Below are 72,089 nucleotides of genomic sequence, written 5' to 3'. Positions count from 1 at the left end.
CATATTTAGTGTCAAGATCTATGAAGATAGATTGAAACACATAATAAGTTTAAGTCAAAGTACATAGAATGGATATTGAAATAGTTCAATATAGAAATATTAAGAAAATGTTCTTGTCATGTGAAGGTTTAACAAGACTTGAGTGTATCTGACACTCGATGAGTAAAAACACATGAGTGATTTTAGATCACGAATAAAATGTACAAAATCAGATATCTTGTGCTCTAAAATTTTATGAGCATATACCAGAATGATTCATAAGATGATCATGGGACGACAGTAAGAATATCCTTGAGTACTTTAGAAGAACTAAGGATATATATATATATATTTTTGTATGAAGAAATGACAAACAAATCGCTGTAAGGTGTTACACCGATATTGGTTTTGTCACATATAAAATATAATTTCAAATCTCAAATTAGACTAAGTGTTGTTTAAAAGGTAGCACAATGAGCTAGAAATTGTCTATGCTAGATTTAGAAGAGTTCTAAATATTGTGACGGATTCTACAAAAGAAGGCAGAGTATGTCATTGTTTTGACAATGACAAAGGATGTTAAGTCAAGAGGTTCTTTGAGAACTTGGTGTAGTTTCGACGGAGTCAGAACTTTGAAGCTATATTGTGTATGACAATATTAGTGACATATTTCAGACCGCGGAATTAAGGTTCCACCAGAAGACCAAACATATTTAATGCCGACTCATTTGAAAATAAGTGATGCGTTGAGACGCAAATAAATTACAAAATACATACGTTTCTGAGCATGTCAGATCCGTTGACTAAAACCTCTCCCGTGAGCAAAACATGATAAAACACCAGAAGGCCAAGGTTTTATATCTTTACAAATGTAAACTAGATTATTGACTCTAGTGCAAGTGGGAGACTGAAGGAGATATGCCCTAGAGGCAATAATAAAGTAGTTATTATTTATATCTTTATGTTTATGATAAATGTTTATATATCATGCTATAATTGTATTAACCGAAACATTAGTACATGTGTGATATGTAGACAACAAGAAGTCCCTAGTATGCCTCTTAACTAGCTTGTTGATTAATGGATGATTAGTTTCATAATCATGAACATTGGATGTTATTAATAACAAGGTTATGTCATTGTATGAATGATGTAATGGACACACCCAATTAAGCGTAGCATAAGATCTCGTCATTAAGTTATTTGCTATAAGCTTTCGATACATAGTTACCTAGTCCTTATGACCATGAGATCATGTAAATCACTTATACCGGAAAGGTACTTTGATTACACCAAACGCCACTGCGTAAATGGGTGGTTATAAAGGTGGGATCAAGTATCCGGAAAGTATGAGTTGAGGCATATGGATCAACAGTGGGATTTGTCCATCCCGATGATGGATAGATATACTCTGGGCCCTCTCGGTGGAATGTCGTCTAATGTCTTGCAAGCATATGAATGAGTTCATAAGAGACCACATATCACGGTACGAGTAAAGAGTACTTGTCAGGAGACGAGATTGAACAAGGTATAGAGTGATACCGAAGATCAAACCTCGGACAAGTAAAATATCGCGTGACAAAGGGAATTGGTATCGTATGTGAATGGTTCATTCGATCACTAAAGTCATCGTTGAATATGTGGGAGCCATTATGGATTTCCAGATCCCGCTATTGGTTATTGGTCGGAGTGAGTACTCAACCATGTCCGCATAGTTCGCGAACCGTAGGGTGACACACTTAAGGTTTGATGTTGAAATGGTAGAACTTGAATATGGAATGGAGTTCGAATATTTGTTCGGAGTCCCGGATGAGATCCCGGACATCACGAGGAGTTCCGGAATGGTCGGAGAATAAGATTCATATATAGGAAATCATATTCCAAGTTTGGAAATGATCCGGTGCATTTATGGCAGGTTCTAGAAGGTTCTAGAAAAGTCCGGAAGAAATCACCATGGAAAGTAGAGTCCCGGAGGGACTCCACCTTGCATGACCAGCCAACCCTAAAGGGGAGGAGTCCAAGGTGGACTCCCCTAGGGTGGCCGGCCAACCCACCTCAAGGAAAGGTGGGAGTCCCACCTTGGGTAGGACTCCCTCCTTGAGTAGGTTTCCCACATATGGGAGGTTTTAGTGTTGGGGTCTTATTCGAAAACTTGGACTAGAACTCTTGGTGCTTCCACCTATATAATGAGGGGCATAGGAGAGGGGGCTGACCACCACAAGCCTCAGCCTTGGCCGCACCCCTTAGAGGGCCGGCACCCAACCCCCCTCTCTCCCCAAACCCTAGCGGTCTCTCTCCTCCACCATATCCCGCACGCTTAAGCGAAGCTCCGCCGGATTTCTCCACCACCACCGACACCACGCCGTCGTGCTGTCGGATTCAAGAGGAGCTACTACTTCCGCTGCCCGCTGGAACGGGGAGGTGGACGTCGTCTTCATCAACAACCGAACGTGTGACCGAGTACGGAGGTGCTGCCTGTTCGTGGCGCCGGAAGCGATCGTGATCAAGATCTTCTACGCGCTTTTGCAAGCGGCAAGTGAACGTCTACCGCAGCAACAAGAGCCTACTCTTGTAGGCTTTGGAATCTCTTCAAGGGTGAGACTCGATAAACCCCTCGTTGCTATCGTCTTCTAGATTGCATCTTGGCTTGGATTGCGTGTTCGCGGTAGGAAATTTTTTGTTTTCTATGCAACGTTATCCTACACTTAGCTTAGCAAGCAAAACTATGGTAGCACCCCTCATGATTAGTTGCTAATGCTAAACTAAAATTGATTTACGCTAGATGGGAACTTGCGAAGCAAGTGATTTGTGAAAACCTTGGAATGATGATTCATTCTATTGAAAGTTTTGAAGGTGAATGTGACTCTGGAATGACTTGGTGAATTTGATAAAAACTGATGGTTGGGTTCGAATGCGATACCATTCCAATTTTAGAGTACCCCCACAATACCTGATTATGGGTAAGGCTTTAGCTGGAAATTTATGTATCTTAGTATGGGTTACATCTAACAAGCGTCATAGAGGTTATGCCGAGGCTGCCTCCGTTGAAAGTGAAAAGAGTTGAATGTCCTACCCAAGCCCTGTGCAGTTCCTAGGATGACACATTGTTATCACTAGGAGGCCAAACTCATGGGGGAGGTGCCTATAGTAGAGTATGTAAGTGAAAGGTTACTGGTTGATGATCCGCATACTGAGTTATGATGATTCAGGGATATCGCTGACGGATGTAATCAAAATTTGTGGCACAAGAGTACAACCTCTGTAGAGTTTAAACTATTCGAATAGTCGCGTCCGCGGTCATCGACAGTTGGAAAGGCCATACTGTTCCGTCATCAGAACTTTTCCAAATAGGGCTCGTAACCTGTGTTTTGAACTTGAATGGTGAATTGGTTTTGAATCACAACAAGAGTTGTGGGAATGACACTAATGTTCCCACTTGAGTAAATCTAGGAAAATAAAGAGTCTTAACTAGTAAGTGCTTATGAAATAAAACTGGCTTTATGCAAATGAACCTAGAGATTATAACTTAGAGCTATTAGTACTTCTATTAGTATAGTTCGCGAGTACTTTAAAGTACTCATGGCTTTGTCCCTGGCTATTAAATGGCCAGACTATGAAGAGGAGACCCAGTACCCGGAAGGTGGTCAGCAGGACGTCTACGATAACTAGGACTACCTCCTGACGTCAAGCGTTGCCTGTGAAACAGATGAACCACTACTACGTATCTTCCGCTGTGTGTTATGCATTTGATCTCTAAATCAATTGTTGTAATGAGACGGGATCATGTGATCCTTTGTTGTAAGACAATTATGGTTTGTAATGAATGATGTGCTGTGATATGAACTTATTATGTCTCGCAAAAACAATCTTCCTGGGATTGCGATGTATGGCATAATAGGCATCTGAATTTAAAAACCTGGGTGTCGACAGTACAGGTCGATGGTTTTGATGTATATGTGAGAATTGTTATGATGTGCAGCGGGCAGTGTGTGCATTTGACAATGCAAAGATGAGCTGCTAGCTAGGCAAGCTGCTGGATCTGTTGTTGCCGTGCATGGCTAACTAAACAAGCAGGTTAGCAGGTGGATGGATGGATGTGCATACGGGTGAAGCTACCTAGCTAAGCAGCTAGCTGAAAATTGGACTCTGCACTTGCGGGTCGATGGGAGCATGTACTGCGTGGAAACAAAAACAGCACTGTCCGCTTGCATGCGAAACGGCAACATGCTGCAAGGCAGCTGAGCCTGAACATGTACAGGTGTGAATAGTTTTGGAACCATCTCTGCTGGGGCATACGAGCCGGGCCTGGAGATGCACAAGGACACGGAAGAGATAACGGAGACGATGGTTCTGGCGATGAAGACCAACAGGAGCAGCTGGTGCGTGCGCAGGCGCGGGAGACTTTTAACTGAACCCAAACATTTTTGAGCACTTGGCGACGATGTTCAGAAACGACGAATGTGTTCGATGCATGATTTGAGATAAGGAAAAGAGGGGTATGGAACGAGGAGCTCACCGAGATGGTCCTGGTGGAGTTGGACATGTGCAGGGCGCAGCGACTTGAACAAAAAATACATAGAGCTCAGATATGACGTCCATGGCGGAACTCACGTCGAGCAACAATCTGACGGAGGAGGCGCGAGGGGCTCGGGGAAGAGGCGCGTTCGACGCGGTAGACACCAGGGAGGTAGGAAGGGGCGGACTTGGCTCGGGTAGTCACCGGAGTTGCGCCGGCGACGACGACCTGCAGAGGAGTACGGCTGTCACCGTAGAGGGATCAACACGGAGGGCGATATAGAAGGAAGAGAGGTTCTGGAGGACGGGTATCTTACCCTGAACGTGTACATGTGGCCGGAGATGGCGGGGAGGGCAGAGGTGGCCAGAATAGACGAAATTGACCGGCGGCTGGAGTTAGGTATCGGCGATCGATTTGGGGCGTTCAAGCTCGATTCTTTCGGGGAAGATGATGAGGACGACGAGGCGACGAGGGGCGGCCTGGAACGGTGGCGCGATGGTGAGGCATGTGCAGTGGTGGTCGCTCCATCGTTATCTCTGAATTTTGACGGATGAATAGCTCTGGTGCGAGGTCTTTCCTGGCTATTCCAAAGAAAACATAGCCGGCATGCGATGTTCCTGACAACACTATAAAAATGCTCAGTACTATTACAAATTCAAATTTAAATTTGAACACTATAAAAAACACTTATAAGTTTGGACCGTATTGGGCCTGGAAACGCACTACTGGGCCTGACCTTTCCTAAAACTTGTTGTCGTTTTTTTTCAATTAACTGAACTTTGCAAACCCTGCACACACCGCGTGACCTGAACAACATGGTAGTTTTACAAAATTGTTGTGCATTTAATTGATCAAAGACAACGAGTATAAGATCCATCTCAGTACTATTACAAATCATGGAAATTGTTAAGAGAACACTGATTGTTTTGTCTAATGGCTAATGATCAAGAGATAAACAAAACTGAGAGAAATTACACAAAAATAAAATAGCCCGACCATCAAATTGTCCTGTTTTTTCTAATTCGTAAGTTTCACTAGCTGCTTGTTGATCTTCTTCAACTCCTTCAACCCCATCTCTTCTGCAACCCCTTCTGAATTCCCCACTGTAGCAACAGATCTGAATTGCTCCAACGGGAACATGCACTGCCTTCCACTAAAACAACTTATAAAAATGCTCAGTACTATTATAAATTTAAATTCAAATTTGAACCACTATAAAAAAATCACTTATAAGTTTGGACCGTATTGGGCCTGGAAACGCACTACTGGCCTTTCCTAGAACTTGTCGTCGTTTTTTTTTTTCCAATTAACTGAACTTTGCAAACCCTGCACACACCGCGCGACCTGAACACTTTTGGGTTCACTACTTTTGTTGAGTCTTGGAAGTTGTTACCTCTATAACAGCCTCCTTATCATTTTTATTTCGTTTTTGTGCCAAGAGTAGCCTATAATAGGAAGAAAGTAAGATTTGGGTAAGTTGCTATCCAGAAACAGATTTTGTGTTGTTACCAAAAAAGTCCGTACTCCCAGACAGAAATTAGTATTGAGCTTCCAATTTTTTAATATATGCTCCGGGTTATTATCTAACTTTCGTTAGTATTGCACTTTTCAAGCTGAGCAACAGAAGATTTTTGAAAAAAATCGATCTTTACCTGATGTTCTGTTTTAACAGATTTCTACCACTATTTGCATTTGCCTCTTATTCTCTTTCTTTTTTAGTTCTTTTGAGAGAAAGAGATTTTTGAAGAAGTTGCTACAGTAGCAAATGTTTTAATTCATGTTTGATATATGTTAGAACTGAAGTCAAGTGGATTTGTTATTTTGATCGCACTAATGTTGCTAATGAGAATTGTGTGAAGTCACTACTAGGAAAACCCTTATAGGTAGAAATACATTCTGCGGTGCACCTAAAGGCGCAAGCGCCACAAAATTATTTCTGTGGCGCATAATAGAAGATGCGCCACAGAATTTTTGGAACTTATGTGGCGCATGTACAGCTAGTGAGCCACATAAAGGGTAGTTTCTGTAGGTCCATCGCGGAGTCCACCACTACACATGGGCGAAGGAGATTCTGTGGCGCATATGGTGATGTGCGCTACAAAAAGTCAAACTTCTGCAGCGCATAATTTGTCGTGCGCCACAGAAATTCGAACTTTTGTGGTGCATATGTTGACGTGCACGACAGAAGTCTAAGTTTCTGTGGCGCACACTAGCATATGCGCCACAGAAATTCCATAGTAGATCTAGGGCTTTGGGAAGCTAGCTTTCCCCTCTTCGTCTCTTCCACCCCACCAACCTTTCCATTCTTGTCTCTCCTTCAACAACCAGCTCGTGTTGCACCTCTCTCCCGCCCCATTTTTGTCATATTCTCCTCCATTGTTGATAGCTCTAAACCTATTTTGGTTCACTTATTTGTGAGGGGAAGCCACTCCAACTTGTAGAAGGTACTAAAAACCACAATTCTCTTTCCTCCTCCACTTTCCCTCTTGCATGCTCCATTGTTTTCTCTCACCACCCCATCCTCTTGCTCCACCATGCATGGTTGGTAGATTTGTTAGAGGTTGAGTAGTATTGGATGCATGTTTTGTGTGTATGGATGTTTTGTAGGTGAAGATTATCGCGCTCTCGGGCGGTGTGCGGTGGAGAGACGATGATGTTTCTACGTGAGCTTTGTGTTGTGGTTGAATGTTTGCTTGCGAAGAAGCTTATTTGTGTTGTTGTTGTTACGTAATTTGTGCCGACGTGGTGCATGGATGTTTGCTGAAATGTTGATTCATTTCCATTTCGGCAAATTTTTGCACTAGCCACATGTCCTACTTTTAGGATAGGTCATGCCGAAATTTTCCGGCGATCATGCATGCATGTGTGTTTGTGCATGGTGTGTGTATGGTTGTAATTAACATAATTTATTTTGCTCTATGTATGACGCGCGCAGGCAACCATGGCCGTCCATATGAGGGAAGGCCAAGTGGTTAGATACAAGGTGAACGTGAAGGCTGTAGGATAACGTTGCATAGAAAACAAAAAATTTCCTACCGCGAACACGCAATCCAAGCCAAGATGCAATCTAGAAGACGGTAGCAACGAGGGGTATCGAGTCTCACCCTTGAAGAGATTCCAAAGCCTACAAGATGAGGCTCTTGTTGTTGCGGTAGACGTTCACTTGCCGCTTGCAAAAGCGCGTAGAAGATCTTGATCACGATCGCTTCCGGCGCCACGAACGGGCAGCACCTTCGTACTCGGTCACACGTTCGGTTGTTGATGAAGACGACGTCCACCTCCCGTTCCAGCGGGCAGCGGAAGTAGTAGCTCCTCTTGAATCCGACAGCACGACGGCGTGGTGTCGGTGGCGGTGGAGAACTCCGGCGGAGCTTCGCTAAAGCACGCGGGAGATATGGAGGAGAGGGGGGCGGCTAGGGTTTGGGAGGGGGTGGCCGGCCACTTCAAGGGGGGCGGCCAGCTTGTGGTCTTGGGGTGGCCGGCCCCCTCCCTTGGCCCCTCATTATATAGGTGGAACCCCAAGTGTTGGTCTCCAAGTCTTCGAATAAGACCCGAAACCAAAACCTTCCATATGAAAAGGAAACCTACCTAGGGTGGGAATCCCACTTGGGGTGGGATTCCCCCCTTCCATATGGGGGGGTGGCCGGCCCCCTAAGGGGGAGTCCACTTGGGACTCCTCCCCCACTAGGGTTGGCCGGCCATGGAGGTGGTTTCTTCCGGACTTTTCTAGAACCTTCCATAGAACCTTCCGCATCATTTTAATTCACATAAAATGACATCCTATATATGAATCTTATTCTCCGGACCATTCCGGAACTCCTCGTGATGTCCGGGATCTCATCCGGGACTCCGAACAAATATTCGAACTCCATTCCATATTCAAGTTCTACCATTTCAACATCCAACTTTAAGTGTGTCACCCTACGGTTCGTGAACTATGCGGACATGGTTGAGTACTCACTCCGACCAATAACCAATAGCGGGATCTGGAGATCCATAATGGCTCCCACATATTCAACGATGACTTTAGTGATCGAATGAACCATTCACATACAATACCAATTCCCTTTGTCACGCGATATTTTACTTGTCCGAGGTTTGATCTTCGGTATCACTCTATACCTTGTTCAACCTCGTCTCCTGACAAGTACTCTTTACTCGTCTTAGTGGTATGTGGTCTCTTATGAACTTATTCATATGCTTGCAAGACATTAGACGACATTCCACCGAGAGGGCCCAGAGTATATCTATCCGTCATCGGGATGGACAAATCCCACTGTTGATCCATATGCCTCAACTCATACTTTCCGGATACTTAATCTCACCTTTATAACCACCCATTTACGCAGTGGTGTTTGGTGTAATCAAAGTACCTTTCCGGTATAAGTGATCTACATGATCTCATGGTCATAAGGACTAGGTAACTATGTATCGAAAGCTTATAGCAAATAACTTAATGACGAGATCTTATGCTACGCTTAATTGGGTGTGTCCATTACATCATTCATACAATGATATAACCTTGTTATTAATAACATCCAATGTTCATGATTATGAAACTAATCATCCATTAATCAACAAGCTAGTTAAGAGGCATACTAGGGACTTCTTTGTTTGTCTACATATCACACATGTACTAATGTTTCGGTTAATACAATTATAGCATGATATATAAACATTTATCATAAACATAAAGATATAAATAATAACCACTTTATTATTGCCTCTAGGGCATATCTCCTTCAGTCTCCCACTTGCACTAGAGTCAATAATCTAGATTACATTGTAATATACCTAACACCCATGGCATTCTGGTGTTGGTCATGCTTTGCCCTAGGGAGAGCTTTAGTCAACGGATCTGCTACATTCAGATCAGTGTGTACTTTGCAAATCTTTACTTCTCCATCTTCGATGTACTCGCGAATCGAGTGGTAACGCAGCTTGATATGCTTCAGCCTCTTGTGTGACCTTGGCTCTTGTGCATTGGCGATGGCACCCATGTTATCACAGTAGATGATTAATGGGTCCAATGCACTAGGAACCACACCGAGCTCTACAATGAACCTCTTCATCCATACCCCTTCTGATGAAGCCTCTGAAGCCGCTATGTACTCTGATTCTGTTGAAGACTTCGCCACCGTGCAATCGCTTCGAGCTTGCCCAACTCGCAGCACCATTCAATATAAACACGTACCTGACCGTGACTTAGAGTCATCGGGATCGGTGTTCCAACTTGCATCGGTGTAACCACTTACAACGAGCTCTTGGTCACCTCCATAACAAAGAAACATATCCTTAGTTCTTTTCAAGTACTTCAGGATATTCTTGACCGCTGTCCAGTTTTCCATTCCTGGATCACTTTGATATCTGCTAGTCAAACTAACAGCATGTGCTATATCCGGTCTAGTACATAGCATGGCATACATGATAGATCCTACTGCCGAGGCATAGGGGATTTTACTCATCCTTTCTCTTTCTTCTGCCGTAGCCGGTCCTTGAGTCTTACTCAAGACCTTGCCTGGTAACATAGGTAAGAACCCTTTCTTACTTTCGTCCATTCTAAACTTCTTTAGAATCTTGTCCAGATATGTACTCTGTGATAGCCCTATTAGGCGTCTTGATCTATCTCTATAAATCTTGATGCCTAATATATACGATGCTTCACCAAGGTCTTTCATTGAAAAACTATTATTCAAATAACCTTTTACACTGCTTAATAGTTCTATATCATTCCCGATCAATAATATGTCATCTACATATAATATCAGGAATGCTACAGAGCTCCCACTCACTTTCTTGTAAATACAGGCCTCTCCATGACACTGTATAAACCCGAAGTCTTTGATCACCTTATCAAAGCGTCGGTTCCAACTTCTCGATGCTTGCTTCAGTCCATAGATTGAACGCTGAAGTTTGCATACTTTGTCAGCATTTTTAGGATCGAAAAAACCTTTGGGTTGTACCATATACAACTCTTCCTCAATGTCTCCATTAAGGAACGCCGTTTTGACATCCATCTGCCAAATCTCATAATCGAAAAATGCAGCTATTGCTAACAAAATCCTCACAGATTTTAGCTTCGCTACAGGTGAGAAAGTCTCATCGTAGTCAACTCCTTGAATTTGTCGGAAACCCTTTGCGACAAGTCGAGCTTTATAGACGGTAATATTACCATCAGCATCTGTTTTTCTCTTGAAGATCCATTTATTCTCGACAGCCTTTTGGCTATCAGGTAAGTCTACCAAAGTCCATACTTTGTTATCATACATGGATCCCATTTCGGATTTCATGGCTTCTTGCCATTTGTTGGAATCTGGGCTCATCATCGCTTCTTCATATGTCGCAGGGTCCTCATCATTGTTATCCACAATCATGACATTTAGACAAGGATCATAACAATCAGGAGTGGTACGTTTCCTTGTCGATCTGCGAGGTTCAGTAGTTTCCTCGTTCGAAGTTTCATGATCATTATCATTAGCTTCCTCTGTTGCCGGTGTAGGCGGTACAGGTACAACTTCGATCGCGCTACTCCGATCAACGAGTATAGATTCATCAATCTCATCGAGTTCTACTTTTCTTCCAGTCACTTCTTTAGTGAGAAATTCTTTCTCAAGAAAGGTTCCGTTCTTAGCAACAAAGATTTTGCCTTCGGATCTGTGATAGAAAGTGTACCCTATAGTTTCCTTAGGGTATCCTATGAAGACGCATTTCTCCGCTTTGGGTTCTAGCTTGTCCGGTTGTAACTTCTTTACATAGGCTTCGCAACCCCAAACTTTCAGTAACGACAGCTTAGGTTTCTTATTAAACCATAATTCATACGGTGTCGTTTCTACGGATTTTGATGGTGCTCTATTTAAAGTGAATGCAGCTGTCTCTAATGCATAACTCCAAAATGATAACGGCAAATCAGTAAGAGACATCATAGAACGAACCATATCTAAGAGAGTTCGATTACGACGTTCGGACACACCGTTACGTTGAGGTGTTCCCGGCGGTGTCAATTGTGAAAGTATTCCGCATTTCTTTAAATGCATGCCAAACTCATAACTCAGATATTCACCTCCACGATCAGATCGTAGAAATTTAATCTTCTTGTTACGTTGATTTTCTACTTCACTTTGGAATTCCTTAAACTTCTTGAAAGTTTTGGATTTATGTTTCATGAAATAGATATACCCATATCTACTCAGATCATCTGTGAAGGTTAGAACATAACGATAACCACCGCGCGATGCCACGCTCATTGGTCCGCACACATCGGTATGTATGATTTCCAATAAGTCAGTAGCTCGCTCCATCATACCAGAAAATGGAGTCTTAGTCATTTTACCCATTAGACATGCTTCGCATCTATCAAGTGACTCAAAGTCAAGTGATTCAAGTAATCCATCTTTATGGAGTTTCTTCATGCGTTTCACTCCAATATGACCAAGACGACAGTGCCACATATAAGTAGAATTATCATTCAATTTAATTCGCTTAGCATCAATGTTATTTATATGCGTATCACTACTATCGAGATCTAACAGAAATAAGCCATTCTTTTCTGGTGCTCGACCATAAAAGATATTATTCATAAAAATAGAACAACCTTTATTCTCAGACTTGAATGAATAACCGTCTTGCATTAAATAAGATCCAGATATAATGTTCATGCTCAACGTAGGTACAAAATAATAATTATTTAGGCTTAAAACTAATCCCGAAGGTAGATGTAGAGGAAGTGTGCCGACTGCGATCACATTGACCTTGGATCCGTTTCCAACGCGCATCGTCACTTCATCTTTCAGTAGTCTCCGTTTATTCTTTAGTTCATGTGTCGAGTTACAAATATGAGCAACCGAACCAGTATCAAATACCCAGGTACTAGAACGAGGACCAGTGAGATAAACATCTATAACATGTATATCAGATATACCTTCTTTCTTCTTCTTGACAAGGCCGCTCTTCAGATCAGCCAGATACTTGGAGCAATTACGCTTCCAGTGTCCCTTCTCCTTGCAGTAATAGCACTCAGCATCAGGCTTAGGGCCGTTCTTAGGTTTCATAGGAGGCGTGGCAACTTTCTTGCCACCCTTCTTGAATTTTCCCTTAGACTTGCCCTGTTTCTTGAAACTGGTGGTCTTGTTGACCATCAACACTTGGTGCTCTTTCTTGATCTCAATCTCAGCAGCTTTTAGCATGCCAAAGAGTTCAGGTAACTCCTTGTTCATGTTCTGCATATTGTAGTTCATCACAAAGTTCTTGTAACTTGGTGGCAGTGATTGAAGGACACGATTAATCCCGATCTGTTAGGAATCACTATTCCCAAGTCAATGAAGTTTCTTCGCATGCCCGGTCATGGCGAGCATGTGCTCACTAACGGAGCTGCCTTCTTCCATCATGCAGCTGAAGAATTGTTTCGATGCTTCATAGCATTCCACGGCCGCATGAGTCTCAAAAATAGCTTTCAGCTCTTTCATCAACTCATGAGGATCGTGGTGCTCAAAACGTTTTTGAAGATCGGATTCCAGACTGCACAGGATGGCACACTGAACTTGAGAGTACCAAATTTTCCGAGTCTCGTAAACAACTTTTACTTCATCGGTTTCAGTTTCTGCAGGAGAGTCACCTAGCGGTGCATCAAGCACATATTGCAGATTTCCGCCAGAGAGGAAGATCCTCACATGACGGAACCAGTCGGTGAAGTTGCTACCGTTGCTCTTAAGTTTTTCTTTCTCTAGGAACTGGTTAAAATTGATTGGGGACGCCATCTCTACAACATATATTTGCAAAAGTTTAGACTAAGTTTATGACAAATTGAGTTCAAATTTTAATTCAACATAATTAAAAATCTAGGTGAACTCCCACTCAAAACAATATCCCTCGCATTGTCTTAGTGATCACACGAACCAAATCCACCGCACCTATGTTCGATCATCACGAGACAAGGTGTGATTTCATTGGCGAACACTCAAAGTGTTCATCATATCAACCATATGATTCATGCTCTACCTTTCGGTATCACGTGTTCCGAGACCATGTCTGTACATGCTAGGCTCGTCAAGGCCACCTTAGTATCCGCATGTGCAAAACTGTCTTGCACCCGTTGTATGTACTTGTTGATTCTAACACACCCGATCATCACGAGATGCTTCGAAACGACAAGTCATGTTAATGGTGATACTAAGGATGAACACTTTATTATCTTGAGATTTTAGTGAGGGATCATCTTATAATGCTACCGTCGCGATCTAAGCAAAATAAGATGCATAAAAGGATTAACATCACATGCAGTTCATATGTGATATGATATGGCCCTTTTGTCTTTGCGCCTTTGATCTTCATCTCCAAAACACGGACATGATCTCCATCATCTTCGGGCATGATCTCAATCATCGTCGGCGTAGCGTCAAGGTCAATGGCGCCGTCTTCATGATTGTCCTCCTTGTAGCAACTATTACAACTACTTTGAAATACTACTCAACATGAAATTTAAAAACAACCATAAGGCTCCTGCCGGTTGCCACAATACAATAATGATCATCTCATACATATTCATCATCACATTATGGCCATATCACATCACCAAACCCTGCAAAAACAAGTTAGACGTCTCTAATTTGGTTTGCATATTTTACGTGGTTTAGGGTTTTCGAGAGAGATCTAATCTACCTACGAACATGAACCACAACGTTGATACTAATGTTTTCAATAGAAGAGTAAATTGAATCTTCACTTGTTATCACCAGAATTTGACCGAGTCAAAGGTGGGCCACGATCAAGATGGGCTTGAAGAATATACATGGAAGAATATACGTGAATCGGCCTTATATGCAAAGTTTGGGCTAGTTTGCCCATGTATCTGTAATATAGTAGGATACGTGTCGGTTAGTTAGAGTTTGGCTCGTGCACGGTTGGGATTATTCCCACGATTAGAAAGTCTACGGACTATAAATATGTATCTAGGGTTTATGAAATAAACAACAATCACGTTCACCACAAACCAATCTAGGCGCATCGCCAACTCCCTTGTATCGAGGGTTTTCTTCCGGGTAAGCATCATGCTGCCTAGATCGCATCTTGCGATCTAGGCAGTACAAGTTTATTCGCTGTTCATGCGTTGCTCGTACTGAAGCCTTTTTGATGGCGAGCAACGTAGTTATCTTAGACGTGTTAGGGTTAGCATTGTTCATCGTATCATATGCTATCGTAGTGCAACCCTGAGACGTCTAGCCGCCCTTACACCTATTTTAGGTGTAGGGGCGGCACCCCGCTTGATCGTTATTTAGTAGATCCGATCCGTTATGATTGCTCCTTGTTCTTCAAGGATTAGTTTAATATCTGCATAGTTAGGCCTTACAAAGGGTTGAAGGATCCAGCGGCACGTAGGGTGTAGTTTGCTAGCCCTAGACAGGATGTTCCGGGGATCAACCTCGTGTTGGTTTTAGGCCTTGCCTAGGGTCGGCTTACGAACACCGTGCGTGGCCGCGAGGCTCAATCACGAGTAGGTTGTTCCGATTATGCGGTGAAAACCCTAAATCGTAGTAGATCGCTTTAGCTTTATTTTGATCAAGCAGGACCACCATATATTCGTACACCTTGTGCGAATCATGGGTGGATCGGCTCTTTGAGCCGATTCACAGGACAACCTGAGAGCCGATCGAGGCTCGTATTTAATGTTTACGTGTATGCCATGCAGGAAACTAAGCGAGGCATCTCCATCACCTTCCTGACCAGGTATAGGTCAGGTGGCACGCCCTTGCATCAGCATCGGACGTGCGTGCCGAAGTCTTTGCGGGCCGTCGCTCGGAGGGACCAGGGCCAGCCGCAGTCCTGGGAGCCTCCCGGCTCTCCTGTGTTGCCCGTCGCTGCTCGCCGGTGGGTTTCTGACCGCAACACATTCTGGCACGCCCAGTGGGACAATCTTCGACATCAACCACATCGCCATCTACATCTGAGATGGCGGACGGCACTCCAGTCACGTACGAGGATCTGACCGAGGAGCTCAAGAAGAAGTATGACGAGGTCAAAGCAATCCTCGAAGCTGACCTCATCGGCTCTTTTCACAGAACCCGTTCACATGGCATCAGGTGGAAAGGGTTCTCGCCTGAAGGCGCGCTCGATGGAGTGGACCTGTCCGCCCCGTCAGAAGAACGCACCAGGTCCCTGCGTCAGGAGATTAACTACATGGTGGCTCACTCGCTGCACCGCCATTCTGAGAGCCTGGTGAACACTTTGGAGCGTGTCGCTCTTCGGGTGATCCAGGAAATCATGAGGCATCAGTACTCTCCGTCAGGACCAGCTCTCGGGACTTACCAAGGAGAGATGCCACTCCAGTCCCGTCCACCGCTGCCATTCGCGTTGGCAGCCCCAGAAGTGCCGAATTCACCGGCATACGTCGTCTACAAGATCGGTGGTGACCCTAGTGACTACCAGTTCTTGCATGAGGCGCCTAAGGAGATCCCTCACGGATACACGTGCACATACGTGCCAGACTGCAGTAACTGGGCACTCACAAACCAGACTGCAACAGCAGGGACTTCTGAAAAAAACAGGAGGAACTTCAGCAACAGATCTTGAGGAGCAGACGTGGCTAGCTAAGTATGCCACTCCGACAAACCTCCAGAGCTCAGCTCCTGCAGTTGGCTCAGAGCTGGAGAAGCAAGCATGGCTGGCTAAGTATGCCACTCCGGCGAATCTTCAGAGTTCGACTCCTGCAGCCAGCACCGCGGATCAAATCAGTACGATCCTGAGAGACCAGTTCGGCATGGTGCCGAAAAGGAGGACAATCGGCTATTCCAAGCCGTACCCCAACGAGTACGAGTTGATCCCGCTACCACCCAAATATCGGCTCCCTGATTTCTCCAAGTTCAATGGATCAGATGGTTCCAGCTCCATCGAGCATGTGAGCCGATATTTGGCACAGCTGGGCACGATCTCAGCAGCAGATGAGCTGCGTGTGAGGTTCTTCGCACAATTCCTCACAGGATCGGCTTTCGGGTGGTACACATCGCTGCCACCAGACTCAATCCGGACGTGGAAGCAGTTGGAAGAGCAGTTCCACATGCAGTATCACTCAGAGGCTTCCGAGGCCGGCATTGCCGATCTAGCTCAAGTACGTCAGAAGCGTGGAGAAACTGTGGCAGAATACGTCCAGCGCTTCAGAACTGTTAGGAACCGATGTTATTCGGCTCGTGTGACTGAAAAAGAAGCAGTCGAGTTGGCAGTGGTGGGTCTTGCATCACCAATCAAGGACATGGCCTCCCAAGCAGACTACCCTTCACTAGCGCACATGGTTCAGAAACTGGCGTTATATGAACAGCGCCACCCAGACTTGTACCAGGACAAATTCAAGCGTGCGGTAGTCTTGGTTGAAGCAGATGAAGATGAAGGGTCTGCGGGGGAACAAGAGGTAGCAGTGGCTGAATGGACTCGGGGGGCAACCCCCGTATCCTGCAAATGGGTTAAGCCACCAGGTCCGCCCAGAGGGTTTGATTTCGACGTAACTAAAATTGAGCAAATCTTTGACCTCTTACTTAAGGAGAAGCAGTTGAAGTTACCCGAAGGCCTCAAAATCCCCACGGTACAGGAGCTGAACGGAAAGCCATACTGCAAATGGCATAACTCGTTCTCCCATACCACCAACGACTGCAGGGTGTGGCGTCAGCAGATCCAAATGGCGATCGAACAAGGACGTCTAATTTTCAACCAGTACGCCATGAAAGTCGACACTCACCCCTTCCCCGCCGTTAACATGGTGGAGTGCACTTACCCTGGAGGGTGCCAGCCAGGATTCTCGTTCAACATCAACACGGTAGGATCTGGACACCACTCTGGCAAGGACGGAGACGAGGGCAGCTGCTCTCGTAGCAAGGACACAGAGGAAGCCGCTCCACGCGATCGGCTCCGTCACGATGGCAAGCGCTACATCACAGAGGGAGAAGTGAGGAATGTGAGATATCAGCGACCTCTCTCTGATCACCTCCTCAACAAGTATGTGAGTCAATATGACCAACGCCGACGACCCAACGACGATGGTGAAAGAGAGCGTCTGGCTAGGGACGCCAGGAGGCGTCGTCGGCATGATCGCGATGAGGAGGTGTACGAGCGCCGTGCCAAGGAAAAGTCGAGGGAGCAAGACGACGAGGATAGGCACTGGGACTGTCCCTTCTTCAGGCACTGCTGGGATTCAGGAATGAGCCGATTACCTACAATCGGCAACTGCCCAGAATGTAGACAGAAGAGGAAGGATGCAGCTAACGTGTCCGTGTTCAAACGTCTAGGGCCTCTCCCGCCTCGGAACAAGCACGCTGAGTCCCCTCGGGTGGAAGATCTCGAGGATTTGGAAGACGAGAATGAAGAAGAAGAAGAAGACAGGTACCACCGGCCAAGGTGGTGCCCTGATGGACTCAGCCGTTCCCAAAAGCGTAGGGTTCAGCGACTGCGTGGCTTGGAGGAAGCCGAAAGGTTGTACCTGCACACGCTAAGGAAGGCGCGGCCCGACCTGGCCGCGAAAATTCAACGAACCCTGGATGAAGAGGTTCGACCACAAAAAATGGAGTGGCGCCCCAAGCAAAGGAAAGCCGATGATGAAACATCGGCTGGCACAAACATGGTGTTCATCCTTCCTACGGAGTTTAGTACTCCAGGATTAGACGAGGCACCCGTGGCACAACTCGACTGTGGCCCGCGGCCAGTTATCTTTGAGAAGCCACGAGAAAGAAGCTACAGACATCTGAAGGCCCTGTACTTGCGAGGTTATATCAATGGGCAGCCTGTCAACAAGATGCTGGTGGACACCGGAGCGGCAGTCAACATTATGCCATACTCCATGCTACGTCGGTTGGGACGCTCTAGCTCGGATCTGATCAAGACCAACGTGACATTGAGCGATTTCAACGGCCAAGCGTCTGACGCACAAGGTGTTTTGAACGTGGATCTGACCGTAGGAAGGAAAACCATCCCTACGACGTTCTTCATTGTCGATAGCAAGAGCACCTATGCTGTTCTGCTAGGAAGAGATTGGATCCACACCAACTGTTGTATTCCATCCATGATGCACCAATGCGTAATACAGTGGGATGGAGATGAGGTAGAGGTCGTCCATGCAGATGACTCAGCCGAGATTTCAACGGCTGGCATGAACGCTTGGGAAACAGCAGGCCAAGCGCCGCTCTCAGGCATCAATTTGGACGACTGCGAGCGCATCGACGTGACAAAGGATGGGGTTAGGCTGGTCTTATCCACCGGCCTAACCGTGTAGCAAGAACAAACCGATGGGCAAACGTGGCGAGGCCGATCCTTGGGATCGGCCCCAAAGATCTATGGAGGAACATTACAAAACCTTCATTGAGCAATTCGATCAACATGGAGGCCGATTCCAGCAATCGGCCAAAATTATCCTCACCACATATTCCGCCTGTGTTCAACATTGATCTAATAGTACAATTACACAGGATCTGCTTGCTGCGTGTTCAAGACGCGGATCTTCACCAAGTCCAGTTCAGCTGTGAGGCCTTCTGCTTCCTCGAGGGAGTGAACAATGAGAGCTTCTTCAGCTGCAATGAACCGGTTTTGATGCCTGAACCTTCTCATCGAAGACTTCCAACCCTTTGCGTCAGTTTTGGCATACAAGGCAGCCTTCTGTTCTTTAAGCCGTTGGTGTTTCGTCTACAATATCGGCTTGCAACGGAAGAAGAGGCGATCGATGGGGTCAAGTGCGGCTGATTCGGCAGGGTGGCTGTCTCAGAATTACCTGAGTTCAAAGCCTTTTGTCTGATCTGTGCATCCTCACCAATATTCTCGCCTTGACTGAGGCTCGGGGGGCAGCTGGCCTGGTAGATGCTCTGTTTAGAAGCCGATTGGGGTGTCATCGGCTGATCCTTCGTTGCGACCTTCTTCAAAAATGGTGAGGATCATTGGACCTGGTTGGAGGAATTTAAAGGCTCTCTTGAAGACTCCACATTATCCACCAGATCTCAAAGTCATCAGTTGAAGAATTGAAGGATGGATTGTGAAGAACCGATGCGTTGCTATCGGCTCATTGAGCATTGGCTAAGTGAACAATCGGCAAAATCAGTATGAGAGGGAATCGGCTAAATTAGCTTCAAGGAAATCGGCAAAGTCAAATTGGGGGAAATTCTTCATTGATAAACAGGATTTCTTACATGAAGAGCTGATTGCTCTCAAAAGGAAGTACTAGGGGATACATTGCCCCATCTACTACTACTGATCCTATGCTAATGGTCCTATCTACGGGCCGTCGCTGCCCTCGTCGTCGCCGTCGTCGCCGCTGTCGGCGCTACTCCCGGCGGGCTCGTCGTCGCTGCTGTAGCGCCCGCCGACAGGACCCTCGTTGTCCTCATCCTCCTCATCAGCGTCGTCATCATCACTGTCGAAGTCGCTGAGGTTCCCCGGCCAGGGACAGAAGCGCTTGGCCGGCGGTTCGTCGCAGGAGGTGTCGTCCTCCTCCTCCTTCTCTTCCTCCTCCTCCTCGGGGGAGGTGAAGTCATCGCAGGAGAAGCGATCGTTATCGCTCTCCTCCTCCGTTTCCCCGTCGGCAAGGAAGCGGAGGTCACTTTCCCCGTCGGTCGAGGACTTGTCGTCCTCAGACCAGACGGAGAAGTCGTGACTGGACTCCTCCCTGGCTTCGATGGCGCGGCGGATGTTGGCCGCGTGGGCCTCCTCCGGGTTCCACTCCGGCGTCGGCTCGCGGGAAGAGGAGGATTGGGTGGAAAGATCCGATGAGGCAGAGGAGGAAGAAGACATGGTGGCGCAGGAGGGCTTTTGGAGTGCTAATGCGAAGGAGATAAAAAAGCGAACTGTTTGGAGCGGTTAAATAAAAGGGGATATAGTGGAGATTCAATGCCACAGCAGTTTCCGAGGAGGTGGTGCCCAAAGAAAAAAAAACCAAAAACTGCCAGGTCACGTGGAGAAGTTGAGAAGGCAAGGCATCATGATGAAGGATACTGCGACGGTTCTGTTCTGCCACGACATGACCCGACGAAGAAAAGCAGAGTGATTTTGGAATTATCAATTCCAAAACCAGGGGGGCATGTGTTATCACCAGAATTTGACCGAGTCAAAGGTGGGCCGCGATCAAGATGGCTTGAAGAATATACATGGAAGAATATACGTGAATCGGCCTTATATGCAAAGTTTGGGCTAGTTTGCCCATGTATCTGTAATATAGTAGGATACGTGTCGGTTAGTTAGAGTTTGGCTCGTGTACGGTTGGGATTATTCCCACGACTAGAAAGTCTACGGACTATAAATATGTATCTAGGGTTTATGAAATAAACAACAATCACGTTCACCACAAACCAATCTAGGCGCATCGCCAACTCTCTTGTATCGAGGGTTTTCTTCCGGGTAAGCATCATGCTGCCTAGATCGCATCTTGCGATCTAGGCAGTACAAGTTTATTCGCTGTTCATGCGTTGCTCGTACTGAAGCCTTTTTGATGGCGAGCAACGTAGTTATCTTAGACGTGTTAGGGTTAGCATTGTTCATCGTATCATATGCTATCGTAGTGCAACCCTGAGACGTCTAGCCGCCCTTACACCTATTTTAGGTGTAGGGGCGGCACCCCGCTTGATCGTTATTTAGTAGATCCGATCCGTTATGATTGCTCCTTGTTCTTCAAGGATTAGTTTAATATCTGCATAGTTAGGCCTTACAAAGGGTTGAAGGATCCAGCGGCGCGTAGGGTGTAGTTTGCTAGCCCTAGACAGGATGTTCCGGGGATCAACCTCGTGTTGGTTTTTAGGCCTTGCCTAGGGTCGGCTTACGAACACCGTGCGTGGCCGCGAGGCTCAGTCACGAGTAGGATGTTCCGATTATGCGGTGAAAACCCTAAATCGTAGTAGATCGCTTTAGCTTTATTTTGATCAAGCAGGACCACCATATATTCGTACACCTTGTGCGAATCATGGGTGGATTGGCTCTTTGAGCCGATTCACAGGACAACCTGAGAGCCGATCGAGGCTCGTATTTAATGTTTACGTGTATGCCATGCAGGAAACTAAGCGAGGCATCTCCATCACCTTCCTGACCAGGTATAGGTCAGGTGGCATGCCCTTGCATTAGCATCGGACGTGCGTGCCGAAGTCTTTGCGGGCCGTCGCTCGGAGGGACCAGGGCCAGCCGCAGTCCTGGGAGCCTCCCGGCTCTCCTGTGTTGCCCGTCGCTGCTCGCCGGTGGGTTTCTGACCGCAACATCACTATAGTAGGAGAGACAGACACCCGCAAAGCCTCTTATGCAATACAAGTTGCATGTCGAACGAGGAACAAGTCTCATGAACGCGGTCATGTAAAGTTAGTCTGAGCCGCTTCATCCCACTATGCCACGAAGATGCAAAGTACTCAAACTAAAGATACCAAGAGCATCAACGCCCACAAACCATTGTGTTCTACTCGTGCAACCATCAATGCATAGACACGGCTCTGATACCACTGTAGGATAACGTTGCATAGAAAACAAAAAATTTCCTACCGCGAACACGCAATCCAAGCCAAGATGCAATCTAGAAGACGGTAGCAACGAGGGGTATCGAGTCTCACCCTTGAAGAGATTCCAAAGCCTACAAGATGAGGCTCTTGTTGCTGTGGTAGACGTTCACTTGCCGCTTGCAAAAGCGCGTAGAAGATCTTGATCACGATCGCTTCCGGCGCCACGAACGGGCAGCACCTCCGTACTCGGTCACACGTTCAGTTGTTGATGAAGACGACGTCCACCTCCCGTTCCAGCGGGCAGCGGAAGTAGTAGCTCCTCTTGAATCTGACAGCACGACGGCGTGGTGTCAGTGGCGGTGGAGAACTCCGGCGGAGCTTCGCTAAAGCACGCGGGAGATATGGAGGAGAGGGGGCGGCTAGGGTTTGGGAGGGGGTGGCCGGCCACTTCAAGGGGGGCGGCCAGCTTGTGGTCTTGGGGTGGCCGGCCCCCTCCCTTGGCCCCTCATTATATAGGTGGAACCCCAAGTGTTGGTCTCCAAGTCTTCGAATAAGATCTGAAACCAAAACCTTCCATATGAAAAGGAAACCTACCTAGAGTGGGAATCCCACTTGGGGTGGGATTCCCCCCCTTCCATATGGGGGGTGGCCGGTCCCCTAAGGGGGAGTCCACTTGGGACTCCTCCCCCACTAGGGTTGGCCGGCCATGGAGGTGGAGTCCCGGTGGGACTCCACCTTCCTTGGTGGTTTCTTCCGGACTTTTCTAGAACCTTCTAGAACCTTCCATAGAACCTTCCGCATCATTTTAATTCACATAAAATGACATCCTATATATGAATCTTATTCTCCGGACCATTCCGGAACTCCTCGTGATGTCCGGGATCTCATCCGGGACTCCAAACAAATATTCGAACTCCATTCCATATTCAAGTTCTACCATTTCAACATCCAACTTTAAGTGTGTCACCCTACGGTTCGTGAACTATGCGGACATGGTTGAGTACTCACTCCGACCAATAACCAATAGCGGGATCTGGAGATCCATAATGGCTCCCACATATTCAACGATGACTTTAGTGATCGAATGAACCATTCACATACAATACCAATTCCCTTTGTCACGCGATATTTTACTTGTCCGAGGTTTGATCTTCGGTATCACTCTATACCTTGTTCAACCTCGTCTCCTGACAAGTACTCTTTACTCGTACCGTGGTATGTGGTCTCTTATGAACTTATTCATATGCTTGCAAGACATTAGACGACATTCCACCGAGAGGGCCCAGAGTATATCTATCCGTCATCGGGATGGACAAATCCCACTGTTGATCCATATGCCTCAACTCATACTTTCCGGATACTTAATCCCACCTTTATAACCACCCATTTACGCAGTGGTGTTTGGTGTAATCAAAGTACCTTTCCGGTATAAGTGATTTACATGATCTCATGGTCATAAGGACTAGGTAACTATGTATCGAAAGCTTATAGCAAATAACTTAATGACGAGATCTTATGCTACACTTAATTGGGCGTGTCCATTACATCATTCATACAATGATATAACCTTGTTATTAATAACATCCAATGTTCATGATTATGAAACTAATCATCCATTAATCAACAAGCTAGTTAAGAGGCATACTAGGGACTTCTTTGTTTTTCTACATATCACACATGTACTAATGTTTCGGTTAATACAATTATAGCATGATATATAAACATTTATCATAAACATAAAGATATAAATAATAACCACTTTATTATTGCCTCTAGGGCATATCTCCTTCAAAGGCCGACATGGTTAGGAACAACAGGACCCTGATAAGATGTATGTGTCGAGCATGCGGACTCCGGAAGTGGATCGACCCTGATTCTGGACAACTGGAGGAACACCTGCTAATGCGCGGTTTCATGCTCGGCTTCAATAAGGAGTCGGCGGCGCCAGCAAATGGTGGTCATGAAGGAGAGGCCGACATCAGGTGAGAAGATAAAGAGTCTCCCGAACATGGTGTTCCTCATGGAGAAGGAGAGGCCGATGAAGGAGACGATGATGCCGGAGCAGATGGTGGTGGAGATGTCGAGTGCATGCACACGCCGCTAACGTTGGCCTTGCGGGACCCTCATGTTCAAGAACTGCTCCTCAAGGACACGGGCAACGCCAAACCTGAAGCCAAGCTGGCGCAAATGGAGGTAGACGGGATGACTCCATTGTATCCTGGGTGCCGGACCGAGGATACACACTTGAGTGTAATGCTCGGGTATCTTGAGATGAAGGCAGAACACAAATGGACCAACAGCAGCTTCAACGATAACATGAAATCCTGGCACGCTTGTCTTCCCAAGGACAACACATTGCCAAAAAGTATCTATGAGGACAAGAAAATAGTTTGCCCACTCGACCTACCGCACGTTAAGTACCACGCATGCATCAATGATTGTGCACTTTATCGTGATGAGTACAAGGATAGAACAACATGTCCGGTGTGCGGCCACAGACGGTACAAGAGAGGGAACAAGAAAGTTACTCAAAAAGTTGTCTGGTATTTTCCTATCACTCCCCATCTGCGGCGGTATTTCGTAGACCCTAAGGAAGCAAAGATAATGCAATAGCACACGGAAAGGGAGAAGCCCGCAGATGATCTGGAGAAGGGCAACATCCTGACACACCCTGCAGACGCTAGCCAGTGGAATGCGTTGGACATTGAGTTTGTAGACGAGTTCAGGCGCGAACCGAGGAACGTTCGTCTGGGCATGAGCACTGACGGACTCAATCCCTTTGGAAACCATAGTAACAGCATAGCACCTGGCCCATGTTTGTATGGTCATACAACCTCCCCGCTGGTTGTGCACAAAGCAGCGGTACGTAAACATGAGTATTCTTATTCAAGAGCCGAAACAACCGGGTATCGACATGAATCTGTATCTCGGTCTGTTGAAAGAGGATTTAGCCATGTTGTGGGAGATGCCGGCCTGTACGTGGGACGCATACAAAATAGATTATTTCCCTCTCAGAGCCGCATTGCTCACGACAATGCAGGACTATCCTGGTTACGCATATGTATCGTGCCAGGTGAACCACAGATTCAAGGAATGTGTCAAGTGCATGGATAAGACCCTGCATCTGCACCTCCCGAAGGTTGGGTCTTCTAAAACTGTGTTCCAAGGGACTCGAATGTGGCTTCGCTTGGATCACCCATGGAGAAAACGGGCATACCTACTCAATAGAAAAAGGAGCTCAGAAGAACTCCACGACCGAGGAGCAGCGAAGGAATATACGAGTTTGTGGAAAATTGGGAAGAATGCCCCGCGTCGGGAAATAAGCGACCGAGGGAATCGCCGCTCCTAGGCGTATGGAAAGCAAAGTCCGTTTTCTGGGACCTGCCGTACTGGAAGGTCCTCCACACGACCCATAGCCTCGATGTCATGGACATCACGAAGAACGTTACCGAGAGCGTACTTGGCACTCTGATGAACATGCCGGAGAGGACCAAGGATGGCACAAAAGCAAAAACCAACCTGAAATTGCTTGGCCTCAAGAAAGAACTTTAGTACCCCACCAATAGTGATGATGATGATGAACATACGGAAATGACTCAGGGTCGCCACAAAAGGGCTAAGAAGAATGAGGTGGTGGTGGTTCAAGTTGCCTGCTTCACTCTGAGTGAGGAGGAGCTCGAGGGATTTTTCACGTGCCTCCTAGGAGTCAATGTTCCTCACGGTCTGCCACCACCGAGCCCAAGAGCTCGCGAGCACCGCCGGACCATGCTGACGCATCGCGCTGCTCCCCTCCGCTGGCTACCTCGCCGAGATCTGCCACTCCTCCAGCCCCCCCCCCCCCCCCCCGACGTGCGCTAGCGCGGACCACCGAACCACGTGCCGCCGGCCGCCTGACCCACCAGCGCCGCCCATAAGATGTCTCACCTCCGCACGTAGGGGAGGGGGCGTGGGACGCGCTCGCCCTCACCCGCCGCCCTCGATGGCCGGGCATGAACGCCACCGCCGGCACCGGTGGCGGCAGCGGCTAAGGGGAGGAGCTCGGGCCGGGCCTTTCCAGGGTTTGCAGGGGACCTCCGGAGTCGCCCGCGCGAGGCGTCCCGGGAGGAAAGCCATGTTTGTCATACTGGATTCATGGGCTTTAATTATGAAGGTCTAGCAAATTATGTTTTTAATCCACCAGATTTGTAGCCACTTTTCTTATATATGTTCAAGCAGTTCTTCACAACGTTCTAATTCTAGTTCTAATTAACCTTCCTTATTGTTTTATTACGGAAACAGTTGGGCTCCTTTAGATATATCTCTTCGATCTAAAAGAAGAAGAGCTTCGTCTTGACACGTATCGCTACTTATGTTTGAGCACAAACTAAACAATCGGCGGTTTCGTTTCAAATTGTACCATCGGACTTGCTTGCACGTCCCACAGAATCGGGGAGTAGGCGAGCATATTTCTTTTCCAAGCTTTGCTTAATATGGACGATCCCAGTGAAATCATATCTGATGTATATCTAACTTCTTCCTTTGGAAGTACACAGCTCACCTCCTATAGCTAGTTATTTGTAGTTTGCTTTTGCTGTCAAAAGAAATACTTGTAGATTGTTTTCTTTTGAACTGGGGCCGATGTAGATAATTAAGTTCTAATGTGATAACATGGTAACGTGAGTTGAACACGATTTGTTTTCACGTTATTTTATTTTTTTTACATTCCTAGCCAACATGTCTGACATATTTTGTGTCAAAAATATGAAAAATTATTGGTTACTTGGCGTACTGTTATCTCTTTTAAATTTCTAGCCACTAAATTTAGATCTAACTATCAAAATAATTTAAATGATGTGGGTTAATAATGGTGTTTCTATTTTAGAATCTTAGAGCATCTCCAGCCGCGTCCCCCAAAGCGTCCCCCAAAGGGATTTGGGGCGCGCCGGACAAAAAATACGTTCTAGCCGCGTCCTCCAAACCCCATTTTTGTCCGGCGCGGCCCGATACGGTGTCCGGCGCCCCGAGCTCATCCCCGTTCCACAGGGGACGCACCGGGGACGCCGGACACAACGAAAAGCGAGGCGGGCTCCCACATGTCGGCGACTATTTGCATAAACCGTTGGTTCGCGCCTCTTTTCTCGTCGCTCCTTCGTCCCACCCCACCGCCGCCGCTGGATTTCCCGGCCGGTTGGGCGTCTGATCTCTCCTGAGAGTCGGCACCGTTGTCGCGGCTGGGGCTCCCGCCGGTCGTGCCGCCGCCACGTCGCCAGCGCGTCCCAGAACGCGCCGTCAAATCCGCCCCACCTCCGCGCACAGAAGGTGCTCGACGACTTGCCAGGTAGGCGCGATTGGCCGCTGTTTGTTGCGTCGTCTGCCTCGGCGCAATTTTAACTATTGATTTTGCTTTAGCCATGGACAACGACGATGAGATGGTTGCCCTGCTGCTGGAGGACGAGCAAGCCTTCGACGACGACCTGCGGGAGCATTTGCTGATCATCGCGTCCCTCCAGGACATGCTTGACGCTGAGGCGGAGAAGAGGAAGAGGCCGCGCCACGGAGGATCGATATCAAGGCCGGGAAGAAGGAAGTCGAAGCCCCGGCAGAGAATGGAGGGGCATGCCATGCTGCACAATGACTACTTCGCCGACGACGCAACACATGCCGACAATTTTCGGCGCCGGTACAGGATGAGCAAGGGGCTGTTCGTGAATATCCTCCACGGCGTTCGAGAGTTCGACCCCTACTTCAAGCTCAAGCTCGACGCTGTAGGCGTTTGATACGTCTCAAACGTATCTATAATTTCTTATGTTCCATGCTACTTTATTGATAATACTCACATGTTTTATACATACTTTATGTCATATTTATGCATTTCCGGCACTAACCTATTGACAAGATGCCGAAGAGCCAGTTGATGTTTTCTGCTGTTTTTGGTTTCAGAAATCCTACAAAGGAAATATTCTCGGAATTGGACGAAATCAACGCCCAGGGTCTTATTTTTCCACGAACCTTCCAGAAGACCGAAAGGGAAACGAAGTAGGGCGACGAGGCGCCGACACGCCAGGGCCGCGCGGCCAGGGCTTGGGCCGCGCCGCCCTAGTGTGTGGGTCCCTCGCGTCGCCCCTAAACCTACCATTCCGCCTACTTAAATCCTTCGTCGAGAAAAACCCCAGTACCGAGAGCCACGATACGGAAAACCTTCCAGAGACGCCGCCGCCGCCAATCCCATCTCGGGGGATTCAGGAGATCGCCTCCGGCACCCTGCCGGAGAGGGGAATCATCTCCCGGAGGACTCTTCATCGCCATGATCGCCTCCGGAGTGATGTGTGAGTAGTTCACCCCTGGACTATGGATCCATAGCAGTAGCTAGATGGTTGTTTTCTCCTCATGTGCTATCATTGTCGGATCTTGTGAGCTGCCTAACATGATCAAGATCATCTATTTGTAATGCTACATGTTGCGTTTGTTGGGATCCGATGAATATGGAATACTATGTTATGTCGATTATCAATCTATCATCTATGTGTTGTTTATGATCTTGCATGCTCTCCGTTGCTAGTAGAGCCTCTGGTCAAGTCGTTACTTGTAACTCCAAGAGGGAGTATTTATGCTCGATAGTGGGTTCATGCCTCCATTTAATCTGGGACAGTGACATAAAGTTCTAAGGTTGTGGATGTGCTGTTGCCACTAGGGATAAAACATCAATGCTTTGTCTAAGGATATTTGTGTTGGTTACATTACGCACCATACTTAATGCAATTGTCTGTTGTTTGCAACTTAATACTGGAAGGGGGGCGGATGCTAACCCGAAGGTGGAGTTTTTAGGCATAGATGCATGCTGGATAGCGGTCTATGTACTTTATCGTAATGCCCAATTGAATTTCACACTACTCATCATAATATGTATGTGCATTGTCATGCCATCTTTATTTGTCAATTGCCCAACTGTAATTTGTTCACCCAACATGCTATTTCTTATCGGAGAGACACCACTAGTGAACTGTGGACCCCGTTCCATTCTTTTACATCGAATACAATCTACTGCAAACATTGTTCTTACTGTTCTTTGCAAACATCATCATCCACACTATACATCTAATCCTTTGTTACAGCAAGCCGGTGAGATTGACAACCTCACTGTCACGTTGGGGCAAAGTATTTTGGTTGTGTTGTGCAGGTTCCACGTTGGCGCCGGAATCCCTGGTGTTGCGCCGCACTACACTCCGCCACCATCAACCTTCAACGTGCTTCTTGACTCCTACTGGTTCGATAAACCTTGGTTTCTTACTGAGGGAAAACTTGCTGATGTACGCATCACACCTTCCTCTTGGGGTTCCCAACGGACGCGTGCTGTACGCGTATCAAGCTCTTTTTCTGGCGCCGTTGCCGGGGAGATCAAGACACGCTGCAAGGGGAGTCTCCACTTCCAATCTCTTTACTTTGTTTTTGTCTTGCTTTATTTTATTTGCTACTTTGTTTGCTGCATTATATCAAAATACAAAAAAAATAGTTACTTGTTTTACTTTATTTACTATCTTGTTTGCGTTCTCTATATTAAAAAAACAAAAAAATTAGTTACTTGCATTTACTTTATTTTGTTATCATGACTAGTCCCGTAGCTGTTACTCTATCACCTGAGGAATCGATCTTTACTTTTAAACAAGGGGGTGAGGAGAGTTTTAAAGAAGCTTGGTCTAGAATTTTTGATTCTTATAGTAAAACTGAACCTAAAATGACGCTAAGTTTGCTTCTTAGTAACTTTTATTTTGGGCTTATTCTTCGCTATAGATATGCCTTAGATGCTGTAGTGGGAGGATATTTCCTTCATCGTGATGGGGATCAAGCTTTTAATGCCATAAGAAAATGATTACATCATCTAGCTCCGATAATAATTTTGATTCATCTCTTGCTAGCATTCATAATAGATTAAACACTCTCGAAACAAATATATCCTGTTTAAAAGAAGGGTACAACCAGATTCGCGAATACTATGATTATGTTCCATTAAGCTTTGAACCTTCAATGTGGGTGCCTACCGTTAAAGTTGCTATTAGTGGTGAAACTTTTCATGCTCGTTGTGATATTATGTCTGAGTTTTGCCTTATGCCTAAAAGTATTTATGAATCTTTGACACTTTGGGAACTTACTGAAGGAGGAGAAGGAATAACTCTTACTGATAACTCTGTTATAATTCCTAAGGGTATAGCTGAAGGTGTTTTCACAACCTTTCTTGGAAGAACGGTATCCACTGATTATCTCGTTGTTGAATGTGTAGGGACAGGACAAATCACAGTTGGAAGGTCCCTACTGAAACTCGTGGGAGCAATCATAGATGTGGGGAAAGGCACTCTAAATTTTACCTCTACGCCCGGATGCGGTCATGTATTCCCTAAACCAAAGAGTAGGAATAAGAGTAAGAAGGGTAAGCACAACGCCCCTGGTAAGAATGTTGATGTTTCGTCTCTTGATAATACTTGATTCACACTTTCTGCGCCTAGTTGAAAGGCGTTAAAGAAAAGCGCTTATGGGAGACAACCTATTATTTTACTTCTGCATTTTTGTTTTATATTTGAGTTTTGGAATTTGTTACTACTGTAGCAACCTCTCCTTATCTTTATTTTGTTGCATTGTTGTGCCAAGTAAAGTCTTTGATAGTAAGGTTCATACTAGATTTGGATTACTGCGCAGAAACAGATTTCTTGCTGTCACGAATTTGAGTAGTATTCTCTGTAGGTAACTCAGAAAAATCTTCCAATTTACGTGAGTAATCCTCATATATGTACGCAACTTTCATTCAATTTTAGCATTTTCATTTGAGCAAGTTAAGTGCCCCAGAAAAATTCGTCTCTACGGACTGTTCTGTTTTGACAGATTCTGCATTTTATTTCGCATTGCCTGTTTTGCTATGTTTGATAGATTTCTTTATTCTATTAACTTTCAGTAGCTTTGTGCAATGTCCAGAAGTGTTAAGAATGATTATGTCACCTCTGAACATGTGAATTTTTTATTATGCACTAACCCTCTAATGAGTTTGTTTTGAGTTTGGTGTGGACGAAGTTTTCAAGGATCAAGAGAGGAGGATGATACAATATGATCAAGAAGAGTGAAAGCTCTAAGCTTGGGGATGCCCCCGTGTTCATCCCTGCATATTTCAAGAAGACTCAAGCATCTAAGCTTGGGGATGCCCAAGGCATCCCCTTCTTGATCGACAAATTATCAGGTTCCTCTAGTGAAACTATATTTTTATTCCATCACATCTTATGTGCTTTACTTGGAGCGTCTTTATGTTCTTGTTTTTGTTTTGTTTGAATAAATTGGATCCTAGCATTCATTGTGTGGGAGATAGACACGCTCCGCTGTTGCATATGAACACATATGTTCTTAGCTTTATTCTTAATGTTCATGGCGAAGGTTGAAACTGCTTCGTTAATTGTTATATGGTTGGAAACAGAAAATGCTACATGTGGTAATTGGTATAATATCTTGAATAACTTGATACTTGGCAATTGGTGTGCTCATATAGATCATGTTTAAGCTCTTGCATCATATACTTTTCACCTATTAGTGAAGAAATACATAGAGCTTGCTAAAATTTGGTTTGCATGATTGGTCTCTCTAAGGTCTAGATATTTTCTGGTAAGGGTTTGAGCAACAAGGAAGACAGTGTAGAGTCTTATAATGCTTGCAATATGTTCTTATGTGAGTTTTGCTGTACCGGTTCATACTTGTGTTTGCTTCAAACAACCTTGCTAGCCTAAGCCTTGTATTGAGAGGGATTACTTCTCATGCATCCAAAATCCTTGAGCCAATAACTATGCCATTTGTGTCCACCATACCTACCTACTACATGGTATTTTCTGCCATTCCAAGTAAATTGCTTGAGTGCTACCTTTAAAATTCCATTCTTTGTCTTTGCAATATATAGCTCATGGGAAAAATAGCTTAAAAACTATTGTGGTATTGAATATGTACTTATGTATCTTATTTCTTAATAAGTTGCTTGTTGAGCGATAACCATGTTCCTGGGGACGCCATCAACTATCTTTGTTGAATATCATGTGAGTTGCTATGCACGTTCGTCTTGTCTGAAGTAAGGGTGATTTATCATGAGTTGAATGGTTTGAGTATGCATATTGTTAGAGAAGAACATTGGGCCGCTAACTAAAGCCATTATCCATGGTGGAAGTTTCAGTTTGGACAACAATCCTCAATATCTTATGAGAATATTATCTGTTGTTGAATGCTTATGCATTAAAGAGGAGTCCATTATCTGTTGTCTATGTTGTCCCGGTATGGATGTCTAAGTTGAGAATAATCAAAAGCGAGAAATCCAATGCGAGCTTTCTCCTTAGACCTTTGTACAGGCGGCATAGAGGTACCCCTTTGTGATACTTAGTTAAAACATATGTTATGCCATGATAATCCATGTAAATCCGAGCTAATTAGGACAAGGTGCGGGCACTATTGGTAATCTATGCATGAGGCTTGCAACTTATAGGATATCTTATACATAACGCATATGCTTTATTACTACCGTTGACAAAATTGTCTCTTGTTTTCAAAATAAAAGCTCTAGCACAAATATAGCAATCCATGCTTCCCTCTTCGAAGGGCCATTCTTTTACCTTTTATGTTGAGTCAGTTTACCCACTTCTTTCTATCTTAGAAGCAAACATTTGTGTTAACTGTGCATTGGTTCCTACATACTTGCATATTTGCATTCATCATATTACTTTATGTTGACAACTATCCATGAGATATACATGTTACAAGTTGAAAGCAACCGCTGAAACTTAAATCTTCCTTTGTGTTGCTTCAATGCCTTTACTTTGAATTTATTGCTTTATGAGTTAACTCTTATGCAAGACTTATTGATGCTTGTCTTGAAAGTACTATTCATGAAAAGTCTTTGCTATATGATTCAGTTGTTTAACCATTGTCTTTACCATTGCTTCGAATCGCTGCATTCATTACATATGCTTACAATAGTATTGATCAAGATTATGATAGCATGTCACTTCAGAAATTATCTTTGTTATCGTTTACCTACTCGGGGACGAGTAGGAACTAATCTTGGGGATGCTTGATACGTCTCAAACGTATCTATAATTTCTTATGTTCCATGCTACTTTATTGATAATACTCACATGTTTTATACATACTTTATGTCATATTTATGCATTTTCCGGCACTAACCTATTGACAAGATGCCGAAGAGCCAGTTGCTGTTTTCTGCTGTTTTTGGTTTCAGAAATCCTACGAAGGAAATATTCTCGGAATTGGACGAAATCAACGCCCAGGGTCTTATTTTTCCACGAACCTTCTAGAAGACCGAAAGGGAAACGAAGTGGGGCGACGAGGCGCCGACCAAGCCAGGGCCGCGTGGCCAGGGCTTGGGCCGCGCCGCCCTAGTGTGTGGGTCCCTCGCGTCGCCCCTAAACCTACCCTTCCGCCTACTTAAAGCCTTCGTCGAGAAAACCCCAGTATCGAGAGCCACGATACGGAAAACCTTCCAGAGACGCCGCCGCCGCCAATCCCATCTCGGGGGATTCAGGAGATCGCCTCCGGCACCCTGCCGGAGAGGGGAATCATCTCCCTGAGGACTCTTCATCGCCATGATCGCCTCCGGAGTGATGTGTGAGTAGTTCACCCCTGGACTATGGGTCCATAGCAGTAGCTAGATGGTTGTCTTCTCCTCATGTGCTATCATTGTCGGATCTTGTGAGCTGCCTAACATGATCAAGATCATCTATTTGTAATGCTACATGTTGCGTTTGTTGGGATCCGATGAATATGGAATACTATGTTATGTTGATTATCAATCTATCATCTATGTGTTGTTTATGATCTTGCATGCTCTCCGTTGCTAGTAGAGGCTCTGGCCAAGTCGTTACTTGTAACTCCAAGAGGGAGTATTTATGCTCGATAGTGGGTTCATGCCTCCATTTAATCTGGGACAGTGACAGAAAGTTCTAAGGTTGTGGATGTGATGTTGCCACTAGGGATAAAACATCAATGCTTTGTCTAAGGATATTTGTGTTGATTACATTACGCACCATACTTAATGCAATTGTCTGTTGTTTGCAACTTAATACTGGAAGGGGTGTGGATGCTAACCCGAAGGTGGACTTTTTAGGCATAGATGCAAGCTGGATAGCGGTCTATGTACTTTGTTGTAATGCCCAATTGAATTTCACACTACTCATCATAATATGTATGTGCATTGTCATGACATCTTTATTTGTCAATTTCCCAACTGTAATTTGTTCACCCAACATGTTATTTCTTATCGGAGAGACACCACTAGTGAATTGTGGACCCCAGTCCATTCTTTTACATCGAATACAATCTACTGCAAACATTGTTCTTACTGTTCTTTGCAAACATCATCATCCACACTATACATCTAATCCTTTGTTACGGCAAGCCGGTGAGATTGACAACCTCACTGTCACGTTGGGGCAAAGTATTTTGGCTGTGTTGTGCAGGTTTCAAGTTGGCGCCGGAATCCCTGGTGTTGCGCCGGACTACACTCCGCCACCATCAACCTTCAACGTGCTTCTTGACTCCTACTGGTTCGATAAACCTTGGTTTCTTACTGAGGGAAAACTTGCTGCTGTACGCATCACACCTTCCTCTTGGGGTTCCCAACGGACGCGTGCTGTACGCGTATCAGCGTTCTCGGGTTCTCGTCGATTCAGAAGTGCACCGCCGCCATGGGGATGCTTGCATACGGAGCACCTACCGATACACTGGACGACTACCTTCGCATGAGTGAGTCTACTGCCATTGAGTGCATGTACAAGTTTTGCCGAGCTGTGGTGGGAAAGTTTGGCAAATACTATTTGAGAGGGCCAACTGAGGAAGAGACTGCAAGGATCATGGCACAAAATTCTGCCAGAGGATTTCTTGGAATGCTTGGAAGCATCGATTGCATGTACTGGGCATGGAAGAACTGCTCGTTTGCTTGGCAAGGTATATACAAAGACCGTCATGGATATTGCAGTGTGGTGCTTGAAGTTGTGGCAGATTATGACCAGTGGATTTGGCATTCTTTCTTTGGCATGGCGGGATCACACAATGACATCAACGTGTTGCAGCAGTCTCCGGTGTTCAGCAGACTAGTGGAAGGGCATGCTCCACCATGCAACTATGAGATCAATGGCCACGAATATACCAAAGGCTATTATCTAGCCGATGGTATATAACCAAAATGGGCCACTTTTATCAAAACAATCTCGAATCCATCAGGTCTGAAGAATTCTCACTTTGCTACGCGACAGGAGGCTTGCAGGAAGGATGTCGAGCGGGCATTTGGTGTGCTTCAAGCACAATTTGCCATTGTCCGGTACCCTGCTCTAAGCTGGTCTCACGACCAAATGTGGGAGGTGATGCAGACTTGTGTGATCATGCACAACATGATCATCGAGGATGACCGCAAGAATTATGCTAGGTCACATGTTGGTCCCTATGAGTGTGAAGGCCCTCTTGCGGAGGTTGATCATGAGTTGCCTGCAGATTTTGCTGATTTTCTCACCATGCACGCAGAGATCCGTGATAGCAATGTGCATGAGCAACTTCAAGCTGATCTCGTTAAGCATTTGTGGAGGATCAAAGGAAATACTGTGGCACCTTGATGTACCATCTAACCCTATCCCAACCATTGATCCACCCCATAGATGATATAAGGAGCATGTTTTTTGGTAGCACGATGCTAACGCCGGCACAGGCAGACTTTTTTGTGCATGATATTTTTGCTGCGGAGGTGGTTTGAACTTTGAAACCCATCTAAATACTTTCTCTTTCTTCCCACTCCCGACCGACCGAGCAGAATCCTCCTCTCCCCTCCCCCTCTACCACGCCCTTCTTCCCCAAATTAACCACGCCACTCCAGAATCAATGGCAGCCCTTCATCCCCCGCGGATCAAATCCGTCCCGGCTGCTTCCCTGCACCACTAGCGCCCGTCTCGCCATTGGGAGGACGGCCGCCTGCTGTAGGAGCTCGGCGTGACGACCGCCGGTTGGATCTTGCCACCAGGAATCTCCACGTATCCATCAGCGTTGACCTGTTGCGACGGCTGCATATCGATGGAAGGCACGGCTCATCTCTCCCATTCTTTTCTTTCTCACGAACGAGCCCTCCCACTCTCTTTTTGTGATTTTTCTTTCTTTTCTGAGTATGCGCCCTTCCTGTTGCTTGGCTTGGCTTGTTGGCCGGCTGGTGTGAAGCCGCGGCGGCTGTTCTGTGCGGGCACGCACGACCACGCGTGACAGGCTCCATAGCCACTACACTTACCCGTTCCTCTCAAGCTACAGCCGCTGGTGTGGTATTCACCTATTTGATTCTTCGCAAAATCTAATTCTTGCTGGGGCACCGTGCTGTCTACCGGAGTGCTCCCCTCTCTGCACCGTCCGATCTAGGATCTGTGGCTCCTGCGTTTCCTCGCTAGCGTCCAACAACTGCCGCCCGGATTCCGCGACGGAGTGTTCGAAGTCGAGCCATCGTCTTCATTCTCGCCCACCCGTCTCAGCTCTCCTCCCCATCTCATCTTCCTCCTGCGATTTCCAAATTTCCCCACTGGATTGGCTTCGTCGGCGACGAGCGGGTCGTCGGGCCGGTGTGGGCGATCCTCCTGGCCAGTGGGAGTGTTGGTGGAGCATCTTCGCCGTCGCTGAATCGCGGATCGACGCATCCGAGGCGGGTAGGATTCGACGCATTCGAGGTGGGTGCTCGTCGGACTTTGAGGCGTCGTCGGAGGTTTTCGTCGGCGACGTGCTGCTTCCAGTACTTCCAGTTGGTGAGTCCCTTGATCTCGTTGCTATCTCTCGATCTCGATGCTTCCAGCACTTCTGCTAGCTGCTCGATCTCCATTCTTCCAGTACTTGCGCTAGTTGTGTTCGTCCCGTTCGGCAGCTAGGGTTTGGGACTCAATCGTCGATTTGGTCTTCATTTTAGTTGCGGAGAATAAATTGAGGAGATACTTGTTAGATTTGTGTTCTACTGGTGCCAATTTCGTGCGTGTTTGTTCCTCAGAACTGAAATTGTGTGTGTGTTGTTCGATCTCGTCGACTATCTAGTTGACTATCTAGTTGTGTTCGTCCTGTTCGGCAGCTAGTGTTTGGGACTCAATCGTCGATTTGGTCTTCATTTTAGTTGCGGAGAATAAATTGAGGAGATACTTGTTAGATTTGTGTTCTACTGGTGCCAATTTCGTGCGTGTTTTGTTCCTCAGAACTGAAATTGTGTGTGTGTTGTTCGATCTCGTCGACTATCTAGTTGTAGTAGATTTGTTGGAGCTCGTTAATACACGATGGTGCATTACGGTGGTTTTAGTTGTATTTTTTTTCAGAATGAACTGTGTATATCTGAGCAGCAATCTATCTGGCATGTATTTTTTACCTAATACTTACATGTGTTGATAGCACCAGCACCATGCTCCATGTAACTTACATGGTTTTATTTACATGTTTTTACTGGGTTCTCCTTGTTGATTATACTACATGTAACCATATTATACTGCATGTATTTATGAAATATTTCGTTGTATAAAATAGATCAAAGCCAGCTCTAAGTTTTTTGATCTGTTCTGTTTCTGTTTGTTCCTTAATCTCCTTGATTAGTATGGTCAGGGGATATTTTTACATCATGTAGAGCTGTCAGGGTGTAGATTGGCAGTGTAAAACTGATCTGCTCCCTTACAACATGTTTTTGGTAGAAAAGTGGCACAGAGCATGTAATTTAACACAAAAGCATGTAATTAAATGATCTGAAAATACATGTAAAACTATCACTCTTAGTATGTTGATCAACAGCATGTTTTAAGATGATTTATGATGAAATCCCATCTACATTGTTTGTAGGATGTACTTTTACTCATTTAATTACATGCTCTATTCACAATCAAACTATGTAGGATGTATTTTTCTGTATTATACACACATATCACTCATATGCCTTTTTCCTATATGTATAACTGCACATATATGATGTATATTTCTATTTTATATCTTTAAACATTTTCTACTCTGTATGTGCTATAAAATACATCTTGGGCTATAAAATACATCCCTGTACGTGCTATAGAAAACATGTTCTGTAGTATGTGTGTTTGTAAGTTTATTCCAGTAAATGAATCTGTGTTTAAGGTTGTAATATATACATACTGTGTATGCAGGCATTTTTGTTGGACGGATCACCTGCTGTCTTGTCTTAATAATTCAAAATGATTCCTGTTATCCCTCTGGTAAGTATGATTTTTTACTTTGTTCACTGTTTTGGTTTCTTTAGTCTTACACTTATTCATTTAATTAGCTTTTCTCTTACATATTTCTGTAGAAAAATTCGAGGACTCCAAAGAGTGGGAAGAAGAGAAACAGTATTTCCAGATATAGGAAGATGAAACAAAGGCTGCAGTTCCGAGCTGCCAAAGTTGAGCCGCTTTGTTCGTAGTGTTCCTCCTTTGTTGGGTGTTGAACCAATCTCTGTTGTGCCACCAGAAGGAGAGGAAGGTCCATCAGAGAATCCGTGCGAAGAAAATGTTGTTGACAAGAAGGAGAAGGTACTGGATACCAGAATTTGTCTCTTTTTTGTACTTACTGTGCTAGTATTTTATACGCATGTACTTCCACTCCCCTTCCTACAAATGTGAAGTATGAATTTGTGTTGTTCTTTTTTCTGCAGAACAATTTATTCAACCGCGCTTCACCAATGAAGGTTGTGAGGGTACTTAAGAAAATGACAAATGATCAGCGTGCTTTGATCAGCAAATATGATTTCACAGGAATTCTTGGCATGCAGTGTTCGAAATTAAATCCAGAGCTATGCAGATTCCTTATGGAGTGTTTTGATCCTGTTTCTTGTCATCTTGATTTCGGAGACAGGGGAAGAATTCCAGTAGATGTTGATTCTGTTGTCAGAGTTATGGCAGTTCCAATGGGAGTACATCCTGTCCCGTACTACTCTGACATTGACGCAACTAGTGCTATCTTTGAGATGCTTGAGATACATGATGGAAAGCAGCCAACCGTAGCATCCATTGAGAAGCAGTTGGGTGAAGATTATCCTGCAGATGATGCTTACCTGAGGAAGTTCATCATGTACCTCATCTCATCTGTGTTTGCTCCTACCACGGGGATTCATGTCAGTCCAAAATGTTATCCTCCGCTAGTTAACGTAGCTGCCATCCCAAGATATAATTGGGCTAGATTCATCATAGACATTTTGATCCAGACTGCAAATGCGAAGGGGAAGAAAAACTAGTTCAAAGCTTGCATGCCTTACCTCATGGTCAGTTATCTAGTGTTTCTTATAACTCTATGTATTTTTGCACACATTTTATTTTCTGATTTAGTTCACGAGGCAGCGGCTAATGTATTTTTTCACTGTTTTTTCTATTTGTATTTGTAGGTTCTATATGTCGATGCTTTGGAAACAGATGGAATAGATGTGCCAGATGTTGAACCTCATATTTCTGTATGGACAAATATGATGATTAAGGCTGCTGTTGATCAAGATACTAAGAGTGATGGTTCATTTGGGAATTTACCGGTAACTTACTGATTCAACATCTATTTTTCCTGAACTTTTTTTTTCCTTGGCTTGCTCTTGCTACCTTTTTTTATTCTAATTTTCCTGAAACATGTATCTTTTTTCAGCTAAAGGCTTGCTTCAGGAACAAGCCGTTTCTTTTCTCGGGAGATCAGAATGTGTTGGATATCTTCATCCGACGACATGCACCAGGCAATCCAGATGAAGAGGTAATTTTTCTTTTTGTGCTACAGCTGCTTGTGTATATTTTTATAATTCTAGAGCATTGATAAATTGCGCCTTCTGCCATTGTACAAACCTAGTCTTACATGTACTTTTTTCATTTTTTCCATGTAACAGCAAATGAGAAACTACAGATCAGCAATCACTAACATGTGCAACAGTTTTGAGGCTGGACTTTCTGAGTTCATTAGATCTGTAGGAAACAATCAAGGCAAGGAAAGTACAAGGACAAATGTTGCACATGAAACAGGGCAGCCAAAAAACAAGCCGAAACGGAGGAGAGCAGCACATTTTCCACAGTCTGTTGATGAGAGAGTAGTCCATGAGAAAGATGAAGAAGAAATTAGTGCAGCGGTCAAACCAGATAAGAATGATGCATCAGCGGTCAAACCAGATAAGAATGATGCACCAGATCATCTACCTGAGACAAAATCAAAGAAAAGAAAACTTGCACACAAAGGAATGGGTGGAGCCAGAGATAACAAGAAGTCCATGGAGGACACAAGCATGCCCAACAATGAAGTGAAGTTTGACGAGGATGGCGCTAACGAAGATGTTGTAGACAAGTCATTAGAGGAAGAGGATGAACAAGATGTGACTATGGATTCACATGTCAGTGATTTGACTGCCAATGCTGAATCTAGCACAGTAAACACAGAAGCAATTACTGAACCTGTAGTACTACCTCCTTCATCCACAGATGGTGTTGCAGTTACACAGAGTGATGCACCAGGTTTTGTATGCACCACAGCTGATGTTTTGAAGCATCTACAACTATATGGCTCTGGTTCACAATCTAGTGCAGAAGCAACTCCAGTGGATCAAGCTAATGGAGCAAGCAAGAGTTCAATCAAAGCACCTGATGGGGCTGCATCAGTACCCACCATAGTTTCAGGAAAATCAAAAAAGAAAGTTACATTTGCAGACAAAAGGAAACAAAATTTACAGGGGAATTCTGCTGATTCATCTCCTACTGCTAGGAGACCAGTTACAAGATCCATGTCCCCAATGAAGTCAAATATTGCTGTAGATTTGGAGAAAAAAAATTCTCCCAGCCCTAGAAGAGTCACCAGGTCTTCTACTCCTGAAAATGTGACAAGGCAGAAAGTTGTAGCTTCCACGGGAAGGCCGTCATCATCTATTGGTGGACATAATGTAGTTAACTCTGTTGATCTTGCATGTAGCATCGACCTGAACATGAATTTGGCTCTAGATGGTCATGAAACGCCTCAAAATGCACCTGCTGCTACAACAGTTGTTACATCTGACACAGTTCCTTCTGCTGAAACTATTCCAAACCATGGCAATGTGATCTTGCAAGAAGCCACACCAGTGAATGTCAGAAGTAATCCTGCTGCTGGGTCAGCAGAGATGGTCATTAGCATTGACATTAACAGGAAACTTGACCTTGAATTCAGTACTGCAAAAGTTGTAACACAAACTGAACAGCAGAGAAAGTTTAAAGAGCTCAAGGAAGATTGTCCTTCTTTCGATCTTGGCTTCGATCTGAAGGAGGCTGGGAAAAAGGTTGATGAAGGTGCTACAATTGAAGAACCAGTAATCATTTCAAGCAACGATAGTGGTGACTCTCTGGACAAAATATATGCAACCATTGATATGCCCATTACGCCATCGACAGTACAAGTAAAGGAGTTGCAGAAGGTAGTGTTGTCGCCGAGGAACCCAAATAGTGTAACACCAGTACCTCAAGCTAGGAGAGTTGTAAAACTGGGGCCTAAACAGAAATCGCCATATGAGAATTTCTGCAAAAAACCTACTGTCACTAGGTCAGATGCTGAATTGTACATCAAAGTGTGCTCATATGGTGGCAGAACCAAGCACCTGTTGAACAAAGAAAAAATTATTGACTATGGTACCTTCTTCATCTATCTCCGCGACTTGGCAGATTCAATCAAGCCAGATGGTTGGATAAGCAACTCAACCTTCGAGATAGGTTTACTTAGTATGTCTGAGGAGATGGCCAAGCAGAAAAAATTCCTGATGCCACTAAGGCTTGCTGTAAATACAATCTTTTATATCTTTGCTTGATGTACCTTTCTCATTATATTCTGATCTACTTTCGATTTTCTTCTTCCTTTTCCCATTTTCCTAACAGACTTTCTTCATTCACATCACTTGTGCAGACCAAACTAAGGGAACCATCATGCCACTTAGATAAGGAGGTGCAGAAAGCATTTGAATGCACGCCTCCATACCGGCTAGACCACAAAGATATGGTTAGTTTGTAATTTCATTTAATTACTTCTTCCTTTTGATGCTTTTTTTTACACCCAGTAGCTTGTGTGACACCTATATTTTTCCCTACATCATCCCCTTTTTTGCAGATATTGTTCTCTGTCCTCCAAAATCTCACTCCTGATCTCAAAATTATGAGTGGACACTATTACTTAATCGTGCTAAATTTGAAGGCTGGGAGGTTCGAAGTAATGGATTCAATGAGGAAGGAGGGAGACAAGTTACTTATGCAAGATGCTAGAAATATCATTGGAAGCATCAAGCACTTCTGGCAAGCTAACTATAGTGCCTCAAAGATTGGCATCTCCAAATACATGACTGTTCATATACCAACTCCAATGCAGAAGACAACGTTAGTACAAACTCTTGACTTCTGTCATTCCATATACCAATTCCATTGTCATTTCAATTCTTTTTGCATTTTGGGAAAAAGTTTTGATGAACTTTTTGTTTTGCTTGTTCCAAGTTACGATTGCGGCTACTTCGTCTTGAAGTTCATTGAATCTTGGGATGGAAGGAGGTTACTGCCATTCTCACCCTACGACATGCCCGCACTAAGGAAGCTTTACCTCAAGAGATGGATGGCTACTGAAAGAAACCTCATCAACTGGGATGAACTGCTCTTCCCAAATTGATACAAAGGTACATTCTGTTTTTTTTACAGAATGCTACAATGCTATCTTTTTGTATCTTATCTGTTGTGGTGGACATGAATACAATCTCTAAAAGTTTTGTCTTATCATATTAAGTGAAAAAAGGCTGTATCATTTGATTTTTTCAGAAGTTGTATGTGTTGTACTACATTTGCTATCTAATATTTACATGCAAAGGTTCTAAATCCTTCTCTTTTTTTCTCAATGGCATGTGTGTTCTATTTCAACCTAAATACGTTTGTGCAAGTAGTTTTATGCACATGATGTCCTCAACAGCTTTGAAAACTCACAGAATATGAGAAATAAGTCGATAGGAACTTAATTTAGGCGTCGGTTAGTTTCTTCAATTAGACACATGAAAGCAACATCAGTATGTTTGGTCCATACTATTCCAAAATCAACTTAGTTGCAAACACGAACTAAGAACCCGCTTCAGATTTAATTTTTGGACACACAAAATAATAAGTCCGACCATGCAACTTAGAACCATAGGAACTTAATTATTACATCTGCTAGTCTCTTGACCACTTCAGAACAAAACTTCACCAATTTTGTCATCACAAAAATTACAACCAACTGACACAAAAATTTCGAACCAGCAACCAACTTACACAAATATTTGCAACCAGCCAACAGAAACTACAGTTTTAGTTTCATGCACGCATAGTGTGTAGCCATTTCATGTTCGCAACATCTACACCATGTCACGGAAAAAGTCTATTTCCTTTTGCTCTGGCCCTGGGGTAAGCTTTGAGGGGCATGTAGCTGCAGTGTGATGAATAGAACCACAAACAGTGCACTTCACGGATTTAGAAGATTTCAAGTGGAGACCAGATTTCTTTCTTTTTTCTCCTGGACACCCTTTAGTGGTAGTGTACACAGGATCCTCAACATGATCAAATCTGGAAGAACTTCCTTGTCCAGGATCACCACTATCGGAAGCTTTCATTGCTTTCAACTCCTTCTCCAGAGCGGCGATGTATTTATCTGCTACAGCTGTTGCTTTCTCTGAAGTACATGCAATTTTGGCTACACTTGTAAAATCATTGCATAACGTTCCATACCGTAGCAACTGCCTTTCTTTGTTATTCATTTTCCTATCAGCTGGCACTTGAGGCAAATCCATCTTTTCCACCACGATTGTTTCCTGGGGTACTCTCCATCTGTTTAGAATGTATTTCTCTGGAATGTAGTCAATTACACCCAATTATACCATAACTCTCATTATATGGCAGCACAGCAGCCCGTCCCTACTAAACTTGCAGCACTCACAACTGTAAGTTTCTGTCGCAAAGTTAGCGTCAACCCTGTATCTTTTCCGCCCATAACCAAAGACTGAAGGCTTAATTGGAACAACATCAAATTTTTCTGCATCAAGCTGTTGTACATTGTAGGATGTCACTTTCCGAATCTCAGCATGGAAACGTAAGTATATGGGTCGTGTATAAACATTCAAAGCTTGCTCTTCCAGAGGGAAATCTCCCCAGACCCTAACAGTTTTATCTTCATCCTTAAACTCAACAGAGTCCTCTGATACATCAATTTTTTCCTGCAACTTCAAGTACTGTTCAAAGAAATTGTGCAGGCTATTGTGCGGGTCAATGTACCTTTTCAAAACAGCATTGAAACCCTCACTGCGAGCAGTAGTCTGTAGGAACGGGAAGAACCGGTCCATAAAGTAGGCAGGGACAAATGTACGTCTGATACGATAGAGGTCACTCAAATCTGTGTTGTCCGCAACATTGTGTTTGGCTATCATATCTGCCCACCTACCTTCAAATTCCTCAACTGACATGCTGTAGTCAATAATTTCATTCAATTCATTCCTTAGATCCTCATGCTTAGACATGAAATTACCAAGTACAGGTTGCGCATTTTGCATAATGTGCCACCTACAGTTCCTGTGACAACAATCAGGAAATTTTTCCAGAATAGCAGTTCGCATGGCTGCATCTTGATCAGTTATGATGTTTTGCGGTTGGACGCCACCCATAGCTTCAAGAAACTCCTCAAAAAGCCATACAAAACTCTCAACATTCTCGTTCCGAAGGAAACCGCAGCCTAGTTGTATAGTTTGACCATATCGGTTAATACCAACGAATGGGGCAAAGGGCATGCCATACATATTGGTCATGTAGGTAGTGTCAAATGACAAGCAGTCGCTATAGTTTTTGTATGCAGCTATAGCAGCTCCATCCACCCAGAATATGCGGTCAACCTTGTCTGCAAGATCAGTATGTAAGTTGAAGTAGAAATCAGGATCATCCTTCTTAATCCTTGCAAAGTGAGCTAACAGCAGCGACATGTCTTTATGTGAGTGCTCGTTATCTATCTTAGACATTAAGTTGCTCACATCTTTACTGTCGTACGGAACATTGCCTAGACCTCCATATACTTCTACCATAATTCGCATGATCCTTCCTGCTGAGAGACTGACCTTACGCAATAGTCTTACAAAATCCTTTTCCTCCTTAGGAATTCCTTTATGAGACCTTAAGTACTTCTTCAACGAGAATTTCTTTATTAATTTGTGATTGTGCTCCTCAATGAAGTATGTTACATGCCACTTCTTCCCTTTCCTTCTTACTCTCATACGAGCCTTGCATTCTGTTTTCTTAGTGATGCTCCGGTTCCTTTGCCTAACTGGAGGTACATCTAGTTGATTTATATCCTCATTTTTCCCACTCTTGTTGCAAACAAAAAGCTGCTTGTCCTTCTGTCCATCAATGGTCGAGTTCTTCGATGTACTACACTTGATGGAAAAACCAACTTGATGAGCATATCTGTTGTAGTGCAACTTTGCCTCGTCCCAAGATTCAAACATCATGCCTGGGTAAGGTGTCTGGATGTTAGTTTGACTACATGGTGTTGACTGGACTTCTTCGTCATCATCATCATCACCACCTTCTGAGTCATCACTCGACAATGTTTGTCCAGTTTCAGCTTTTGTATCAGCAGATACATTTGTGTTGCTACCGCTTGCATGCTTACTACCATCTGCTTCTTTTCTTACATCACCGCTGCTTGTCATCCTTGCATTACTGCCAGATAAACCACCCTTTTCCAAATTTTCTGAATCACTCAAAGCCTCAATTGCTACTTCATTCAGATCAAGTCCACGACGATCATCCATATCTGTAAGGAAGAAACACAATTGTAAAATAATAAAACAGGGAGGGGCATGTAAATTGCTGAACATAGTGTCAATTTTAATATGTACTTATTCAAGAAATAAATTTTGAATAGCTGAACCTTACAAAATGGCTGCATTCTAACATAATTTTTCTACTTGATGTTCTTACAGGTTATATGCAAGAAGCTAAAGCAGAAGTGTTAGAACCAAGGTGAAACATGCTTCTGATGCTGCATCTGAAGCTCGAAGCTGTAAAGATCATGTTGCTGTTGTATATTCTCTACCTAGTACAGAATGTAGTTTGCCTTACTTAGATGCTACTGCGAGAAGGCAGTGCTCCATCATCATGACATTCTATATCACTAGTTCTTACATGCGTAGTTATTTTGTGCATCGTTTTCTTTTACAATGTCCTAAAAATTACATGCATGGATCATCATTGCTGATGGACCTGCAGTTGACTGAGCATGAGAAAGTATTAATGCATCTGGTGAAAACTTGCATCTGGTGATCCACTCTATTCAGTTTTGCATCAAAGCATGACAAAGCTATTTTTTTACATGCTATTTTGGAGTTGATTATACTGATCTTACTAGGTAATGTACTGCCATATGATTTTCCAGTGCTAGAATGTAGGAAAACTTGCTCACAGTTTGACATAGTCCTTCAATTGTTCATTTTTCTACAACCTGCGCTTTATATTATACATGCTACTGCAAACATCAGTTATTTCTACATGCTACTGCCATATTGGAACCATTCTGGTTTGCATGTTACCCAGTAAGAACAAGTACAGAAAGAATATGGATTTCGAATCTGTAGTGGTTCAATTGTTCATTTTTCTGCAACATGTAGTTTATGTGATACTTTCTACTGCAAACATCAGGTATTAAAAGTAGAAAATATACTGCTGAATATAGGGAAAAAACAGTGATTTCAATTCTAGATCTGGAAAAACTACATGTCTGCATGTTACCCAGTAACAACAAGTAGAAAAGCTACTAGTTTTGGATGTTAGTTTTGGAAGAGCTACTGCTTTTTGGATGTCAGATTCGGATGTATAGAACTGGTACCTGCAGGTAGAATAGCTTCCAGAGGTAGAAGATGGTGTTAGGCATGCTGTGCTGTACAGGCTTCTCCCTCCTGATCTACAGATGTATTTTTCTGTTGTTTTTTTGTCCTGTTTTTGACCTCTGCTGTACAACCATGGAGTTCTTGGCTCCCGGCGGCTGTAGGAGGAAGACGATGTAGGGTTCTGGGACGAAGGAGGATGGGAGATCGCTGTTCTTTATTGACCGGTCGTTGATCCGGTCTGTTTTGTCCGGTTTGTTTTGTCTGTTGCGGTGCATTTAATGCTGGGGAGAGGGGAAAGCGAATGGGGGGCCCACTTTCCATTTTCGGAAAGATTCCGTCCGGACAGGGGGGCACCGTGGTAGCCTATCCGGTGCTAGGGCACCGTGTATAAACGTCCTTGATTCTTGATGCATTCTGGTGGTGTTCCAGTCCTTGAGTTCTTTTCCATCTGTAGTTCGTGATTTTTTTTCTCTACATTCTTTTCTGATCTACTCTGCACTTTGCATTTTACTTAGTAGTTGGGATCTTTCCGCGAGGCTGGGGCGTGGGGCCGGCCGGTCGGACCACTGGACCTGGCTGCAGGCCATGGTCGGGATCGACGACGCCGCGGCCGGGGACGCAGCCGGCGCGCGGCAGCCCGAGTTGACGCCCATCTCCTTCGCTTCAGCCACGAACATCAGCAGGTCGGCGGCGGCGCGGCGAAGCAGCCAGCGCGTGGGAGGACGCAATACCGCCTAAATCGGATAGCGTCGAAGGTATGCGCCCCCTGCTTCCATCCAATCCAAATTCCTAATTTCACCAGCCCCGCCGATTTCTCCCCCGATTTCACCCATTCGTTGCTCGGTCCTTATACTCTTCTACCGGTTTCCTATGCAGGAATCGTCCTCAACTTCGTCAACGAGGTAACGGCCCCCCTCGGGCCTCGGCTAAAACCCTCACCCTTAACCCCCAAATTGCCTGCTTCCGCTTAGGTTGCCGCTTCTGTTTGCTGCCGTACTTGCACGATGAGGATTGGGAGTTTTCTCTTCCATTATGATGCATCCTGTGGGATTTTGTCCCGTGTGAAAACTTTCCTAAGCTTTAGCAGGGTTGGCTCGTTCTATACCATGCGAGGATCTACCTCAGTTACACGGAGTACCTTTCTTTTTGGGGCAGACATTTTTTTTAAGGGAGCAGACATATCAAGGTGATAATTAATTGCTCGTGGTAACAGCAGCATGCCCTTTGATTTATGTTGGTTGTCATCCATAGTTGCTTTGTGCGATACAACCTGAACAAACCTGTGTCATGTTAAAAAAACACAATCTTCAGTCTAGATAACTGATTTATGCGCATTTTATTATCTTGTAAGATACAACCTGAATAATCATGTGTTATGTTAAAACAACACAATCTTAAGTCTAGATAATTGATCTATGGTCATTTCATTATTTTGTTTATCATAGGGGTTGACAGAACTCCAGAGTCCAGATGACTCAATCTGTGTCATTCTTCAGTTCGCGCCCGTCTTTGCAATTTTGTGCTGATTGCTTCAATTCAAGAAAAAGTCCCCTTTGAAGTGTTTCGCCTCTACTTAACTCTTTCCTCTCAATTTAGCGGTTGTCTAAAAGAATCCCCTAAGGCTAACTGCGACTGGAGAAAAAGTCACTTCTAGTCTTACAAATGGAGACACTAGTATTTCCATGTCAGTTTTGCCTTCTTCAGTATAGGCTGTTGTTATGTATCAAGAACGTTAAATAATCGTAGGGCGTGTCAATCTGAGTGCTGGTAAAGCACAGAAAGTGTGATCCTTGGGAGAATTTTTTTTTCTCATCTTCTCATCTTACTGATATTTTGGTAGCGGATCAGCATTTTGTCATCATTATTTCGCATCGTTACGTTTGGTTTAGTAAGGACGAAGTGGAGACCATGAACAATCGTACCACAGCCGTCTAGAATTGTCATTGTTTCCTTTTTCAGTGATTAAAACTATCTACCTTTATTTGGTTAACCTCATAATACGGTTAGTTTAACCTGTTTAACATCTGCTACCAAGAAAACTGTACCTGACCATGTGACCCTTCCGTGTCTGCATCTAGCATCTGCCTCATGTTCTTTTCAATTTTCATGTCTGTGTAATAAGTTGAGTGGTTGACTGATGATGATATTCAAAATCTGTGTCATGTACATGACCAAGAACTGATGATCATGAACATGAGCAAGAACTTTCTAACGGGTCTCTGCCTCCGTAGCTAGGTGGACTCAAGGGCCTAGCAACAACTTGCTCGAAGGAAGCCTCCCGCCGGAGCTCGCCGAGCACGAGAGACTCATGTTGCTCGACCTCTGGAGCCTCATCGAAGGGCTGTCGGAGTTCCTGCAGTGCATGGCGTCGCTGAAGGGCCTGCAGCCAACAGCCCGCTCAGAGGTAGGTTAATGTGCTCTGGCTCGGAGAAGATGGCGAGCCTGGCCACGCTAGACCTGTCCAATGCCGGGCTGGTCGGGAGCATCCCGGAGTCCATGGCGGCGATGCCTCCTCTTGGTGCCGAGCATCGGGGAATCTACATGTCGTAGTTTCGGCATGATCTATTTTTCTTCATGATGTTTTCGGCATAGATGCTAGCTGTACCTTAGTACACAAATTCGCATGTTGTTTCAATTCATGTCCGCAACTTCTATAAGTTATTTGCCTAGCCGCACCATTCTTGTATGTACATTCTTATGCCAACAGAATTTACAGCACTAGTTTCTGATCGCTCTTTCCTAAATTATTTGATGTCACATGCACCATATCGTGGAAAGTGACCACGGTTAGTTTTCCTACACTAGAGATATTCTTGGGACAAAGCCATTGGTATGTGCACGAGTGCAGTACCCCAGATCGATCTAGTACCAATCACATGGCCAACTAGGACCTTTAATTACCCAAAAAACTAACACCAAGTTAATCACTCAGAAAAACCATCTTTGTAGATAAATTGTTTACTACCCAGCTATTCATTGCATTCAAAAAATTCATGCCCGATAGATTCAGACTACGTGATCTGGTCATTGTCTTGATCAGTAGATACGTGCAGCAAAATGACACGCACTCCTTTTGCTGAATCGTGAAAAATCTTGCAGAACGCATGTATAGAAGCAACAAAACAACATGTACTATACTCGTCTCATCCAAAAACTCTTGCAGAACTCATGTAGCGACGAGGATAGCTGATTTACTCGTGATCCTTTTGCTCATCCATGCTACCATTCAAATTCCACGGGATTGCTCTACCCCTATGTGCCAGTGCATGCACTCTGACGGAAAAGCACTCTGACGGAAAAGCTCACAGCGTTGGCACCCACAAACAATTTAAAGGACCAAATCTGCTACGTTGAGCGCTCATGCTCCCTTTATCCAACGGCAGTCTGCCTATGCACAGCTAGCCACCTAGGTAGAAAATCCGCGTCGTTATTATATTTGTTTACTTGTTTTATTGTTTGTTATAATTTAATTTGAAAACAATCCTCGCAAATATTTTTATTCATATGCTATATTTGATAAATGGTTCTGTGTTAAAAAGAAGTATTTTAAATGTTTGGGGGCGGCGTTTGGGGGACGTGGCTGAGGAGCGACGTCCCCCAAAGACGGCACGAACAAAACACGTCCCCCAAACGCTCAATCCGGTGTGGTTTGGAGGACGCTTTAGGGGACGCGGCTGGAGATGCTCTTAGTATTATGCTTTTACTCTATGATAGATCCGGTATGTTTGATTCTGGAAGTGACTTTTTTTGAATATGTGATCGCGTGTAGCGATGGTGCAAGCGGTGCAGCTGGAGGCCACTACACACTTTCGGAGGCTGCTTTCCAATCTCCATCGATGAGACTTGAATTTACATCAGCTGATATATGTGGATAATATTTGCCTTAGTTGGATTACAGTGGTTGAAAGTAGGATGATTCTGAGGGCAGTTGCGGACAAAAAACGTGAGAACCTGGCCTGGAATATTAAATGAGAAGTATCATTAAATTCTGTAAAAGTACTACTTCTAATGTTGTTCACGAGCTCGATTTAGATGACCCGTCAGCATCAAGCTTTTAATGTTAGAACCACAAACTTAGCAATTCAAGTAATGAGAAGTACACAATTTAACTCTCATTGTATCTCTCCACCTTTTCCCTTTCTTCTTTGTTCCCATTTAATTACTTCGGAAAGCAACTGAGAGCAATTTCAATAGTATAGCCAACTGCTGGCTATAACAAGATGTCATATCATTTGTAGTCATCATATAGCTAATATGTATAATAGTTGGCTATAAGAATGTAGTACTTTACTAATATATGGCTCACCTTTCACTCTCACAAAGTGCCTAGAAGCACGTGTAAGAGCTGGCTATTGCATAGTAGCCCACCTCCATTCTCTCTCCTCTTCTCTCTCCTCCAACTCATCTAAAATATATTATTTAATGTCTTATAGTCAGCTGACTGGACTCTATTGTACTTGCTCTGAACGGTTGTTTCTACTACTGCGGATTTTATTATGGTTCTTGTTCCGAATATAAATTATAGTATATGTAATGATGAACTCATTTTTTCTTTTGATTTCAACTGTTTTCATGCAGGTAAATATGTGGTTCAATAGTTCCATTTGTCATCCTGCGTTGGATAAGAACTAGAAACAAAAATAAAGAAGAGGTAAAATGAGGAGTAATTTACTTCTTCAGTTACACTTTCGAGCTCGAAGGTGAAAATTATTATCCTATAAATACCTTAATTTTCATCTGCACCCACACCAACAATCATGGTGCAATTAGCCAACCTTATCCCCCCTTCCTTAAATGAATTCCATGTATTTTTTTCCCTTCATTTTTACACGAAAGGCTCGTAATGAACCCGACTTTGAAATAACAAAGCCATCGACCGGCCAGGAGTTACACCATGAGTTATAACACACACACATAGCGCAAACCCAAAAACTAACAACAAAAGATAACACAAAGAACGCAACCAAGCGCCAGGTTGAAGGGGCCTGGTCTTCTATTACACCGGTGCGAGCACGACCTAGTCCACGCCAAGAGATCTCCTACGCACCAACATAGCAGCTCGAGGGGACTCGACGACGCGTCAGCAGCCTAGCAGAACTTGAGGACCAAAGGAGAGGGGGCTTGCGGCGATGCCTCCAAGAAGGTGCATGGCGCACGAATGCGTCGTCATCGTCGGCAAAGACCAAGATCCTGCAAAGCTTTCACGCAGACCCCAAACACTACCACCCCTCAAGCTCGGTCTAGGTTCAGACCAGAAACACAACATTTTCCAATGGCATTGGGATAGGCACACCGACCGAAACTATGGACAGAAGCCGACCTAGCAAAGCCTCCCAAGGCACCAGGTGAGCTGTCAGCTACCGAAGCAAGCCCATGTATAAGCATCCAGGCTGACGAGGTGAAAGGGCTAGGACACCAGCAAGAGATCAAAGGGTGATCCGCTGACTACCAAAGAAGCTTGCCCGAAGCGAGGCCCTCAAGATTAGCATGTTGAGGTGGAGGGAGGGAATCCATCAGTTCGAAATGGGGGAACCACATTGGGACGCCCTTCAACAAGGGAACACCAAATGAAAGGTGACAAGGTCACCGTCAATGGAAAGACCATGCGTAGCTTTCGCCTAGATCCCACCGAGTCCAAATCTAGTCACTGTCGCAAGGACGCAGAGCGAACAGAACAAAACACGCTACCGCACCTCCAACCCAATCCACACTATGACCTAACCCCAACAAGAGTCACCCCTAGGAAGGACGCAAGAGCTAGTTGGCCAAATCGGCCAGACGCGAAACCAGAGATCAATCGATGCCGGATTGATGGCACCACGACGGCCGCACCATCCCCAGCACGCAAACCACCGTAGCATGTGCGACCATAATAGATCAGAGGGAGAAACTACATCAGCAAGAACACCTCTATTAAGGAACATGCTGCCTACCCCTGCGAGCACGCGCCGGCTTAGGAAGCTTATCCTGAAAAAGCCGAAAAGGACGGGTGTATGGTTGCAAGATCCGCAATGCCAGAGCAACAGATCCGGCAGCTAGCGGCCACCTTCGCAACTGATGGCCTCACCTCCCGTCACAGCAGAAGGGATTCCCAACCGGGCCCTGCCAGGCCCAGATCTGGGCCCACAAGCCTAGGTCTGGCAGAAACCCTAAGGCCAAAGCCCACAGCGGCCGGCAGCCAGAGCAGCACCGCGCAGGGTGCCGCCGACGCCAGCAGCCACCCTGTCGCCGGACCGAGCGAGAGCGGCGCCGACCTGGGCCAACGCCGACACCACCTCCTACCGTGAGGTCGCGGCTGCCCCAACGGGTCTGCCTAACGCGCGGGAGTAGGCGACCAGGAGCACAACGCGGAGCGGAGCGACGAAGCGCCGCCGCGATTGCATGGTCCGCCGCCCGCAGCATCAATTGGGATGGGGTCGCCCCGCCAGCCGCCTAGCGCTAGGAGAATAGGGGCTCCGCCGCCGGTGGCACCGCGCGGGCTTTGCCCGGCGGCTCTCGCCAGCGGTGGCCGGGGGAGGAGGGGGTGGCGGTGGGTGTTGGGTGGGGCAAGGAGGGGCGCCCCAGTCGCCTCGGGGTGGCAATGGGAGAGAGGGGAGTGGATGGTTTGAGGTCTGTTTGGAATTTCGATGAGTTGATGCTATTTTTTCCATTCTTAGTATAGACTAGCAAAAGTGCCCGGGCGTTGCATCGGCTCTAAAAGAAATTAAATATTTTCTATTTAAGTGTACCCCAATTTTGGTTGTATCATTGTTTTTGAAGTATTTTAGTTTTCACCCAAGTTTGATACCCTCACAAAAGTAATGAAAGAAGAACTCGCAACTTATTTTCTAATATTTTTGTATACATCATGTGTATCTAAAAGTATGAAATCATCATGCTGAAAATCTCTCGGTGAATTGCATGGAAAGACACCGACTAAATTAAATGTTGTCAAATTGCTAAAGAATTGGATTGCACGAAAACTCGTAGTTTAATTTAGAAAAAAACAAATTCACAAAAATGGGATCATTTCTTTTGCGAGAGTCTATATTGTTCATAGCTCTTGCCCTGAGCAGTTTGACTTCACCACAGTTCGTCCATAGTACACCAATGCTATCTCGTCAGTAATAGATAGTAGTGCAGATGCTACTTCATTATTATGGACTCCCGAAAACAAACCCAAATATGCATTATGCTAGTACGGCACCATTCTCATCCTCTAATGCCTTGTAGTAGTACTTGTCAATCAAAGACAGATCTTACTTAGATAGGGGTTCCTTTTTATCAGTCATATAATACTAGTCCTTTTTCTTTCAAAGTCTGGTAAGACTGTCAAACAAGATAACTTCTCATATAAAACCAACGCGTCAGTCTTCTTCACATGATCCCTTCCACTGTTTGTTCTGTAGCTCTTGTGCCAACTGTTTTGAGTAGCCGTTGGTTTTGAACTTCAAGCCGGCGATGGTGCCGGCAGCGAGGCGGTAGCCTAGGCAGGAGCAAGTTCATTGTCTGTCTTCAGTTTTGCAACCACGACATTTAACATCGGCATGGACCGGTTTGTACTTGGCGAAGAGCTAATTTCCACGCAGAGAGGACATGCGCAGATCACGAACGGCACAGTGTTGATCCCCCTTCCACGGAGTAGAAAACGGGGATCTCATCTCTGGACCTCTGACGCAGCAAACCATGCCCAACAGCAAGACGCTGTGAGGCCGGCAGCGGAGATCTTGGGGCGCGCGGGCGGCCGCCTGTGCCGGATTTGTACGACGACCGGCAGCGACGGCGGCGCTCAATTGCGGCCATCAGCACCTCCCACTCCCAGGTGTAGCGCCGGAGGCACGGCACCTCATCGCGCAAGAAGTGGGACGTCGGCGGCTGCTCAAAATACAGGCGAGAATGGATGTGGGGGAGGCACTTGCGTCTCCGGCGTGGTCTGGCGCCGACGCCATGGTCCGGCGGCGGCCGGGAAGGTCCTGGCAGAGAAGAACAGAGGAATAGGGATCTTCACGCACGAACGATCCGTCTGGTTGGTTTTCTTTTTGTTTGACGTAGTACAAAGATTTAGTCCAACTTTTTTACATACGAACGCCACCGGTCCCAACCTAATAGTAAAAAATGAAAATAATGAAGCCCAAATCTAGAAACCAACACTCTGTCTTTCACAGGCAAGTACCTTTCATTACATTACAGCACTACTTTGTTTTCTCAGAGAGATCATAGTCAGCAGTATTGGGGATACGAAGCAGGATCATGTACACATTCGCGTCAAAGTAAAATATGAGGCCGGATGCGAAACTCAAGCGATGGACAAACCACAATCCCGCGCGTGTAAGCTTAAGCGGGCGGCGCAGGGAGGGCGACGGCCGCGTCGAGGACTTGCGCGTTGACGGGGTGGACACGCCGCTGCCTGTTGGCCAGTTCCCAACGCCGGCGGATCTCCCTGCAGCACCAATAGATGGCGGCTACCACCGCCACCACGCCGGCGAAAGCAGCGACAACCGTGAGGCCGACCCGGAGGCCACGGGATTGGCCGACGGTATCCAGCCAGCTACTGGGGATATTTGACATCTGCGTAATCAGTTGAAGAAACGTTGAGAGTTTGAAGCAAATGAATCAACGATAATCATGCAGAAACGTTGCCATTCTGTAGCACGACGATACCTCAGCGAAGAACTTGCTCGGAGACTGTGGGCCTTGTTGACTGCTGCTGAGGAAGGACCAGAGGAGCAGAGGACCGGAGGTGTCAGCGGGGACGGCACCTTCCGATGTGTCGTCTGAACCCGAGGCTTCGAATGCAGCTGCACTGACACTGAACGATGGTTATATAGGTGCGGGAGGGGACGGCGCCTACGAGCGTCTCACCCAAAAGAAAAAGCCTTTGGTCTTGGAGTAACTTACTAGTTCTATCAGGTTCCCGCGACAAAAAGTTGTAACATGGCGCCACGTGTACCTAACAACCAGATTGCTATCATATGTTAAAAGGGATAAAATTTGGCATGGATTTTACTAAATAGTGTAATTAGGATGAAAACATCTAAATGGCGCAATTAGTGTAAAAATGGTAAACTATGGGTAAAAACAGAATTTAGTAAAATATCAAAATAATTGTTGCATGCTTGTTCCACTCAAATCAACTTGTGGGGAAAACTTATGTCGGGATATCACGATGAACCAATGACGCCGTACGTGACAACAGCATGAAGAAGAATCCTACTGATATTGAACGCTAACAAAAATGACTAGCAACTCCATGTTTGTACTGCCACCGTCTGCGTTGAACATGGATGGCCTGAGAACCTGCCCCCCACGTGTCACACCCTAGTGCTACATCAGGGGTGACACCGCCGGCGGCCAAAGCTCCCCTCCGCAGCTACCCTTCACGCCGCCGCTGCCACTGGCCCTCATCGCGGCGGCAGTCCCAGCCGCCGAAGGTGCTCTAGGTGGTGGTTGCCGGGGATGGCCGCCATGGCTGCTACGGAGGTGATGGCCATCGCGTCATTGTACAACATCCAGGGGCGGCACGTAGAGGCCATACCGGGTCGTGGGCCCTCCTTTTCTCTCACTTTTCCCTTTAGATCTGGTAAAATTTTGCTGACTAAGATCAATTGGACTAGTCTGTATTGAGCTGGTCCATCCTTCATTTAGAATCACGATCCGCCACTCGCAGCATCCCTAGTGGGGGAGGTCCTCTCCCGGTGGTGCCATGACCGTTGGTGGAAGTACAAGGCCTGGCTAGGTGGTGGTGGAAACACGAGATCTCGATTTGTGTGTCTCCCATGCTGCCTCCCGGGTCCTCTTCGTTGGATGGTAGTGCCGGATCCGGTGGGGGTCGATCCTGCTCTTCTGTCACCATTCTCGTTGTTGGCCTAGCCCGTTGGGTCACTGGTAGGGGTTGGTGCAACAGATAGTGCAAGTTGCCGGCAGGTGGTGCGGGCGTTGCTTGCACGTCTTGAAAAAAGGAGGTTGTCCTAGGATCCCTCTCACGCCATGAAGAAGATCTACTTGCTTGTGTTCATTGATCTGGCTGAAGTGTCGAGTTCCGAAAGGCACCGACTGTGAACTCCAATGGATGACATGCTAGGTTGTCGGATCTGATGGTACGGTCGCGCGCAACCATGTTTTCTCTGACGTTTTGTTTCAGAGGGAGTGAGGCGAAACTCTGCAGTCTATTGCGATCGTGGAACATGTCTTTAGTTCCATGGTGAATTCAATTGCAGAGAATGACATGGAAGCCAAGATCTGTGAACTAATAATGGTGGTTCTATTCTTGGTGGCGATGAGGTTTTGGCTTAGAGATTTTTGACTTGGAGCAGCTGCATCGGCAAGTGGGGACGACATCACAGGAGAAATTTAGAGTCTAAATTTGCAGGACCCAAGGTATGTCCTAGCAATGGCCTTGTGAAAGGCATTGTTTTGTGAGTGTGCACTCCTCTTGGTGAAAATATATGATCTAACATATGTCGATGACAGCGTGTGTGCACCGTTCCCATCTTAGAGGCGTCTTTCTTGAAGAAGATGGATCTGGTGCTGTCTTGGTGATGTTTGGCCCGCTGCTACGACGAACAGATCGATGTAGCGGGACTTTTCTTTTATGTAATTCTTCATTCTTGTGTTTAGCTGTGTGCTTCAGTATTTCCATTATGCCACTGCGTTGGTGCAGAGGCTGTGTGGAATTAGCATCTTTAAGATATTAATATATTTCCTTTATCAAAATAAAGGCACACAAACTACACAACATTTGGTTCTGAACTTTTTTGCATTTCTAGGGAATTTTTTCCATAAAAGTTTCTAATGAAGAAGAAACCATTCACCTTTTTTTTAGATAAAAGGACATATGTCAGACGTTAAATTAATGACGCATTTAACAGCAAAACAGATACAAGATGTTGAACCCACCTTACAAGGAAGAACTACACACAAGACATGGTTCAACCTAGGAAACACCTGCCGAATGCAAGCAGCCGTCACGAGTATTACAGTCTATGGTGAGGAAGAGGAAGCGCCGAGAAGGATACGTTGTCGGACCGGTGCTCACCCTAGCAAGGGAGACAACAAAAACCACCACAATGAGACAAACACCACCATTGAAGACGCCACCAGAAGCCGAACACCACCAGGAATCGACCAACAAAGCTCAGAGACCGGCGAGGTACAATAAGGAAAAACACTTCGAGAAACACCGCGGGTACAGAACACACAAAAGAAGCTTTACGGAAGAGGGTTGAGGAGGATCTTCGCTTCCACAACAATGGCGAGCCCCGCGGTGTGAGAACTCCAAGATGGCATCTTCAAGAAGAACACGACGTAGAAGCGCCGGTACCACCCAATTCGGGGATCATGGGTTTTCACCCAGAGACTGTGGAAAGACCGATCACCGCCACAATGACGCCTTCAAGAAGCGAACGACGTATGCGGACGCCACCGTCGTGGCCTAGGAGGGTGAGGGCTTCCCCCGGCAGGTGAAGTCTTCAGTCCACATAGTGTAGCGACTGTCGCCCACGCAACAGCCGTACCACCAACACACCACTCGGCTCGTCGGCACCATGCCGTCCACACGACTGATGAAGCCAACCATCATCAGAGCCCCTAGCATGCCCACCAACCAGGAAGACTCCCACCTTCCAGGGCCGCCTCCCTGACATTCCAGTTCTGTGCTCTAAAGAACTGCAAGTGGAAAAGGGAAGCACCGCCACTCGGAGAACCACCAAATGGTGCCCGGAGACATTTGACATGAAGGGAAGGGCTCCTCCAACTGATCGGCGCCCTGGAGCCCCCATGGCGACGTCGATGAGCCCGAGACGGCCAAGGCCCCCCAGCCCGAGATCTCGGAGCGACCAACCATGGCCGTGCTGCACAGCACCCCGCACTAGAGCCCACCTCCCCACACGAGCAGGCAACCTCACCGCCGACCAAGTTTGTCGCCGAAGACGGCCGCGGCTGAGACGCTCGCGTCCACCCACCCACCGCAACCAGAGCATCCGAGCTCGCATTGTCCTCTGCAGTAGCCGCGCCCGAGGAGCGTCGCCGCTGCACCACGCTTGTCGAGGTCCAGCGAAGCCACCGCGCCGTCACGCCCAACACGAGCGCCACACCACGCCCCACCGACAGCTGCTACCCGCGCCACCACCACTGTGCGAGGGGAAGAGAGAGGCCCCGCCATCACCAGCGCCACCCGGGAGGGGGGGAGGGCTTGAGTCGCGGTGGCTAGGGTTTTCTCCCGCGTCTCTCTCGGGAGCGACCGTGAGAAGAGCGTTTTTTCATCATGGTTATAAATCTTTTGTTGGACAAATGTAAAACTGAAATCTATTGCAAAATTATGCTGGGGTTTCAAACATAGAACTCAACATCTTAGACCTTTCACAATGATATGTACTTAAATTAACTAGAGGTTTGGCTCCAAGAATATAAATTAGCATGAACTTAACATACCTACAGAGTGCTGCCAATTAAATGCTTCGAGCAGTTCCTGGTACTTGTTTATAACCCTTTTCGAAATTTGTTTATATAACACTTTTTTTCACAGTTCTCGTTTTTTCAGATTAAGTTTAACTGTAAGATTATGAAGAAAGAATTGCTTGTTCTCGAGAGTTGGTAAATAAGTACTTATAAGAAAAAAAAATATCATGGTCTATCTCCCTCAACTACCGATGTCAAAGGTGCATTACGGCATCAAAATGTTTTTTATGAATCTCTAGTTACTTGGCAAGTCATAGCAACACGCAATGCAGTATTTATATGTGTGTATATATATACTACTACTCCACTATTAGCTTCCCTATCTACTAGAGCATCACCACAAATGAGCTAGAGTTTCAAACTTCTGATCTTTCCTTTTAAGAGGTTGCCCAAAACTAGCAAGGACATAATTCTGTTGAACCAAGACAAAGACAAAGACATAAAATTAACTGGAGCTTTTGTTCCAACAATATTTGTCAGGATGGACTCATGGTACCAATGGATTGCTGCCAATGAATTGATTTGAGCAGTTTCTGGTACTGCTATGTAGCACTTTTTAAAACTGGTTTATAACTTTTTTTCACATGAAATGTAAGATCATGAATTAAGCAAGAATTGCTTGTTCTCAAGAGAGGGTTAATGACTTAGTAAGCAAAAAAAATCACATTTTATGGACTATATATCTCGCTGAACTACCGATGGCAACCGTGCATTACTGCATCAAAATATTCCCCATCTTGCCAAGCAACACGCAATGCAGTATTTATGTATATAGTACTATTAGGTTCCCTGTCTACTAGTGCATTACCACAAATGAGCTAGAGTTTCAAACTTCTGGCCTTTCCTTTTAAGAGGTGCACCTATTGTATCGAAATATTCTAAATAAAACTAAGTAGCGATGCAATATATATGTACAGTACTATATACTATTAATCCTCCGTGCTGCCAATGAATTACTTGGAGGAGTAGGTGGACCTGACTGGAAATGGATCGCTTCGTGGAGCACCCTCGTGAGTGGATTGTTAGTGAACCTTGCACGGCGCACGCTCCGCTGAAAAGAGAAGAAAGCGCATCGGTATCTTCTGGTTTATATAGCTTTGATCTGCAACAGAGACTATTAATGATGCTATAGGAAGCACGCGGCAGTTTATGTGCGAATCACCACAGGTGAGCTATGCCAGTTACTTCCTTCAAAATGTTCAAGCATTTTGTCTGGTTCATCCACTTTAGTTTGTTTAGTTTGTATTTAGTTTTTTTTTTAGATTGACTCACTTTAATTTATATCTAGTCTATTTTAAAAGTACCTCAACCATCTTACATTTGTGTATAGAGGTAGTAGTACTTATTAGTGGTTCGGGCACCCCTTGGGGAGCCTCCTCGCCAGTCATTGGCAACCCAATCTGAATGCCATGATGGTTATAGTATCGTGTTCATCACTTACATGAACTCAGGATAATTGCAATTGAATTATATAGGATTCAGAATTACATCCAAGTACGTATACATGTATCTCAAATAACTGTAAGAAGTAGTCCCTCCAATGTGGAGTATAAAACATTATAACAGGTAAATCCACGCATGCATATGCTGTGAACTAGCTCCATCAGGTATACTAGTGTATTAGCGAACACCGTACATTAGCTGTGCATATCATTGCAATATTTATATATGAGTAAATTTGTATCTTATGGCCATGTACAATTATAATAGTATGTTTGTTGCTAATCTGACAACCATATTATTATAACCTGAAATTTGTGTGACGGAAAAAATGTCACACACATAGTGTAGTTGTGCATACTAATGCAAGGTTTAAAAGACATGCAAAAACTTATCCGGCAGCCATGTATAATTTATTGTGATAGTTGTTCGATATTAATCTGGTAACTGATGCAGCGAAAGAAAAAAAACATCCAAACATAACAACAACGGATCTAGTTTTGAAGCTCCCATCGAGACGAACGCAACGCAACGATGCAAATGAGTCATAAATTGGATAAACGGGTTGGAAGAAAAATCATTTACAATTTTCTAATTCTACTAGTAGTGAAATTTACTAGTAAAATTTACAATGATCTCATCGTGGGCACATTAGTGCATGCATGTACGTAGTCACTCCTATAGGGAAGAGCACCAAAAATCTGCGGCCGCACAAGCTTACACGGTATGCGGTGCTTCTCGTTAGATTCTCCCTTCATTCAAACAAGAAGTGAGTAACAAAATGACCGCATCCAACGATGATGAAACACACACGAGGTAAAAACGTTGTGCAGTTACCCAATCGAATGTTCCAAACTTGCGTGCCCCTAACGATGATATGAATGACCGGGCAGTCGCGCGACCTTTATAGGTACAATTCATAATGATATTATTGGTGGTCTCGGTGGTTTGGCTCATATGTGTAGATACAATTAATCATGGAAATATATTTTAACTATTTCAAAATGTTAAATAAATTCGAAAAGTAATCCTCGGTGTGCATCAAAACATCCTACGTTAGCTCACAAAAGAATTGTAGAGCGAAACATTATCTGCGGCCTATGTAAAAAAAGCAAATAAATGTCTTGTGAAAAACTATTTTGGAGCACTGGAAATTGTCTTTTTTGCAGAGGCCACAAAAAGTAACATTTTTTCTTGCACTTTGTGTGCAGGCATAGAATATGTGGAAGTACACACCTTGGAAAAAATCAGAAATTTTAGACATTTAAAAAATTATTTTTTCCAGCAATGAGTGCATCTGCACCTATGAGCTAAAATACATTTCCGTATTTACAATAGCCTATGCAAACCATATTGAAGTATACCTCACATTGAATCTAACGGTATTGATTCGATATTGCAGGAATGACACCGGGGGGAGGTTCCCCACGGCTTGTTATTAGTATTACCCGAAACGACTTAGCAGTCAATCCATCTTTACATGGAGGTGAGGAACGACACAGGGGAGGAAGAGATACAATACATACAAGTAGATCAACCAACACGTGTACGAAAATAAGAGCGAAGCCTGTCCGGGGGTGATATGTCTTAAACATATCTATAATTTCTTATGTTTCATTCTAGTTTTATGACAATACTCACATGTTTTATATACACATTATATCATTTTTATGCATTTTCCGACACTAACCTATTAACAAGATGCCGAAGCGCCAGTTCCTGTTTTCTGCTGTTTTTGGTTTCAGAAATCCTACACAGGAAATATTCTCGGAAATGGACGAAACAAAAGCCCACGGTCTTATTTTACACGGAGTCTTCCAGAACACTGAAGAGGAGACGAAGAGGGGCCACGAGGCGGCCACACCATAGGGGGGCGTGGCCCCACCCCTGGCCGCGCCGCCATATGGGGTGGGCCCCTCGGGCGTCCCCCGACTCTGCCCCTTCGCCTATATATTCCCTCCTTCGCGAAAACCCTAGTACCAAGAGCCACGATACGAGAAAAGTTACTGAGACGCCGCCGCCGTTAATCCCATCTCGGGGAATTCTGAAGGTCTCCTCCGGCACCCTGCCGGAGAGGGGAATCATCGCCGGAGGGCCCTACATCACCATGCCCGCCTCCGGACTTATGTGTGAGTAGTTCATCCTTGGACTATGGGTCCATAGCAGTAGCTAGATGGTTGTCTTCTCCTATTGTGCTATCATGTTTAGATCTTGTGAGCTGCCTATCATGATCAAGATCATCTATTTGTAATGCTACATGTTGTGTTTGCTAGGATCCGATGAATATGGAATACTATGCCAAGTTGATTATCGATCTATCATATATGTGTTTTTTATGATCTTGCATGCTCTCCGTTGCTAGTAGAGGCTCTAGCCAAGTTGATACTTGTAACTCCAGGAGGGAGTATTTATGCTCAATAGTGGGTTCATGTCTCCATTGAATCTGGGGGAGTGACAGCAACCTCTAAAGTTGTGGATGTGCTGTTGCCACTAGGGATAAAACATCAATGCTTTGTCTAAGGATAATTGTATTGTTTACATTACGCGCATTACTTAATGCAATTGTCTGTTGTTTGCAACTTAATACTGGAAGGGGTGCGGATGCTAACCCGAAGGTGGACTTTTTAGACATAGATGCATACTGTATGGCGGTCTATTTTCTTTGTCGTAATGCCCTAAGTAAATATCATAGTAGTCATCATGATATGTATGTGCATTGTTATGCCCTCTCTATTTGTCAATTGCCCAACTGTAATTTGTTCACCCAACATGTTATTTATCTTATTGGAGAGACACCACTAGTGAACTGTGGACGCCGATCCATTCTTTTACATCTGAAATACAACCTACTGCAATCATTGTTCTCTGTTGTTCTTTGCAAGCAAACATCGTTCTTCACACCATACGTTTAATCCTTTGTTTACAGCAAGCCGGTGAGATTGACAACCTCACTGTTAAGTTGGGGCAAAGTATTTTGATTGTGTTGTGCAGGTTCCACGTTGGCGCCGGAATCCCTGGTGTTGCGCCGCACTACACTTCGTCACCAACAACCTTCACGTGGCCTTCATCTCCTACTGGTTCGATAAACCTTGGTTTCTTACTGAGGGAAAACTTGCTGCTGTACGCATCACACCTTCCTCTTGGGGTTCCCAACTGACGTGTGCTTTACCGTCACAAGGAGCTACTTCTGGCACCGTTGCAAGCACGTCAACTGCACGCCAGCAGCTATTTTTCTGGCGCCGTTGCCGGGGAGATCAAGACACGCTGCAAGGGAAGTCTCTCACACCCAATCTATTTACTTTGTTTATTGTCTTGCTTTATTTTATTTTCTGTCTTGTTTGCTTTTTTTATATCAAAAACACAAAAAAATTAGTTGCTTGTTTTACTTTACTTAATTCGGTTTTGCTTTATTTATTTTTATTATTGCTAAAATGAGTAATCCTGAAGTTGAAGTTCGTTCGTTTAAGAAACAAGGGGGAGAAAGTTTTAAAGATGCTTGGTATAGAATAAGTGATGCTCATCGTAGGTGCACTAAGAAACACTCCACGGTTATCCTCATTAGGAATTTTTATGTTGGTATCTCTAGCTGGAATAGGTATGTTCTTAATACTCTTACAGGGGTAATTTCCTAGGCACTCCTGCTTTAGAAGCTAGTTGAATTATTGAGAGTCTAGTTGGAATACCACCTGTTAATGAAGCTAAAATTGAAATCTCTCCTGAGGATGTCATGAAAAAGTTGGAGGCCATAGAGAAAAATCTTTCAAGTGTTGAGAAAGACTTATGTGCTTTACTTGGAGCGTCTGTGTTCTTTTATTTTTGTTTATGTTTGAATAAATTCGGATCCTAGCAATCCTTGTGTGGGAGAAAGACACGCTCCGCTGTCATATGAACACTGGTGTTCTTCGTTTTACTTTTAATGTTCATGGCAAAAGTTGAAAGCTGCTGCATTTATTGCTATTTGGTTGGAAACAGAAAATGCTTCATGTGGTAATTGGTATATTGTCTTGAATAATTTGATACTTGGCAATTGTTTTGAGCTCTCAAGTAGATCATGGTTAAGGTCTTGCATCATGTGGTTTAAACCTATTAGTGGAGAACTACCGTAGAGCTTGTTGAAATTTGGTTTGCATGATTGGTCTCTCTAGAGTCTAGATATTTTCTGGTAAAAGTGTTTGAGCAACAAGGAAGACAGTGTAGAGTCTTATAATGCTTGCAATATGTTCTTATGTAAGTTTTTCTGTACCGGTTCATACTTGTGTTTGCTTCAAACAACCTTGCTAGCCAAAGCCTTGTACTGAGAGCGAATGCTTCTCATGCATCCAAAACCTTGAGTCAAAACCTATGCCATTTGTGTCCACCATAACTACCTACTATGTGGTATTTTTCTGCCGTTCCAAAGTAAATTGCTTGCGTGCTACCTTTAAAAAATTCATTCCTTGTCTTTGCAACATGAGAAAGTAGCCTAAAACTATTGTAGTAATGAATATGTCGCTTATGTATCTTAGTTCTTATAAGTTGCTTGTTGAGCGGTAACCATGTTTCTGGGGACGCCATCAACCTATCACACCTTTGTTGAATACCATGTGAGTTGCTATGCATGTTCGTCTTGTCTGAAGTAAGGAAGATTTGCCATGATTAAATAGTTTGAGTATGCATATTGTTAGAGAAGAACATTGGGCCGCCAACCAAAGTCATGTATCATGGTGGAAGTTTCAGCTTGGACATTAATCCTCAAATCTCTTATGAGAATATTATCTGTTGTTGAATGCTTAAAGCATAAAAGAGGAGTCCATTATATGTTTTTTATGTTGTCCCGGTATGGATGTCCTCAAGTTGAGATCTATCAAAATTGAGAGATCAAATGCGATCTATCTCCTTGGACCTTTGTACAGGTGGCATAGAGGTACCCCTTTGTGACCCTTGGTTGAAACATATGTAATGCAATGATAATCCATGGAAATCCGAGCTAATTAGGACAAGGAGCGGGCACTATTAGTATTCGATGCATGATGCTTGCAACTTATAGGAGGTTTTATGCATAACACATATGAATTATTACTACTGTTGACAAAATTGTTTCCATATTTTCAAAATAAAAAGCTCTAGCACATGAGTAATCCCTGCTTCCCTCTGCGAAGGGCCTTTCTTTTACTTTATGTTGAGTCAGTTTACCTACTTCTTTCTATCTTAGAAGCAAACACTTGTGTCAACTGTGTGCATTGATTCTTACAAACTTGCTTATTTGCACTCATCATATTACTTTGTGTTGACAATTATCCATGAGATATACATGTTGAAATTTGAAAGCAAATGCTGAAACTTAAATCTTCCTTTGAGTTGCTTCAAAACCTTCTATTGAGAGTCTATTGCTTTATGAGTTAACTCTTATGCAAGACTTGTTGATGCGTGTCTTGAAAGTACTATTCATGAAAAGTCTTTGCTATATGAAGGATCAGCAAGGGCAGGGCAGGTTAAGGTTCAGTTGTTTAGTCATTATCTATTTGTTAACAAACTATAGACCATTGCTTTGAATCACTTCATTCATCTCATATGCTTTACAATAGTATTGATCAAAATTATGATGGTAGCATGTCACTTCAGAAATTATCCTTTTTATCGTTTACCTACTCGAGGGCGAGTAGGAACTAAGCTTGGCGATGCTTGATACGTCTCAAACGTATCTATAATTTCTTATGTTCCATGCTAGTTTTATGACAATACTCACATGTTTTATATACATTTTATATCATTTTTATGCATTTTCCGGCACTAACCTATTAACAAGATGCCGAAGCGCCAGTTCCTGTTTTGTGCTGTTTTTGGTTTCAGAAATCCTACACAGGAAATATTCTCAGAATTGGACGAAACAAAAGCCCACGGTCTTATTTTCCACGGAGTCTTCCAAAACACCGAAGAGGAGACGAAGAGGGGCCACGAGGCGGCCACACCATAGGGAGGCGCGGCCCCATCCCTGGCCGCGCCGCCATATGGGGTGGGCCCCTCGGGCGTCCCCCGACTCTGCCCCTTCGCCTATATATTCCCTCTGTCGCGAAAACCCTAGTACCGAGGGCCACGATACGAGAAAAGTTACTGAGACGCCGCCACCGTCAATCCCATCTCGGGGGATTCTGAAGGTCTCCTCCGGCACCCTACCGGAGAGGGGAATCATCACCGGAGGGCTCTACATCACCATGCCCGCCTCCGGACTGATGTGTGAGTAGTTCATCCTTGGACTATGGGTCCATAGCAGTAGATAGATGGTTGTCTTCTCCTATTGTGATATCATGTTTAGATCTTGTGAGCTGTATATCATGATCAAGATCATCTATTTGTAATGCTACATGTTGTTTTTGTTGGGATCCGATGAATATGGAATACTATGTCAAGTTGATTATCGATATATCATATATGTGTTGTTTATGATCTTGCATGCTCTCCGTTGCTAGTAGTGGCTCTGGCCAAGTTGATACTTGTAACTCCAAGAGGGAGTATTTATGCTCGATAGTGGGTTCATGTCTCCATTGAATCTGGGGGAGTGACAGCAACCCCTAAGGTTGTGGATGTGCTGTTGCCACTAGGGATAAAACATCAATGCTTTGTCTAAGGATATTTGTATTGTTTACATTACACACAGTACTTAATGCAATTGTCTGTTGTTTGCAACTTAATACTGGAAGGGGTGCGGATGCTAACCCGAAGGTGGACTTTTTAGGCATAGATGCATACTGGATGGCGGTCTATTTTTTCTTTGTCGTAATGCCCTAAGTAAATCTCATAGTAGTCATCATGATATGTATGTGCATTGTTATGCCCTCTCTATTTGTCAATTGCCCAACTGTAATTTGTTCACCCAACATGTTATTTATCTTATTGGAGAGACACCACTAGTGAACTGTGGACCCCGGTCCATTCTTTTACATCTGAAATACAACCTACTACAATCATTGTTCTCTGTTGTTCTTTGCAAGCAAACATCATTCTCCACACCATACGTTTAATCCTTTGTTTACAGCAAGCCGGTGAGATTGACAACCTCACTGTTAAGTTGGGGCAAAGTATTTTGATTGTGTTGTGCAGGTTCCACGTTGGCGCCGAAATCCCTGGTGTTGCGCTGCACTACACTCCGTCACCAACAACCTTCACGTGGCCTTCATCTCCTACTGGTTCGATAAACCTTGGTTTCTTACTGAGGTAAAACTTGCTGCTGTACGCATCACACCTTCCTCTTGGGGTTCCCAACGGACGTGTGCTTTACCGTCACAAGGAGCTACTTCTGGCACCGTTGCAAGCACGTCAACTGCACGCCGGCAGGGGGCGTGCTCCTCCACTCTAAAATAGCAGCGCCAAAGAGCGAGGTCATCACAAGCCCTCCGGACCACCAGAGTCAGCGCCGAGTCACAACCATTGAAAACACGGTCATTATGTGCCTTCTAAATGGACCAAAAGAGTGCGGCAATAGCAGAGTGCCACGCACTAGCGGGGATCTGGATGGGAGTCGGCAGATTCCAGATAGAGGACTGCCCCATCGGGATGGAGACACCCAGGCGACTCCAAAGGGCCATCGCCGGAGGAGAGTCGAAGAACAAGTGCCGCCCGGTTTCAGTTTCCGGGCAAGCAGCACACATCGCTGAGGGAGCACAATTTTTGTAGAACAGGTGCTGAGCCTGTCAATATCCGACAGGTACGTAAAGATCTTCAGCTTCGCAGGAAGCCGGAGGGCCCATGTCGTGCATGCCGAGGCGTCAATAGGGCGGCTCGGGAGAGCATCTTGTAAGCCTCGCGCGAGCTGAAGGCGGGGCCTGAAGGATAGTCGATGATGCGTCCGTCCGCCCCCACCATGAGGGAGGTGTCATCGATGATGCGCAGAACCTGAGTGAGCTCGCTCGCCGTAACAGTCGAGAGGCGAGGCTGGAGGTCGAGCCCCCCAGACGTCACAGAGGCCACCGTGGCGTGGTGCCGGGTACAGTGGCTGAGCAGGGTAGGAAAACGCGCCGCAAGCGTCCCCCCAGTCAGCCACTTGTCGAACTAGAAAGACGTCGATCTCCCGTACACCACCGTGCACCTGGTGATGGCACGGTAGAGAGGGAGGCACTCTGCAACGATCCTCTCAAGGAGCGAGGGAGTGGGGGATGAGTCACCAAGGTCCCGACCTGTGTGAGAAAAGAACCAATCCTTCCAGGGGAGGGAGTCAGCACTATGCAACCTATGAATAAAATTCAGCAGCAAACACTTGTTCTGCCGGTGGAGGTCCTTGATGCCGAAACCGCCCTCCTGTTTAGACAACAACAACACTTTGTCCCAAGCAATTAGACAGCGAGCTCCAGAACAGGAGTCCTTACCAGTCCAGAAAAAAGCACGGCGTCTCCCTGCCTTGTATCTCCTTGTTGCAAATCTGGCCTTGTTTGTGACTTCCCTGTAGGAACTTGAATAGCATCCGAGAGCTCGAGATTTTGTTGCAAAGCATTAGCCATATGGTGAAACTGGGAAGGATTGGAATCCTTCTTATTAAAAATACAATCATTTCTAGATTTCCAAATACACCAAAGAAAAGTCAAAATGTTTTCAATGGAACCATTAGGATGATTCATATTAAGAAGCTTTTGCATAATTTGAGATATGGAATCATCCAGTAAAGCAATTTGATCAATTTTTAAATACCAGGGATGCATAAACCAGGCTGCTCTAGCAAAAGCACATAAAAAAATAAGGTGATGATCAGTTTCTTCTAGATTGCATCTGCAACACAGTTTACTAATATGCTTGCTATATTTACCGGCTCTAGATCCAGACGGAATCGCTTTTCTTAAGATTCTCTAGCCAAAAAAATTTACCATGGGAATGATATTATTGCTTTTCGAAATAGTTTGCAGAAGTTGTTTTGTAGTGAGACTAGCCTGTATTGGCCTCGGTTCACCTTGCTGATGCAAATTTTCAAAGCAAGCTTTGTAAGCACTTTTGGAATTGCATTTTTCTGTAGGTGTGAGTTTCCAACAGAGAGACAATATTTACCTTGCGACCTGATTATCAGAGTATTTTTTATCGCTTCCGCCATATGTTCCTGAAACAGATTGTCAATAAGTTGCACATTTCAACATTTATGTCCAGGGATCCATAAATCTCTAACTTGGCTAGGTAAGTGTAGTTGGTAGGTTGAATAATGAGGGAATCATAAATATGGGCCCATTTATCACACCAAGGTGTGCTCCATACAGAGATTTGGCCCATAGTGATTTGGTAAAAAGAGTGGGCTTTTAGAATCGGTAGAATCCTAAGAATGGAGGTCCAAAAGGCCGATTTTGGAACATTGGAATTTTGGCGCCAAATGGAGGAATCAGGGAAGTATTTTGATTTTAAAACAAGGTGAAGAAAGTTGTCTGGCTGATCCGCAAGTCTCCAGGCTGCCATTACTATGAGTCCTTGATTCATAGCTTGGAAAATTCCTGATACCTAATCCTCCTTCCTTTTTCGAAGTGCAAATGTCTTTCCAAGCCCTTAGACACAAGCTTCTGGAGGTAGATTCTTCTCTTACACCTGTCCTCCAGAAGTTCCTAATAATAGCAGTAAGCTTTGCAATAAACATTTTCATGAACAGAATATTAGACATGCAATACACAGGGATAGAGGAGAAGATAGATTTGATTAATTCTAGTCTACCAGCATGAGAGAGTTGATCCGCCTTATAAGTAGAAAGCTTGGGCTTAAATCACCGTTTGGTTAAAAGGACAATGTGTAGCAACTTTTGGTAATAGAAATTTTTGAAAGGCATAGTAACTTGATTATGTTTGGATAGCATCTTTAAATAACAGATCGAAGCTTCCCTCCCCACCCCATGCTCACCCACGCTCCGGTGAATCTGGCGATCTCGCGCTGCCGCCACCGTTTCCCTCCCCACCCCAACAGCTCGCTGTCACTGGTATTCGCCGGTGCGCGCGTAAGAGCATGTCCTCCCCCAAGTGGACTGCGTGTAGGGATACGTTGCATAGAAAACAAAAAATTTCCTACCGCGAGAACGCAATCCAAGCCAAGATGCAATCTAGAAGATGGGAGCAATGAGGGGATGAACGAGACTAACCCTTGAAGATTTCCAAAGCCTATAAGAGTAGGCTCTTATTGCTGCGGTATACGATCACTTGCCACTTGCAAAAGCGCGTAGAAGATCTTGATCACGGTGCCACGATCGGGCAGCACCTCCGTACTCGGTCACACGTTCGGTGTTGATGACGACGTCCTTCTCCCCGTTCCAGCGGGCAGTGGAAGTAGTAGATCCTCCTCGGAATCCCGACAGCACGATGGCGTGGTGGCGGTGGTGGTGGAGATCTCCGGCGGAGCTTCGCTAAGCATATGCGGGAGATATGGTGGAGGAGGGGTGCTAGGGTTTGGGGAGAGGGGGTGCCATGGGCGCCGGCCTCAAGGGGGCAGGGGTGGTGCAGCCAAGCCATGGGCTGCCCCCTCCCACTCCTCCTCATTATATAGGTGGAACCCCAAGGGTTTGCCCAAAGTCTTCGAATAAGACCCCAACAGAAAAACTGCCTTATGGACGAAACCTAGAGGGACAGGGACTCTCCCCTTTCCCCTTTTCTTGGCCGACCAAGGAGGTGGAGTCCACCATGGACTCCACCCTCCCACTTGGCTGGTTGGTTAGGGTTTGTGGAGTCCCTCCGGGACTCCTCCTTCCATAGTGATTTATTAAGGATAATTCTAGAAACCACCTTCCATAAATTCACCGGATCATTTCCAAACTTGGAAAGTGACTTCCTATATATGAATCTTATTCTCCGGACCATTCCGGAACTCCTCGTGATGTCCTGGATCCCATCCGAGACTCCGAACAAAACTTCGAACTCCATTCCATATTCCATATCTACTTAAACGACATCAAACCTTAAGTGTGTCACCCTACGGTTCGCGAACTATGTAGACATGGTTGAGACTTCTCTCCAACCAATAACCAATAGAGGGATCTGGAGATCCATAATGGCTCCCACATATTCAACGATGACTTAGGGTATGTGGTCTCTTATGAACTTATTCATATGCTTGCAAGACATTAGACGACATTCCACCGAGAGGGCCCAGAGTATATCTATCCGTCATCGGGATGGACAAATCCCACTGTTGATCCATATGCCTCAACTCATACTTTCCGGATACTTAATCCCACCTTTATAACCACCCATTTACGCAGTGGCGTTTGATGTAATCAAAGTACCTTTCCGGTATAAGTGATTTACATGATCTCATGGTCATAAGGACTAGGTAACTATGTATTGAAAGCTTATAGCAAATAACTTAATGACGTGATCTTATGCTACGCTTAATTGGGTGTGTCCATTACATCATTCATATAATGACATAACCTTGTTATTAATAACATCCAATGTTCATGATCACGAAACCATGATCATCTATTAATCAACAAGCT

At 44.9% G+C, this 72,089-nt stretch overlaps 1 protein-coding gene and 3 long non-coding RNA genes across 4 annotated transcripts; 2 read left to right on the top strand and 2 right to left on the bottom strand.

The window, feature by feature from the left end:
• The first annotated feature begins 41,518 nt into the window (after positions 1 to 41,518).
• LOC139832194 (uncharacterized) lies at positions 41,519 to 42,266 on the top strand. Its single transcript, XR_011746883.1, has 3 exons — positions 41,519 to 41,695; positions 41,821 to 41,913; positions 42,022 to 42,266. It is a non-coding gene; the product is annotated as an uncharacterized lncRNA (long non-coding RNA).
• Positions 42,267 to 43,279: 1,013 nt separating this feature from the next.
• Positions 43,280 to 45,718, bottom strand: LOC127309076 (protein FAR1-RELATED SEQUENCE 5-like). Its single transcript, XM_071822503.1, has 2 exons — positions 43,824 to 45,718; positions 43,280 to 43,748 (listed from the first exon to the last, which is right to left on the bottom strand). The coding sequence occupies exons 1-2, from the start codon at positions 45,716 to 45,718 to the stop codon at positions 43,280 to 43,282; spliced, it is 2,364 nt and encodes a 787-aa protein (XP_071678604.1).
• A 1,477-nt stretch (positions 45,719 to 47,195) lies between these two features.
• On the top strand, positions 47,196 to 49,523 carry LOC127305109 (uncharacterized). Its single transcript, XR_007853673.2, has 2 exons — positions 47,196 to 47,547; positions 49,024 to 49,523. It is a non-coding gene; the product is annotated as an uncharacterized lncRNA (long non-coding RNA).
• Positions 49,524 to 54,926: 5,403 nt separating this feature from the next.
• LOC127309120 (uncharacterized) lies at positions 54,927 to 55,548 on the bottom strand. Its single transcript, XR_007856951.2, has 2 exons — positions 55,433 to 55,548; positions 54,927 to 55,339 (listed from the first exon to the last, which is right to left on the bottom strand). It is a non-coding gene; the product is annotated as an uncharacterized lncRNA (long non-coding RNA).
• Positions 55,549 to 72,089: the final 16,541 nt, after the last annotated feature.

Source organism: Lolium perenne, chromosome 6 (genome assembly GCF_019359855.2).
Source record: "Lolium perenne isolate Kyuss_39 chromosome 6, Kyuss_2.0, whole genome shotgun sequence".
NCBI classification, from domain to species: domain Eukaryota; kingdom Viridiplantae; phylum Streptophyta; class Magnoliopsida; order Poales; family Poaceae; genus Lolium; species Lolium perenne.
The sequence above is the reverse complement of the archived record's forward strand: the minus strand, read 5'-3'. Positions and strand labels throughout refer to the sequence as shown.

Bases quoted from the DNA above. Each gene is read 5' to 3' on its own strand.
- LOC127309076 (XM_071822503.1), bottom strand. From the start codon at position 45,718: ATGGATGATCGTCGTGGACTTGATCTGAATGAAGTAGCAATTGAGGCT. The intron at 43,749-43,823 runs GTGCTGCCATAT...CATTCTAAACAG, and splicing joins TTTAGTAGGGACGGGCTGCT to ATGGAGAGTACCCCAGGAAA.